The sequence below is a fragment of the Pinus tabuliformis genome, chromosome 6, assembly GCF_031772625.1.
Source record: "Pinus tabuliformis cultivar Carrire ecotype Pingquan chromosome 6, CPIR1, whole genome shotgun sequence".
NCBI lineage: Eukaryota > Viridiplantae > Streptophyta > Pinopsida > Pinales > Pinaceae > Pinus > Pinus tabuliformis.
This window is the reverse complement of record NC_142292.1, coordinates 322,836,777-322,908,865: the sequence shown is the minus strand read 5'-3', so window position 1 is coordinate 322,908,865 and position 72,089 is coordinate 322,836,777. Positions and strand designations below refer to the sequence as shown.

General features: G+C 39.2%; 2 protein-coding genes across 2 annotated transcripts; both read right to left on the bottom strand.

Annotated features, from left to right (window-relative positions):
• Positions 1–25,384: 25,384 nt before the first annotated feature.
• LOC149258599 (uncharacterized) lies at positions 25,385–25,855 on the bottom strand. Its single transcript, XM_089425083.1, has one exon. The coding sequence runs from the start codon at positions 25,853–25,855 to the stop codon at positions 25,385–25,387; it is 471 nt and encodes a 156-aa protein (XP_089281209.1).
• A 6,287-nt stretch (positions 25,856–32,142) lies between these two features.
• On the bottom strand, positions 32,143–33,573 carry LOC149258598 (uncharacterized). The gene has a single exon (XM_089425044.1). The coding sequence runs from the start codon at positions 33,571–33,573 to the stop codon at positions 32,143–32,145; it is 1,431 nt and encodes a 476-aa protein (XP_089281170.1).
• Between the last annotated feature and the right edge of the window lie 38,516 nt (positions 33,574–72,089).

Sequence of the window (72,089 nt, the reverse complement as noted above, 5' to 3'; positions counted from 1 at the left end):
AGACTTACTAATTGAATGTCTATATGGATGATCTCATATTTTATGATAAATGAAAGCTTACCACTAACCTTCTGAGTGTAGGAAGCAAATGGATTCATACTTTGAATAAATATGGAATATCAATGAAGAATGAATGAGTGTTGATTGAGGGATACTTTGGCAAAGATAATAAGAAATTCCGATACTTGAAAACATGATGTTTGAAGCAGTGTTGAAAATATCGGTATCGGCAAAATATTGGCGAGGGTCCAGAAAATATCTTATCGGCAATATTGGCAAAAATATCGGCAAATATCGGCAAGCATAAAAAATGCATAATATATTCATTTTTTTTTTCAAATTTCTAAACATATAAAGCAATAACAACATGAACTAAATACATTGGCACATAAATATGAAGAAGGCACTGATATATATGATGTCAAATAGAAATGATACATCAAACTTCAAAGGCGATACCAAATCCGGCTGATCCCTGATAATTGTCCAATCACTCAAACAAAATAACATCACATATCTTGCTGATCCTTGATAGTGATAATTGTCCAATCAAGGACTCAAACAAAATAAGTTCACATATATAAAACTTTAAAAGTATTTCATCATCATGAGTTATAACTTATATGTAGCAAAAGTTGCAAAACAAATAAAACTAGCAACTATCTATCTGAGACCATTGGCCTCTCCCTAGCAGCTTTCTTTCTGTCTTGTTCAACAATTGCTTCACGAGCTTTTTGTGTAACCTCTGCACTAGAAACCATACAAGGCATTACATCTGCATCATATGCAGAGAGTCTAGCCAGATGGTATTTCAATCGTGTAACCCCTCCTGACATCTTGGTCCCACACAAGTTGCATGATATATATGCCTGATTTGCCCCACCAACAACCTCCCCATACTCCCAAAATGGGTCCAAGGCTTTTGGCATATTTGACATTTGTAGTGAACTAATTCAAACCTAGGGCACAAAAAAAACAAAAAATTGGCATTAAACCCCCCAACACAAAATGAAAAAATAATAAGTAATAACCACCTCATTAAAAAAAAATTACTACATTATTTGCATTTTGCAATGTGAATGAAAAATGGCAATAAGAGGGTGCATAAGAAAGTTGAAAAAAAAATGAAGCTTGCTGTCCAAATATGGAGAAAACCCTTGCATTGGTTCATGGGCATGAAAATCATAGCAAATGGAAAAAAACAAAGAAACAAAATGTTGGTAGGCAAAGATGCAAGCAAACATAACCCTAAATCTATGAAAAAATCATTAACATAGGGGTTTTTAAGAACGTACCTGTTAATGGAAGAAATGAAGTTTGTCTCACTATTCTTCAATCTTTGATCCACAAAAAAATCTTAGTTGGTGGTGATAATCGTTGTTTGATCCTCAAATCCTCCTTGACAACCACCACACAACTCTTCTCCTTCCTTCTCCAACACTCAGAAACAAAAGTGAAGAAAAAAACCCAAGTTTTCTTTTTTCTAGCCGTGGCAAAACACACCCAGCGATATTTTCTATCGTTGCACGATATTTTACCGATATATCGCCGACATCTCGGAAATATCGCGATATTTTCAGGCGCTGAAAATATTGCGATATTTTCTCGGAGATATTTTGGCTCACCGTAAATATCGCGATATTTACGCTATTCGGCGATATTTCACCGATATTATCTACACTGGTTTGAAGTATCCAGTCCGATTAATGTGGAACTAATAACTTAGAGCTCTTAGCAATTGGTTATAACTTATATTTTATAGTGTTTCTATGCAAGAACAAAATTTCACCGTGGCTCATCCTGCAAATATGTAGGGTTTTTATGGTGTAGTGGGTTAGCTCACTTGGTTCAAGCACACTGTTTCAAGGCAGAGTTCACCATCAGGTGCTTGGTTCTAGTCCCATTGAGGTTCGAGTTTGTCTGAGTCTTGCTGGGTTACTATGTAGGGTTTTTATGGTGTAGTGGGTTAGCTCACTTGGTTCAAGCACACTGTTTCAAGGCAGAGTTCACCATCAGGTGCTTGGTTCTAGTCCCATTGAGGTTCGAGTTTGTCTGAGTCTTGCTGGGTTACTAGCCACTATTGTGGCTTGGTGGTTGAGGCACTCTATCTGAATATTCTGGAAAGAGGGAGTACTCGGCTTGGTGGTTGAGACACTCTCTATCTGCATATTCTGGAAAGACGGAGGGATCTCGCTTGTATGATGCTATTCAACAAATCTTAGCTTGTATGATGCTATTCAACAAATCTTAAACTAAGTAAACTTAGGGACTTGGATAGGTAAATGTGGCTTGGTGGTTGAGACACTCTCTATCTGCATATTTTGGAAAGAGGGAGGGATCTCGCTTGTATGATGCTATTCAACAAATCTTAAACTAAGTAAACTTAGGGACTTGGATAGATAAATATGATTCTATGGTCGTATGATGTTATTCAACAAATCTTAAAGTACGTAAACTTAGGGACTTGGACAGGTAAAGATGATGTTATGCAATGTTGAAAGATCCCTGTAAATAGTAAATACTAAATTTGCATATATGAAATAAGCTCATATACTTGTAAAGCAAACAGCTTAATTCCAGTAACAATGTGATTATACATATATGAAATTGTGCATTTCAATCTGCGTTAGTCTGTTGAAAAGCCTTTGAATCTATATGTAAGTACTAAATTTACATCTATGAAATGAGCTCATCTACTTGTAAAGCAAGCAGCTTAATTCCAGTAACAAGGTAATTATACATATATGAAATGATGCGTTTCAATCTGTGCTAATCTGTTGAAAAGCCTTTGAATCGCTATGTTACATGCAGTGTGGTGTTCTAATAGGTCCTGATCTTTCTACCATATTTCAGTAACTATTAGGTAAAATAAAGTCCATTCCAAAGCCTTAAAATGACTCCAAATTCCATAAAGTTCTGAGCGTCCGCAATATTGCTGTCAAAGCTAGAACAGTACATGATTTTTAAACCCTGCAACAACGTCTTAAAATCTTGACTCCAAAGTTTGATAAATTTCTGGAGTTCCCCAACATTGCTCTGAAACCTAGAATAGTATATATGCTTTTTTTTAAGCCTGCAACAACAATAGTCAGACTGGTTACAATGCCCAGCTTCTCATCCTTTTGCGTTTATTCATGTATTCGTTAGATTGGGAAAAAATAATCCATCGAGCATCTTGTAGTTAAATCGTATTATATATCTAATAATTAAAACATTGTAGTATTTATCTAATAATAAGATAATGGTGGGCATTAGATTCATTTTTGGCCGGTATGGGTGTAAATAATAATTAATATTTTATAAAAAATTGTAAAATCTCTAATTGGTTTAGTTGATTTTTTAATAATATTATTTATAACTTATATAAAATTATGTTTTTTCCTTAGGAAACATTACTTACATTAATATACGGTATCATACAGTCAAAGACAAAACACTGTTTGGACCAACAACTACATGTAAAGGATTTTAAATTATAAAAAAAGCTTAGGATTTGCACTTAACTTCATAAATTTGCCCATATTATCATGAAGGTCCATTAACATGGAGGAGAAAGCCCAATCAGATTTGAAACTGTTATCATGGAACCTACATTTCCTTATTTTTATCATTAGATTTTAAGTTACATTTATGTTAATAAAAAAGCCCAATCAGATTTGAAACTGTTATCATGTAACCTACATTCCGTTATCTTTATAATTGGATTTGAAGATAAATTTATGTTAATAAATAAAACCAGTCAGCCTTGAAACTATTATCATGGAACCTACATTTCCTTATCTTTATCATTAGATTTGAAGATAAATTTATGTTAATAAAAAATCTAAATATGTTTGTTTATAAAGAGATCAGAATATATGATGTATTAAAAAAATAAAAACAATTTCTTAAATAAGGAGTCTATTGTATCAATAATGCAAATTATTAATGAAAGAAAAATGATTGTGCAATATATATGGAATTATTTTTAAACACTTAGTGAGTTATCTTTGATTGTGAAAAATGATTTAATTGATTAGTTTGTATTTGTGTTTGCTTTGAAAGATTAAAATTGATATTGTTTGCTAGGGTGTCTTGAATAGGGTTGTCGAAGCTTTGAAGAATAACAAAAAGATGGATGACAGATTGTTTCTTCCATGGTTGAAACAACGGGGAAGTATAAAAGTGGTTTTTCTTGTGGAGTTTAGACATTGGTGACAAGTTTGAAATGATTTAGCTTAAAATGATTTTGTCTCAAAATTTCCATGAGACTTGGTAAAATTCAATTGTGTTACAACTTATTATCCTAGTTGTGTAAAATTAACCAATGTTTAATGTTGATTTAGTTTTCTCTAGCATTGCTTAAATACTAAAAATGACACAATTAATGGCAATACTCGAAGGTAGTACCCAATAGGATCTTCAATAATAGGTTTAATTCACACTAGTTAAGAATCCATATCCATTTTAGATGATTCATAAAAGTTATAGCTACTAGGCATTGGTAACTTTTTTGGCTTGCATAAAAAACCATTGAGGTCCTTAAAGGCATTTGCAATAATTCTTATGTTAAAACATGAATCTAATGACGATACCTTTAAAAGATCTCCTCTTGCTATAGCAATCATAACTCTTAGTCATCTTTTTGGTCTAGATAAATAGGGATATTCAATTAAAAAGAGTGGATAAAATTCTCAAAGAAGCATACTCAAGACACAATGTGTTCTTATTGATGAAATACTCAACATCTCATGCAAACATATGCAAACTTGCATTGTTCAATAGTCACAAATCATGGACAAATTTACTTGGAAACACTGAAAATTGTTAATACAATTAGAGATGATGACACTGCTTGATTGGAATGTGATTCTAAATATACTTCATAGCAACATAACCTAGTACTCTCGTTATTCAAGCTCACTTGAAACATTATATTGATGTTGTAGGTTTCTTCAACAACTTGATATTACTTTATACTCACTAATACCTACGGGATATTAGTTAATTTGAGTGAAAACATGATTTTTAATGTGTCTAAAATGTAATATCAGGGACTTAACCTCATAAAGAGAATAATGATTATTATGTCTAAAATGTAATCTCTGGGACTTAACCTCATAAAGAAAAAAATGATAAAGTGGTATAGTGGGCACTTTGCCCGACAAGGTATTTGAGTGTAGGAGTAAATCTTGGTTAATATTAAACAAGAGTAATAATATGAAGAAAAGATCAAACATGAGAAAAGAGATACCATAGATGAGAAGCTAACAATAGCCTTTAGAAAGGTTTGAGAGTTTAACATATTTTAAGTTTCACTACTACAAGAGGTTGCTTGTTATGATTCTTTGCAACTAGTTCTATTTTATAAATTCTATGATCAAGTTGAATAATTTCTCATTCATTTGATTGATTTCATTCACAATCTCATGTTGCACACCTTTTCTTCAAGTGAATCTCTTATCTTCATCAACAGAAGCATGGGGATGTCCTTCAGGACCCCATCACTAAAAACAAGAGAATTGTAAAAGCATGAATTGGTCCCTGTTGAACTTAAAATTCTCCCAAGTTGTTGTTTCTACTATTTATGGTGGCCCTTGTGCCACAAGGTCTTCCACTAGGACTAGATTTTGTTTATTATTAATCTCCCTCCAAAATTTTGGCTTGCACTTAAATTTCGGAGCCTTCCTTGGTCTTTCCCTTTATGGTTGTAAACACTTGAGCTCATTTCATGAGCTTTCTAAGAGTCTTTTCATCCCTTTTGCTTGTTTGATCAATTGTCATCTTTTGGCATGTTTGATTGTGTTATCATGCTTGCGGTCCTTTTCTGGTGATTTTGAAGGTTGGTCTTTGTGTATTTGAGTTGTCCCAACTATGTAAACATTCGTCACACTCATACACAAAGTTTTAAGCACTTTCGCACAAGTGTTGTCATGATCGTCCTAAGTCCATCCTAAGTGTCGCACTTGTCGCTTTTCGTGCTAGGACAATCTCATAGAGGGTAATGCTTTGTCTATTGTTCCAGTGGTCTATGTTGTCGTGTCTTCGAAGTATGCTAAGTGTGTGATCACAAGTTCAAGTTCTTCACAAGCTCACTTTCCTCTCGCACTTATCCATTTCTTCGAAGATCCTTCTGACCGGGTAACTCACTTTCACCGGACTCCGAATGAACTGCGCACAGCGTAGTCTCAACCCTCAGTGATGAAACCTTGCTCCCTGGAACTACGCAATGCACAGTCACTGTCCACCAGTGCAGTTGCATTGTGCAATTCCAGAGCTGAGCAATTTTCCTTCATCCCCATAATTGCGCAATAACTTCTCCTAGCCTGACCTGAACTACACATTTCGCAAGACCAATCATCAAGCTTCTTCCCTGCCTGCTGGAACCCCGCAATGCACAGAGGACCAAGCCTGCATTGCCTCCTAGAACTGCGCAGAAGTGTCTCCCCAGTGTCCTCCCTCAACCGGGACTCACTGATCTCAAGAATTGCACAGACCCATCCTCCCAGGCCCCTCTGCTACCCAATCCTACCTTGCCTTTGAAAAATGTGTAGACTTGCCTCCCAATGTCCCATCCTGCATCAACCACTGACTGTCTCAACTGCGCAATCATGTCTCCTAGTGGCTTCTGCGCAATTTTTCTCGACAGTGAGGACTGTGCTCAGGAGTTCCTCAGCCAAGCCTGAGCTGCGCTCTGCGCAGTCTCAGTGACCAACCTCCCTCCCTATCACCTGGAATTGCACAATGCGCAGTTATTGGGCCCTCTTTCCCAGCCTGTCACTTGTCCCGGGCCCAGTCCATTTAAAACATTGCATCATCTTAGAATAGGTAGTTTTTGGATTTGATGTCGTCCCATCATGAGTGAATTGTAGGAACATGTACACTGTTAGATCATGGCGAGACAATGAAGAAGGAGAAGAAGGAGCAAACATGCTAGAAGACTCACTCACAGTTGGATGAACAAAGAAGCTTATTAAGAACAAGCAAAGGGAACACATGCATGCAACCACCTCTCAAGACTGAAGATCATTGAAGACCCTGCATCATCAAGCTATGCGGAGGAGAAGAGAAATCACATCCAAGAACACATCTATCACTCAACAACAACATCGGCTTGACATTGCCACCTCAACAAGCTAGTCCATGTCAATAGTGTCATGTCAAGTCATGTCATGAGTTGTCAAAGGCCACATCACTATTATGAGCCATGTATATTGTAATGTAAAGTGGAAGTCCAATGGACACACATGAATATGAAGAGTCATGTTAGTTGAAAAGTCATAGGAAGTTGAACAGTCATGAGGGTAGTCAAAGAGTCACAAGGGTCAAGCATCACCCCTTGGTTATATATACCCCTTCATTGTATGAAAAAAATAATTTTCACCTTGGTTCCTCCTGCAAAGCATAGAGAGTTTCAGTGAGTTATTTGAGGAGCAAGGAGTGGCTCCAATGTCCCACTACTGGGGCTAGTGATGTACAATGTAAATATGTGTCTTGGAACTTTTGCCTAATTACATAATCTTTTTCAGGTCAGCACGTTTCCATGCATGAATTATGGATGTTTGTAAAACTATTATGTGAGCATTTGTATTTCATGTTTTTTTTCACATGTATTAAGATAGTTGAACTATTTTGGTTGTTTTAGTGCTTATCTTGTTGGGAATGTGTTGTAATGGTTGTCACTGCTGTCTCATCCTTGTGTATTATTCCGTAGGATACTAGACAAACCTCTCCTTACTTATAGGTTACAATGACCGTCACATCTGTTGTGGACTATTCCATTGGATGTTAGATGAATCTTCCCTTGTTCATTGGTTGTATCGGTTGTAGGATCTGCTATGGACTATTCCGCTGCATGTTGGACAAGCCTTTCTGGTTCATGTGTGTCTCTTCTTAGGTGGTACTATTACCTCTCACTTAGAGGCTCACTTTTTGTCCCCCTTTTGCAGTAAGAGAACCTAGACACAATTACGCTGCACACTCACCAGACACACTCACCTTGTTGTGCGAAGACACCATTGCATTACTCTCTTGTGCTGACAGCTACAGCTAAGACATATCTTTGAGGATTTGGCAACCGAGCATTTATACCGGATGGGACTCCTACACCAAATGGTGTGAGGTCTAATTGGGACTTCATATTAGGGAAATCCCCTTGGTTGGGAAATTTACAGCACTGTCAACACTCCCACAACTATGGCAATTGCCTTGAGATATTTGTAGGCTCTGGTGGTGATGTTTTGAATTGATACAATAGGATAAAAAATATCTAGCTATGCATTGTGAACTTTCTAGTGAGATTATTCCTTATGTTTTTTTTGCCTACTATGCAATTTTATCCACAATGATACTCCTGTAGTTGTAAAATCATTCGTTCATTACTTCAAATGAAAAGCCTCATTCATTTCATTCTCATGGCTCTCTAAACCTAGTACTTCGAAAATACAAGAGAGTGCCTCTTAGAATGGTTTATGAAACCCATTAATGTTGGTCTCCACAGTGTTGATGCTAAATGTGATGTGAACATAATCACAACAACATAAATATATTCACATACAAGTAAACATACAAGAAATAAAGTATATGAGTGCAAGAAGAAATCGCGGGAATTATACACACTTTCTAAACCCTACTTTCTAAATTGTGGGAATTACACACACTTTATTACAATAGATTGCATATAAGTACAATATTGATGGGGAGATCATCTTTGATGAAGTTTCAATAGAATAAAGTATAAGTTATATTTTGGATCAAATCACCCACAACAGTCAAAAGATAAATGTATTAAAGTACAAAATATAGTACAAATATAATAAATAAATGTGTGAATGTATCCATTACATTATCATTCATCAATTCCTCCATGCTTAGACAAAATCATCCACCCTTTGGGACAACCACTCAACTTGAGTGGGTAAAGAGTATTTATAGTCCTCTAAGTGGTGCTCTCATTGTGCTTGGCACTGCTAGTGTAGATATAAAAACGTTTTCTACATGGTTCCCTCCAAGTGTGCCACTAAAATTAGTTCCTACAAGTTTGGGGGCTAATGCAATTTGAGTTAAATGACATTGTACTACATAATAGATGCCATGTTTGGGTAAAAGATCCTACAAAAAGCTTTGAAACTCATTTATTGTGTGATGGTGTCATGCCCATACTTGATTTTATTTTGTAAAGTTGCTTAATTTATAAGCTTCATTTTTTTCCTTGATTAGAGGCTTTACCTCCCTAACTAGTTTTGTCTACATTCCTTAGCCTTCCATTAATGACTAGTTGATAAACACTTGAGGGGATGTATCTTTTAGTAATCCTAGGTCCTCTTGTTGTGTTAGGGAACAACCACCTTGTTGAGATAATCCTAAGCTAACACAAATAACTGAACTAGAAATAATTGGATTTGAACATGAGATCTACTAGGGTCACAAAATGCCCATAGGATGGTGGCAATATCAATTCACCTACTTGAAGAGTTTGATAAAATTTTGCAAGGAAAGAAATACTAATAGGATCTAAAACATAAAAATAACAATGACACATTCACATACTATGCATAATATTTACCCTAAAAACCTTTAAGTAGGAAAACTAGCCTAGTTGAGAGCCACATCCTTTATCTTGTTGTATAAATTCAACCATTCACCATACATATAGTTAGATATTTTGCAACTTCAATCAACTAATCCAGATTGGACCAATATATTTTTTTTCATCCATATCGATGCTTTCAGAGTGGAAAAAGTGGAGAAATTAACTTGCAGGACCATTTATACTAATGGGACCCAGTTTGGCAAAATGGGGTCTGAAACCTTCTAAGAGAATTTTGAGGAATAAAACAAAGTTTTTTGGGGGGTAAATCTTTGTCGCTATAGCACCACATCTTTTCTTCCTATTCTACACACAAAGACCTTTCCAACAGTGCAAGAATCACGTAAATTAGAGTTCATATGTGAAAGTTATGCCACTCAGAAGTTGACCTTCCTATTTTCACCACCATAATTCGAGAGGATGCCACGTTAGCTCCCATAATCCATGGAAAAGAGGCTAGCCATGTGATTACGATGAAGTAGACTCTAGAAGAGTCTAGATTGTAACTTTGGTTAACAATTGAGGTAGTCAAACCTAACCACTAGTAGGCTATCAGGCTCTGTTATAACCAGGCCACTAGGAGGAAAATGGGTTTCATTCTTTCGAGTGCATTTGTTCAATAATTGAACAAAAATAGCCGAGAGGGATAGGAGATAGAGCACACAGAGAGGATTTATGCACTGTAGTAGCCCACATGCCACATACCATACTTCTCTGTACTCGTAGACATTTTCTTTTTAGAGAAAGAGAGCACAACGACCTCACCTTCCAGCTGGTTATTTCTCTCAAAAGGGTTTCCCAGGTCAAAATCTTGTGTCAAATGTGTGTGTGAGATTTTATTTTGCTGTTATATGTTTTTTGCATAATTTTACTTTGCATGTGTATGCTATTAATAATAATCTACATATCTATAAATACAAAGAGAAATAAAATTGTAATACTATTGCTTTTGGATCTTTAAGTATAATTTTATTAGATCTGTTGTGACGAATTGTCCAATGGAATATCCATGACAATTTATAGATCATCAACCCTAGTATGTTAACCCGAATTAGGTTACAACTCTAATCCATCAATTGGGTTTATATTACAATGGGAAAAAACCATTGGATGGAATAAAATTTAATGGACCATTTCCCCCTTTAGGGGATTCATTGCCACGCATGACCCCCTGGTAGAAAGGGTTTGTTCCTTTTTAATTCCCCCTCTTTTGAAGGCCAACTCCTGAATCCTTATTGAGTTGTAACTAGGTCTACCTCCAAAAGATACAACACATATCCAACATCACTACCCTAAGCTCAATTTCGAAGCTTTGTTTGTCCAAGTGAAGCAAAACCATGTCTCCAACCTAAAAATCATGAGCAACCTTGTTTGAAATGATGGGAAGTTGTTTATTTGGCTATGTGCATGATTTGAACATGAAAATATTCACTCCTCTCTTAGGAAAAGGTTTGCAAATTGCTACACACTTTGATAAACAAACCTAATATTATCTATGATAATGATATAATTTTCAAGTTATATAACCTTATTCGACAATTTACTAATGTTATTATGAATATGCGAAATGAAACACAAATTTTCCGCAAAAAAAATGTAGATTGGTTTAGCACACACTAGCTGAAAAATGAATACCACCCCATGAATATTAACAAGATCATTGCTACAACTTAATATAATCTTTTTATTCTAATACACATAATTTGATAAACTTAAAATCATAACAAGGATATAAGTGTATCAATGGTCACAACCAAATAAATCACAAGAGAATATGTAGAAACAACAACTTTTGTTTATTGAAAACCTACATGTATGGTAGAATTACACCAAGGCAAAATAGTGCCTTTTTAGCATCAATCTCAACCACATCCTTTATAACAGTTAGGTCACACAATAATCACTTAAAACCTAGGGTTCACCACTCAATCGATCTCCTTTAACAAATTGATTATTGGTACATAAGTAGGATGGGATCCATAAATATTGCACTTGATCTCAATATATCAAGATTACTAATATATGTCTCAATATGCATTTCTACGATCAAGTTTGACAATGTCAAACCCTCACTAATTCAATAATTTCTTAATCTTGATATTACAAGACCACGTGTAACGGAGCTCACTCTTAGATTTTAGGATATTAACATTATCTTGAACCACACACTTGTAAAATTCATAATGGTCCCAATAGAAGATTTTAGGAAACAAACTTGAAGCTGATCATGCCATGCCTTATACACAGCTTATGTTTGTTGAAGGATGCCATGGACTCTATTATGAATTTAAACCAAGTCTTTCATGAAGGAAGAAGATTTCCTTTTTTCCTTTTTTTATTGGGATGTGGATTGAGATGGAGTAGAAAATATAATCTCATGAGGGTCAAGACATTAGAAACCAGAACAAATATTAAGTGAAAAATTCCTTATAGAGACATGTGTATCCTTGTTGGAGTTGTGATGCAAAATGTGCAAGGTACTGGTCCCACTTTTTATTTTGTTGGAGGTATAAACAGGAAGAATGGGAATTTTTTTGTTTGCTACCTCATCCTAGTAATAATTTTAGGGATGGAATTAGGTAAAAAACTTGAAGTGACAACCCAATAGATTCCATAAGGCTTTTTATAAGTAATTGAGAGGGCTTAAATGATGATCATAAATAATGGGAAATTGCAAGACAAAATGGTTCCAAGTATGCTAGAAAAATAGCTTTGTGGCTTTAAAGGTATTACTAATCTTGTTCCAATGAATGAACCCTACCATCATAAGAAATATGCAAACCACCACAAAGATAAATCATGTGCTTTCTGAGTGGTGGAAAAACCGCTAATACAACCCATAGAATTAGATTCCATGGTTTGGATGGAATTATCAAAGAATGGTACAAGGCCAACTTCAAATTAGTAGGTTTACTTTCACTACAATGTGAGTAGATTTTGATGTAAAGTTTTACTTTTTTCTTTTCCCCTAGGCAGGACAAAACAAGTACCATTATAAAAGAAACAAAGTATTTTTCACTCCAAAATTCCCTCCATATAATGAAGAGTGAGCCTTCTTGAGAAGAAGAAGGTGTGTTATGTAGGAATTTACAGGGTAAGTTCCTCAGACAGAACACCAAAGGACACCGCTCACAAACAGATCACAGATCAATACACCTGTATTCTTGATGTGGTTAAAACCCTCAAAGAGGGAAACAGTCCTCAGCCTGAGCCAACGCGGCCACTTTAGGAAATCTATTAATAAAAGAATGAAAATTTACATAAGCTTCTCTCATGAACGGTTACCCTACAAATGACCCTCCATGCTCTTTAAATAGAGATCATGGACCAATTGGGTGTTAAGCCACGGATCAAGTGTCAATAATACCAAGGAGAGAATGAATCATTGTATCACTACATATCGTGACCGTCATATTGTAAGTTACAAAAGTACATAGTAAAGAGACACACTTTACCTAACTCTACCAAGTTATACTTAACTATTTCCTATGTGTCGGAATATCCTAACATCCCCCCTTAAGAACAACTTGGGATAGGATTGAAGTATGTACAAATATGACACAATAGGAGAAGGAAGGAGACATTAGAGCCTATCCCCCCTTAATGACAACTTCCTGAACTCCAACCAGAAATCGAAGTTTAGTAAACTTCGCCTCTGTGAGAGCCTTTAAGATGTCTGCAACTTGATCATCTGTTGAACAATATTGCACTTCAAGAACATGGTCATGAATGAGCTCTATGATGAAGTGCATGTGCAGTTCAATGTGTTTGCTGCGTTGATGTTGGATTGGAACTTTGCATAGTTGAATGACACTTTGATTATCACACCAAAGTGTAGTCGTATGCTGCTGTTGAAAGCCAAACTCTGACACGATCTGACGAAGCCACATGGCTTCCTTACTAGCTTCTATGGCACCACGATACTCTGCTTTTGCTGAAGAAAAAGAAATGGAACTTCGTTTCTTGCAAGCCCATGTAATAGGTCCCGAACCAAGAGTTAACACATAACCTGCAGTAGACTTGCGATCATCAGCATCACCAGCCCAATCAGAATCAGTGAAACCAACCAATAGAGGAGATGCTTCTGCACTGTAATGAATCCCAAACTGAATTGTACCTCGAACATAGAAAATTATTATTTTAGATGCTTTCCAATGACTTTCATGTGGGTTTTGCATAAACCGAGCAATAAGGGCAACAACAAAGAAAAGGTCAGGACGAGTATGGGTCAGATACAAAATTTTTCCTACAAGTTGATGGTATAAGGTAGCATCAACTTCAGGGGAAGTACAAATGACTGAAAGTTTGGCTCCAAACTGAAAGGGAGAAGGGGCTGGCTTACAGTCTTCCATGTGAAAATGGCGTAGAATATCACAGGCATACTTGGACTGGGAAAGGGATATACCTTCCTTGGATTGCAAGACTTGAAGACTAAGAAAATAATGCAAGTGTCTGAAGTCTGTCATTTCAAACTTCTTTTTAAGGTTGGACTTCAAATGGTTTATAAGGTTGGGATCACTACCAGTAAGGATAAAATCATCAACATAAAGAACAAGAATGATAAGAGACTTGCCCACTTTCTTGGTGTAGACAGTATTATCAGAATGACACCTAGAAAATCCAGTTTCTAAAAGAAAGCTATCCATTTTGGCATACCAAACCCGAGGGGCTTGCTTGAGACCATAAAGGGATTTCTTAAGCTGACATACAAGGCTGGAGTCTGTTTGTATAAAGCCAGTAGGTTGTTCCATATAGATTTCTTCGTGCAAGTCCCCATGCAAGAAGGCAGATTTAACATCCATCTGATGGACTTCCCATTTGAAAGAGGCAGCAAGGGAAAGAACAAGGCGGATAGAGTTCATTTTGGCAATAGGGGAGAAGGTTTCAATATAGTCAATGTCTTCAACTTGTGAAAAACCCTTAGCAACAAGACGAGCTTTATGTTTATCAACTTTTCCATCTGGTCCATACTTGGTTCTGTAAACCCATTGGCATCTAACAAGTTTTCGTCCCTTTGGAAGAGGAACAAGATCCCATGTATCATTTGATAATAATGAACGATATTCTTCATTCATAGTTGCATCCCAATCTGGATGGCCTGGAGCTTCTGCAAAGGTGTCAGGATCATAATTCGCTGAAGCTTGAGCCAGTAAAGAAGAGGCTCTATTGAACTGAGAACGTGTACGTCGCTGATCTGTAGGATCACTGGCAAGAGCACCTGCTGCATCCCGAGTAGCATAGACCCATTTTGGAAGCTGAGGAGTTGAAGGAGGATCCTGAGAAGGTGGGGGAGGATTGTCATCCTCGCTGTCATCATTTGAAGAAGAAATATTTTCAGAAGTAGAAGGGATAGAGAGAGGTGGCACATCCACCGAACTAGGCTCGTAGGCCGATATATTTTTAGCAAACTTTACATCTCTTCTAATGATAACATTTTTGGACTTAAGTGGAATAAGTCTATATCCTTTGACATCTTTAGAATATCCAACAAAAATACATTTTTCACTCTTAGGTTCTAAAGCTTTATGTTTCTCATCTGGAATATGGGCCCATGCTTCACTTCCAAAAACATGAAAGTGACTTACATCTGGTTTAATTGAGCTCCATGCTTCTTCTGGAGTGATATTCTTTAAAACCTTAGTAGGAGTGCAATTCACTATGTAATTTGCACAGTTAATTGCTTCTGCCCAAAAATTAAGACTAAGTCCTTTAGATTGAAGCATACAATTAGTCATTTCCTTTAAGGTGCGATTCTTCCTTTCAGCTACACCATTTTGTTGTGGGGTATATGGAACAGAGTGTTGCATTTGAATTCCATTCTCAGTGCAAAAGTGGATGAATTTGTTGTTAACATACTCTCTGCCATTATCAGATCTTAGCTTAAGAATTTGATGTCTAGATTGTTTTTCAACAAAGGCCTTAAAGGCCAAGAACATGTTAAATACTTAAGTTTTAAGAATTATACCCAAGTGCGTCTGGAGAAATCATTAATGAAAGTTAAGAAATACTTGTAGCCAAAGAATGAAACAACTGGAAGTGGACCACATATATCACTATGCACAAGCTGTAAAGGGGCCGAGGCATGCCAAGAGGCACATTTTTCAAAACTATCCCGATGATGTTTTCTGAGTACACATCTGGAACAAACACCATCTCTGCAAGATACCATTGGAAGACCTGTCACCATATTTTCTTTACATAGATTATGAAGGGAGCGATAGTTTAAGTGACCAAATCGCTCATGCCAAAGTTTGCTCACTTCATCATTATGAGCAACAAATACCGAGGGAAGATTTGATGACCCAAAGTTGTTAAACTTATACAACCTTGTAGAATCATCAGCAATTCGAGTAGCTAAAATCTGTCTAGGATCTCTTAGGTCCTTAATTACAACATCGTGAGGTGAAAATTCAACGCTTTTACCTTCACCTGAATGAGTTATCTAATATACAGATAGAAGGTTGCAGGATAAGGTTGAAACACATAATACATCATTAAGTTGACCATTGTCTATATGAACAGTTCCAGTCCCTACAACACTAAGAGATCTATCATCACCAACATATATATTTTTGGTGTTACAATCATTTAAATAAGAAAACATGGCTTTGTTTTTGGCCATGTGATAAGAAGCTCCATAATCAATGAGCCACTCATGAGAATGAGAAGAAGATGATACATTTAGTGCATATCCAAACCAAAATGATTGACAACCACATGTAGAAAGTGCTATTCCTGAAGATGAAGTTGAAGTTGAAGAGTGCTCCAAATGGATGTTATGCTTCTTCATTGCTGCTTCCAAGGCTACCATCTTCTTAAAGCATTTGGATTCTAAGTGGCCATCTCGATTACAAAAGTGGCAATGTCTATCATTCTTCTTCCCTTTGTTTTTATTTGCCTTATCATTTTGATGAAATGATTTTTCATTTTGAGACTGAAATTGCTTAGGACTCTTGTTTGATTTAGGACCATTCTTTTTAGGATACGGATTCTTAGGATTCTTTGAATTTGGTTGCTGTTGGGCGGCTAAGGCTTTCTTAGAAGAGTTTCCAAGATTAAGAAGACCAAGATGTAAGAGTTTTTCTTGTTCTCTTATTAAAGAATCACAAAAGGCATCAAAGGAAGGGGACTTGTAGTCTTCTCCTTGAGAAATGAAGGCTTCTCTTGTAGAATGGAAGGTGGAAACAAACACAGAGTAGGCAGGTCCCAACTTAGAAGAATGGAATAAATAAGGCTACCATCTTCTTTCTTAACCTTAATACCTTCCAAGAGAAGTCTAAGGGTCTTGAACTTGGACAAAAAATCTTCAATGGAAGAAAAATTATTGGGGTCCAATATAAGCAATTCATTTTCAAGTTGATGGGCTCTAATTTCATTTTTAATTCCAAACACTTTAGTGAGCTGTTTCATTGCTTCATTAGGAGTATCAAGTTCTGCGATATGGAATCTAAGGTCTGGAGAAATAGACATCCCTATCAACCCACATGCTTGATCTTGCCTATTTTCCTATTTGGCTGCCTTATTTTCATCTTGAGGTTTGGTTTCTTGGCCTGAGGCTATTCTATAAAGACCTTTACTTCTAAGTAAATCCACAATGTTGGACCAACATTGGAAGTAGTTGGTGCTGTCAAGAATAACTTGGCATGGACTTTCCAATTTAACAGAAACTGAAGCTGTAGATGCTGAAACTAAGTGTTCAATGAAAAGATCTCGAAAAATTAGGCTGATTGGAAAAAAACATTGCTGAAAACAGCTTCCGGATGAAGAAGTTATGGCTTTTTGAAGAAAAGTTGTTGAAGATGCCGACGAAGTGCATGAATGTGCGGAAATGAATGATAATATTATATTTAAAAAGTCCCCCCCCTTTCCAAACATAAATCTAATTAGCTCACTTTAAAAAAAATTATGTGACTCACTTTTATAAATAAGTGAAAGTCACTTTTACAATGGTACTTTATGAGCTACCCACTAAATTGTAACTTAAATAAAAGATAAAGAGACTTTAAAATTATAAGTGATTCACTTTTTATAATGGGTGAGAACACTTTTACATAAAGTAACTTTAAAACATAAGTTACATGTGCTTTTTGAAAAAGTAACTCAACAAAAAGAAAGACTTGAATTCAAGACCTCTATTCTCATAAAGTAACTTTGGATCAAGTGAGCTAGTTTAAAAGGTTAGTAATTTTTGGAAATGAGGAAGGGGTTTTTTTTTAGTCACTGAAGCTTTGGGGTGCATGCTTACTTGAAAAAACTCTTTTTTGCCTACAAAACAAAAAACAAAAAACCCAAAACGGACATACAAAAAAACAAACCTTACGACTTGAAGTTACCTTTAGTCAGAAACTAAATATTTTCTTCAATGTTTTTGATTTTCCGAGATCACACTAAGGCGCAACGGAAAAGAGCATACACATGAGAAAAATCCTTCCTTTCTGTTTTTGATTTGCCTAGATCGCACAGAGTCACGGGGCAAAGAGCATACGTGGAAATGAAAGGTATAGATCTGGTAATAAAAAAATAGAGAGCTAACTAAACCGAAATAAACAGAGAGAAAATAACTAAAAACTGCAAATAAACATTGTATACCTCCAGATCTTAAAAATGACGTAGCTAGTGCTACTGGAAACCTTTTTGCGTCGAACGAAAGAGGTTCCTCATTGGAATAGATGCTCCTAGCACAATAGAGCAGCCCTCTCAGCCCGAAAGCAGTAAAAAACAATATATCTAGGAAACGCCAGTCGGATGCAGTTCTACCAGCTTTGGATTCGGATCACCAACAGATGCAGCCCTTAAATAGCTCTGATACCATGTAGGAATTTATAGGGTAAGTTCCTCAGACAGAACACTAAAGGACACCGCTCACAAACAGATCACATATCAATACACTAGTATTCTTGACGTGGTTAAAACCCTCAAAGAGGAAAACAATCCACGGCTTGAGCCAATGCGGCCACTTTAGGAAATTTATTAATAAAAGAATGAAAATTTACATAAGCTTCTCTCATGAACGGTTACCATACAAATGACCCTCCATGCTCTTTAAATAGAGATCATGGACCAATCGGGTGTCAAGCCACGGATCAAGTGTCAGTAATATTGAGGAGAGAATGAACCGTCGGATCAGTACATATCATGACCGTCGGATTGTAAGTTACAAAAGTACATAGTAAAGAGACACATTTTACCTAACTCTACATTAGACCAAGTTATACTTAACTATTTCCTATGTGTCAGAATATCCTAACATGTTAGCTCAAATGGGAAACAAAGTTGATTAATTTTGTACAATAAACCATCACTTACAATGTAGTTTACGAAAAATGTTTCATTGATCACTTCATTATGGGAATTTTGAGGTCTAAAATTGGCCTCCTAAGGAAATTATAAAATAATAGTGGAAATAATAAAATAAGATTATATTGCATCATCAAATTTTAGAACGAAAAAAAGAAAAAACTATTTTTTTGCTCATATTTTCAACTTATCTCCCTATGGGTTTACTCAAATTTCCAGCGGAAACACTCGTTGGATGCAAAATTTGATTCCTCATCAAAGGAGTACCTATGTTGCATACTTTCGATGGACCCTACTACATGAAAAATGAGAAATACATGAAAATCGTGATTGCAATCACGTTTTTCATGTATTTCTCATTTTTCTTGTAGCAAGGTCCATCAAAGTATGGACCATGAGTACTCCTTGGATGAAGAATTAAATTTTTCATTCAACGAGTACTCTCGCTCGAAATTTGAGTAAAACCTTAGGGATATAAGTTGAAAGTATGATTTGAAAAAGTAGTTTTATTATTTTATTATTTTTTAATCTTTTTACCTTTTTACTCCAAAAATGGTGAATCAGCCCCCATGGTTGACATCATCATCTTGAATCTTATTGGTTCTTATAAAGTTTATTTTGGTTGTACATTTTTCTTAGGAGGCCCATTTTAGACCTCAAAATTCTCTTAATGATGGATTATTGGATAGTTTTCATGATATAATTGACAAAGGGATTAATGGAGTAATGATCTTGTCATTCCTTATAAGACATAAAATTCATGTCTAAAATGTAAAGGAACGTCATTGGAGGATTGCAAAGTAAAAGAGCCATTCTATTGGACCTATCCTTTTTATACTTAATTACCAAATAAAATTGTTAAATATATGAATCTCATTTGAAATGTTTATCTTGTTGAATTTATACTATTAATTTTAAAACTAAAGAGGTTGATGTTTAATGCAGAGAAAATTTTCTCTACCAAGGATGTAGTGTCACCATTGTTTGAATATTTGTCCCAATGCATACAATTTATTGTCATAAGTTCTATAATTGAGATTGGTTTGACACAATGTCTCAAAATGATATGCCATTGAATGTTCTTCTTATTTATAAACAAAGCCTTTGGTACATTGACAATATCTTTTTCAATCTCAAAATGTCGCTACAAATATAAGAGCACAATAACCAACACAAAGCAAAGAGCATCCATTAAATTTTTGAAATGTTATGTTTGCTTTTCAAGTTCAATGAAAATTTCTAATTGATGGATTCATTTTGTGAGTGAACCATATGAAGATAATGATATATAAATTAATACCAATTTATAGAAACATAATTACAACAACACACAAATAGTCCACTTTTTCACAGCCTTCCCTCCTCTGCTTTGGTTTAGATACCCTCTGCTCTTCGATCCCCTTATTCTTATTATGTGACCATTTATGTGTTGTGGGGATAAACTATGTTTGTCTTTTGTATTTGGATTCAGGATTCTATCATGATTTGCTTTTCTTTTGTGGACTATGGGGCTATATGTCTTTGGTTTGCCCTGAAGTAGCTTATTTCCTAGAGCTCGGTCCTTGGGAGTGGCATTAGGGAGGCAATATAATGGTTTTGAGATCTGGATTGCAAGGGTTTGTTTTTTTTTTTTTTCACAGAAACGGTTATGGATTGTATTAATTGATTGGTCTAAATGCTAGATTTCAGATTACAATGAGAGGGAGCCAAACCCAAATAGATTAGACCACCTGAAGTGCTATGGGGCTTGTGTTTCGCTTCCAGCTCTTTTTGGGTACAACTATGGAATTTATTTCTGTGATTTTCCCAAGCATATAAATACAAACAAACTGATTTAGTAGCAAGAAATAAAACATACCAGCTGACTGATTATGGAATTGGATCCCATGTTTCGTCCCCATCTCTTATCATTGCCCCAGCAGAGAGAAGAGCAGCTTTATTAGCTTCAAGATCTGCTTCTTTGTTGTTGTCTCTCAGAATGTGGAAGTATTTCAGGTTTTGGAACAATTTACCCAAACTTCTGATTCTAGATATCAGCCTTGCCAATCTTAAGTCTCTAGGTGAAGAGTTGGTCACCATGATTTTTATTATCACTTGAGAATCCCCAAAAATGTTTGCCTCCTTGATTTCCAAATTCAAGAGCAACTTGAGACCTTGGAAGAGGGCCAATGCCTCAGCTTGAATGCTGGAGTTGATCCCCAGACCCCAAGCAAAGCTGTGGGTCGATATGCCTTCAGTGTTTTTTACAGTCCCTCCTGCCCCAGCCTTGCCAAGATTTCCTTTAGCTGCCCCGTCAAAGAAGAGAGAGTGCACCTTTTGATTGGAGATCCAGTCTTGAAAGTCTTCCTTGTTTTTTCCCCTTATTTTCCATTCCTTGGTAGAGGAGATATTTCTGATGGCTTGGTGAAATTGCAGATTTAAGGAGGCCCCCCAGACAGTATCTAACTGATTGAGATTTGAATCGTCTTTTTGATCTCCCAAGCATTCTTTTAACTGGAACTTTATCTTAGCCGCTACCACCTTGACATCATGCTGAGTGCTTCTAAAAATTCTGCTGTTTCGCTCTAGCCAGATCTGCCAGCAACAAATTTTGAGAAGAGAAGACCAAGCCACTTTAATCACTTTGTTTTTTGGGGGGAGGACCGGGATAACTGTTCTGCCAATTAGCAAAAAGATCAGTTATGGAGACAGGGAGAACAAAATTGGGGTTCCAATGATCCATCAGTTCTCTCCAGACCTGCATAGCGAAGTTGCAGTTTAAGACGAGATGCGTGGCACATTCCACATTCTCTCTGCATAGGGAACACCTGGACGGGCCATGGAATCCACGCCTCTGCAGATTGTCATCAGTAAGGATTTTCCTGTGGCATAGGAGCCAACAGAACATGTCGATTTTGGGCAGAGAGGAAATGCGCCAGACTGCCTTCCACGGAGCTGGATCAGGAGGAACATTCGGTTTCAAAGCGAGATTAACGTAGCCTTGGGCTACAGTGTAACCTGCAGACAGTGTACCCCAGCCACGCCTGTCTTTTCTGTGAATGTGCGAGGGGGAAATTCCATTCAGCCTAGCATGGAGGCAGTTGGAATCCTGTACGAGATCCAGAGGTAAATCCTTTAAACTCCAGCTAGCCCAATGCGTCCCAGCCCACGTGGATATATCCCACAGCGTGGATCTTCCTGAAGTAGTCAACCAGTCTCTCAGCGCCTTCACGGAGGGGCAATCACCAATCGAGTTGCGATCCATTATGCAATCGGCCCAAATGTTAATTTTCTTCCCATTTCCAGGGATCCAGTAAGCCTTGGAGCGGATCAAAGGGGCTGCTTTGGAGCAGAGTCTAACAAATGGAGAGACGCCTTGGGGGAGAGGCCCATCTAGACATCTAACCCTCTCGCCTTTGAAATATTTCCTCCATAGCGCTAGTTGGGCCCAGCCAGGCTTGGGCGCAATAATTTTCCAGAGAAGCTTGGCTCCCATGGCAATGTTTTGCAGGGATAGGTTCTTGAAATTTAGACCTCCCTCTATCTGAGGCTTGAGGACAATCTCCCAATTAACAAGAGGGATTTTTCTCTCATTTTGTTTGCCTCCCTTCCAAAAGAAATTTCGAATGTGCTGGTCCATTTTCTGAAGAATTCCGATTGGAGCAAGGAGCACTGAGAACTAAAATAAGGGGAGACTACAGAGAACGACTTTGATGAGGACTGACTTGCCCGCAATATTAAGCTAGTTGAATCCCCAAGCCTGGAGTTTGTTCTTGAATTTTTCTACTTGAGGGAGCCAATCCCTGCTATAGGCTCGCTTGAGAAAGATAGGGAGCCCAAGATATTTAAACGAGGTCCAAATTGAAGAGGTTGCAAATCCAAAGCATCTAGCAATGGAACTAAGCAAAATGGGCGTAATGTTCCAAAGGTAAATGTGGCACTTCCCCTTGTTGAGACTACTTCCCGACGCCATACAAAACCCATTAAGAGCTTCTTTGAATCCGTTGGCCGAGTGGATCGAAGCAGCCCCAAGAAGCAGAGTATCGTCTGCAAAAAGGGCATGGTTGATGCTTTGGACTCCCCTAGCAATGCAAATCCTTGAAATCTCCTGCTCTTGCATTTTTTTATTTAGATGGAAACTGAGAACGGAGGCTTGAAGAACAAACAGAAGAGGAGACAGAGGACAGCCCTGCCTTAGTCCTCTTGAGGCTTTAAAAAAACCAGCAGCTCTGCCATTAACTAGAGGAGCAATCCATGGCTCCGAGATGCAGGCCCGAATCCAGTTTATAAAGTTCTCCCCAAATCCAAACTTTTGCAAAACATTCAAGAGAAAGTTATGTCTAACACGATCAAAAGCATTTGCTAAGTCCAGTTTGATAGCCATACCTTTTTCCTTGCACTGTTGGCTTGAAAGGATTGCCTCTTGAACTAAAATGAAGTTGTCCACTAGCTGTCTACCATGAATGAAGCCCCCTTGATTCTCTGGAATGATTTTAGGGAGAAGATATTTCAGCCTGTTAGCTATTACTTTGGTGATCAATTTGTAGCCAGTGTTGCAAAGAGAGATGGGACGAAATCTGTTGAAGGAGTTGGCGCCTTTCTCCTTGGGGATGAGTGCAAGGAACACAGAGTTTGTACTTCCTCCAATTTTTTGACAGGCTTGGGATTTTTGGACCATTTTATAGAGATCTTTTTCCACAATGTGCCAACAGGTTTGAAGAAATCTGGCGGAGAATCCATCCGGACCTGGGGCTTTATCTGGGTCCATGGAAAAGAGAGCATTTTTGACCTCAGCCTTGGTGACTTTGGCTTCTAGCTGGAGGTTCATCTCAGCAGAGATTGAAGGGGGAACCCAGTCCAGAAGACAAGAATTCTGAGTCGTATTCACCTCCTCGCTGTACAGATTTTTGAAATGGAGAAAGGCTGCTCGTTTGATGCTTGCAAAGTCTTTGTGATTGGTAGTTCCTTCTTTGATTTCAACTATGGAGTTGAAACATTTTCTGGATTGAGCTTTCTTGTGGAAGAATGAAGAATTTCTGTCTCCTGCTTTGAGCTAAAGGCAGCGAGATTTAATCCTCCATAATTCTTCTTCGGCTAGGCAGGCTTTATGAAATTCTTGTTGAAGTTGGACCTCCTTATCTCTAGATACATATGCCTCTTCTGAAAGCAAATGATGGTCATCTAGCTGACTTTGGAGATTTTTCCTTTCAGCGGATGGATTAGGAAGGGTTTTGGCCCAACACTTTAGGGAAAATTTCTTTCTTCTGAGTTTTTCTTCCCACACGTAGAATGGAGATCCGTTGACTGGCTGGGACCAACTTTCCTTGACTATCTGCAAAAAATTGGGTTCCTTGATCCAGAGAGGGCTAAACTTGAAGGGAATGGGGCCAAGATCGGTATGAGCCCGGAGTTCAAGCTTGATAGGATTGTGATCAGAGGTGCTGCAAGAAATGATTCACATACTAGCGTCTAGTCCGAGAAAAAGGAAGGAACTTTGAACAAATAATCTATCCAGCCTTGCTGCAATGTGTCCAGGGCCTACTCTTTTATTTGACCAAGTATACTTACCAGAAGCAGGCTTGATGTCTAATAGGTCCCAATCTTGCAGGAGATCCTCTGCCCATTCCCTTGCCGGATCTCGCACAATGCAGCCTCCTCGCTTTTCTAAAGTGTGCAGCGTGAGATTTAGGTCTCCTGCAATAATGACGTTATCTAGATTACCCATATCTGCTTGGCTTCTTATTGAGTCCCAACAGGCCTTTTTTTCTCCAGCATTGACCGACACATAAACATTGAAAAGACAAAAAGTTTCTTTAGTAACGAGATGCTGCATTTTTAGCATCAGCAAGTGAGTATTTGAAATCTCAGACACTAACGAAAACCTGCTATCATTCCAAAGAGTACCCAACCCTCCAGAGGCTCCTTGGGCTGAGACAACTATTGCTTTACTTTTATTCCAGATTTTTTTGCTTGTTTGGAGGAAGTCTGAATCCTCCATCTTAGTCTCCTGGAGAAGGAATATGTCCGGGGCTTCTATTCTTATTAAGTTTCTTATGGCCTCTTCCTTAATTTTTCTCCCCATACCCCTACAATTCCAGGAGATTATTTTCATTATTTACCTTTGCTCTGCTGGGCTCCCTTGGAGCCTTGATGCTGGTTTCTTGCCATCTTCGGCTTTTTTGCTAACAACCTCTCCAGAGTAGGTTGACTGCCCTGTAACTTATCCTTGTACGTTTCTTGCTCTCTTTTCTCCCGATCTGTTTTGCGCCCTCTTGTGGATCTCCTTACAGAGGTTTGGGAATCGCCTATTTCTCCTTCCTCCTCCGAGTCTTCCGACTCTTGGTATTCTTCCTCAATTTCGACAGGGGTTCCTTTTGAGCTTTCTACAACACTTGCATCCTTGGAAGAGATAGGCAGATTACCTTTTTCTGGAGACACTGCTTTTTGGTCCACGACCTCATGGGTGTCCTCTGGCTGCGAGCTAAGAGGATCAAACTTGTTTTCTGGAGCAGGCTTGGGCGGGATCTGCTGAGCAGGAGCCTAATGAGGACCTTTGCCATTAGTGCCTCCCGAATTCTGTGTCTTGAAATAAGTTTTGGAACGTTTGACTTGGTTCCAGCCATCCTCCTTCCCTTGCACAGCTTCGTTGTTGGTCGGGCAGCCTCTGGCGAAGTGGCCATAAACATGGCATTTCCAGCATTTAAAGGACAACTGATCATAGTCCAATTTCTGCACATGCGTCCAACTTCTAACATTGATTTTGATGGCCTCTGGCAGCCCCACCTCCAGATCTACTTCTACGCAGATCTTGGCACAATCATATTGATCCTTATTATTCACTCGCTCTATAAATTTCCCTAGGGCATTTCCAATGTGCATCAAAGAATCCCAATTCCAGCAATGAACTGGGAGATTTGGAAGCCTAACCCACACCGGGATTGCTTTGGGTACATCTATTGCTGGATCAAAGTTCGGAGTCCATTTATTCAGGTACAAACCCTGAGGGCCCATGAAGTAGGGGCCATTTCGGAAGATCAGATCTTTGTCATCCTTTGAAGTGAATTCGAAGAGGAAGAATCCTCTCCCCAGAAAGTAAGAGGTAACACTTTCTTTGATCAATAGCGCCCAGTTTCTGTTGACCCAGCTCTTAGTGGTTTTGGGGGATGGCCATAGCCCAGTGAACTGGCCGATGAGAGCTCGCTCAGTCAAAGACAATGCAACCTGGATCGGGGTTTCAGGAGGAAGGGAGATCTCTGGAATATCATCCAATTTTTTAACGAATTTCGCAGCTTCAAAATTCTTCTTCTTTGGGAGCCCTGCCAAAAGCCGGTTAAAGGCCTCAGCAGACGAGATCGGCGGCGGAGGAGGTGGGAGAGGCGCCTGGGGAGTGCCCAGCACCTCCATGGGCGAGAGCCCTAGAGCGCGAACCTGTCAAAGAGAAGGAAGTGCAACTCTCATGCAGCAGCGCGGTCGAAAGAAACTTCAGAAATGATATCATAATATAGTAAAGTTCAATAGGTCAAGGACGAGTGCACTCCGCACAACCTTTACTCAATTCACGGATTGCAAGGGTTTGTTGTTTGCCACACCTCATTTTGCTAGACGTGGATTTTGCAATTGTATTGTTTGTTTTCCTGTCACTATGGCCCCTCGCCAGTGAATGCCTAGGAGAAGGGGTGGTTTTGGAAATATGGGAGTTAAGCGAACTAGGCCTTTTGCATTCGATTTTGTGGGCACCTTATTTGATGTGATTCCTCTTGGAGTTAGAAGGGAATTTTTTCTTCTGGAAGCCAAATAAATAGAGGATCGTCCATATCATTTTGACTTTGAGCTTCTGGAGTCAGTTGCAGAAATGAATATGGTCTTGGAGCTTGGCATGTTTTGAAAGAAAAAGTTTCCTTTTATATAATCTCTCTCGTTGCACCAACAAATAGATTCATTGTTATGACTCATCATTAATGACAATCAACTAGAACAATATACTTTATTTAATGGGTTGGAAGATGTTAAATGAATGCTGAGAAATATTCGATTCTATCTTAACAATGTTGATTCCACATTGTCAAGGGTGGAGACCTTTTTGGTTTCAGACTTTGCCTCTTGCAACTTGACTGATCCTCCTGGGGATCCAACTAACCTTCCTGTGGATAATGCACAGAACTAGACTGATATCCCTTCAGATGAGGATTATCTTTTGACATCTTATGTTTTTTGCTGATGTTTTGATGGCTTTATTCCAGTCCTGTCAAAGAGGTCATCAGGGTTCTCTAGTTTTGGAAGGGACATGGTGCATGGTAGTTCAGTTGGCTCAGTTAGTGTTGGGCACTACTCTCTAGGGAGAATGTATCTCTTGCCCCAGTGCTGGTAATGGTACTTGTGGGCAGTTGTTTGTTATGGATACTCAGGTTATGCCTCTTAAACTGTCTTGAATATGGTTTGCGTCTTCTACTATCTGTCGTGTAATGTTTTTTGCTAGCGGGTGCATTTCTATTGGTGGATGCTGGGTGGGAATGGTTTGAGGGTCTGGTTTGTGCTTGGACTGTCTTTGTTGCGAGAAGTGGGTGATTGCAGGGATGCTTGTGGATTCTGTTCCTGACAACTTGGTTATGGTCACCAATAGTCCTATTGCATGGTCTCTATTATGTTTTTGTGATGTCAAACACTTGAAAATGGGCTTGGGTATTGCGTCTTTAATTGTTGTTGGTCGCTATGGTAACCTGCATGAATTTTGGTTTCCTTTATCTATTGTTGTTTCATAGCCTTGTAACTATGTCACAATTAGCTTTTCACGTGGATGAAATCTCTACCCCCAAGTCTATGCGTTGTCTCTCTGGATGGATAAATTGGGATGTATTTTGGTTTTGATTAATGGAAGTTGCAGTTGAAATTAAAAAAAGAACACAAAAATAGTTATCTACAAATAAACACATTACATAGGAAATATGCCATCATTAAAAAAGATTCCCAAAATTGTACATGTGTTGTAAACTCCTCATTACATTGGATAATATAAAAATTTAAAATAATGAAAAGTGATAATTTTTAATCAAGTTCTATAAAATATATGAATTAATATCAATAATTTATGACTTCATAAAAATACCAATAATTTCCAATAATACCAATGGAAATTTTCTAATTGATTTCATTTTATAAGTGAATAATACCAAAACAATGATATATGAATTAATAAAAATTTATAAAATCGTAATTATATATGAATTAATACCAATAATTTATGACTTCATAAAAATACCAATAATTCCAATAATACCAACTGAGTTTTAATTCCAATAATACCAACTAAGTTTTTTTAATGGATTTCATTTTGTAAGTAAATAATACCAAAATAATCATATAAGAATTAATATCAATTTATAAAAACATAATTACAACAACACAAAAATAATTACCTACAAATAAACACATTACGAAATATGATATTATCAAAAAAGATTCCGAGAATTGTAATTACAACAACACAAAAATAGTTACCCACAAATAAACACATTACGGAATATGATATTATCAAAAAAGATTCCGAGAATGGTATATATATTATATTAAATAATATACGAATATAAAATAATAAAAAGTAATAATGTTTAATTACTCTTTACTATATTAAATAATATAAAAATGTAAAATAGTAAAAAATAATAATGTTTAAATGATATATAAATTAATATTAATTTATAGAAAGATACTTACCATACAAAATAGTTATGTACAAATAAACCTATTGCATAGAAATTATATTATTAATTTTTTTTACATGTATGATATATTCCTCATATATAATATAAGAATATAAAATAATAGAAAAAATATTTTTTAATAATTTTTTTAATAAAATATAAGAATATAGAATAATGAAAAAAATATTTTTTAATAAAATATAATAATAGAAAAAAATGTTTTTTTAATAATTTTTTTAATAAAATATAAAATATTTTTTTATAAAATGTAATAAAGAAAATGTTGACCATTTTAATTGAAATCACTCACCATAACAAAATAAATAAAGATATAGAAGAGATAATACATGCTTAACACATCCACACCCACTCTACTATGTCTCATTATAGAGCAACGCTATCTTTATGTATATATTTATTAAAGATTATAACTAAATTTTCTCACCACTAGACTATTAAGTATATATTCATTAAAGGTTCTAGCTAATTTTCCTCATAACTTATAGGCATGTGCAAACACTTTATCGTTGAATATAAGTCTCCTCCGAGGGCCTCAAAGAAAGTTGGAAAATCTATTCAATTTCGTTTTCATTTGATGGGGTGTAAATACATTTTGTGTTTCTATTTATTATTATTGAATATTTTATTTTTAATTAAAGAAGTTGGTAATTGAGTTGTGTTCATATTTTATATTTTGTGGGGTTCCTATTTTATATTTTGTGGGGGTGGATTTTGATTATTGTTATTATAATTTTTAGGTGAACCATATACATTTTTATATGACCTAGTTTTGAATCTTGGATATAAAATCTACGTAATATTTTATAATATAATTATCACCAATTGATTTATTTCTTTTTTGAGCATTATTGTTGAACCATATTAATTGTGTATCTATTAAACAATTAGAATTAAAAACAATTTAGATGCAAATCTCTTGATGCTTTCAAAATGATTTACTTCTTTTTTGGCACTATTGTTGAACCATATTAATTGTGTATCTATTAAACAATTAGAATTAAAAGCAATCCAGATGCAAACCTCTTAATGCTTTCAAAATCCATGACCTAGATGTCTCCATGCAATTTTATTAATTTTAAAGATATGATAATTCAATTAGAAGAAATAAAGTTTGCTAACATTGTTTTTTTTCTTCATATTATATTTCAAATAATGCCTATGAGGCGTAAAACAATGAGTGGGTGCACAATTAGGAAATTGTGTAATGATTATCGTTTCGAAACCCCATGGATGTCCCATCAGCCTGACCTCCAACTACAGGTTATAGTGGTACCTATGGGAATCAACCATGTGTCACATGAGTATGGGACCCACCTAGTTTCCAATTCCTCTAGTCATATATATTTTAAAAACAATTTTTTTTCCATTTTATTTTTTGACATATGGTACAATTTTTTAATCCTCACACTATCAAAGCACCTCACTAAATGTGCTTAAATAATATCTTCTCAATCCACATTAATTTTTTTTAGTTTTCTAAAATGTCAAAATTCCCTTGAGAGTAAGTGATCTGTATATTGCTGTGGATATTCCACTAGACAATTTTTCACAACAAATATGATAAAAATAAACTCAAATTTGAAATCTATACTACTAAGGTTAATTTTCCTTAGATTTTTGGATTTATTAATTACGTTTTTTCTTCTTATGCATGCAATAGATAAAATGTGTGAAATAGATAATAGGTAAATACAACCATTCACTCCAGAAAAAAAAGAAGGTAAATACAATCAATCACAAACCATAATGAACACCAAGATATGCTCTAGGAAACCCTTCCGTGAGAAAACCCAATTGGAAGGTGAGGATGCTTTGCTCTCTTTTGTTTGGAGTGGAAATGACGCAAGTACAAAGGATAAGGCACTCTCCATGGAGTGGCTTGAGACTGGTGGTTTGCGGGCTACTACAAAACACAAAACCCCTCCATTATGCTCTCTCTCTCTATCTATACTCAAATACTTTGCTCTACTATGAAATAAAATGCAAGAAAAAAGAGTAGAACGCATTTCCTCCTACTAGCCCAGTTATAACACAACTTATTAGCCAATTAGGGTTTAGATTTGACCCATTCAAGCCTCAACATGAGTGACAATTCAACCCTTCTAGACTCTTCTTCATAGCCCCCACATGGCTAGCCCCTTTTACATGAGTAGTAGAGGATGGCGTTGAATCCTCTCAAATTAACCATGATATGTCAACTTCTGGAAGGCATAATTGTTGCATCCAAACTTTGGTTGATGTCTTTTTTGGACCATTGGAAAAGCCTTGGGTGCGTAGAATAGTGTCAAGGGTTTAACAATTACATAACAAAGTTTTACACCCTTGTACACACTCCAACCCAAGAAAAGAAAAAAGAAAAAAGTAAAGAGAAAAAAGAAGTCATTTCAGTGCTCAAAATAACCTTGAAAAATTTTAAACCCCAATTCTCGAAACTATTTTTTATTACTAAATGTCTCTTATAAATTAATTCCTTCCATTTTATTTTAAAAATATTAAAATAAATGACAAATTATATAATTATCCAATTTAGATAAATAAATTTAATATTTAAAAACTTTTTTTTAATATATCCTACACTACAAAAGCATTAAAAAACCAAACATCAACCTCACTTCGTCCAAACCAACATTAAAAAAAACGAAGATTTATTGGAACAATTGATTATAAACTGTACATTATACACTATAAATACAAAATATGTGAATTCATGTAACTGAATAAACCTTTCCATAACTAATGGTTGTTGAACTAATTCCTTTAAAGTAAACTTCATCATTTACCGGATAATATCAACACTCTCTCACCATGCACATAAATAATATCTCCAACATTCTTTTTCCTTTATAGGTAAATATTATCTTAACATTTTCCATTTTCTACAATGTATTATCATTTATATAAAAATGGATGATACTATTCTTTTACCAGAGACATTCATTGATTGTTTAATATGTGGCTTCACATATTTTTTTTTATTGATATCTCATATTTACTGCAACAAAATAAGATGTGTTAAACTTTGATTTTATGTATATTTTTTCGTAAGGTTGAACATTGTCTCGGCACACAACTTAGTTATTAAAAATAATTTTATATTTAGTTTTAATATTAGTATCAATTTTAAATTGGTATATAGTTGAATTTAACATTAAATGTGGTATTAACATTGGCATTATATCACATTTTCTATGTTGAATTTTTATTTTAGTATTTATTTATTTTTATTTTTATTTTTCCCTTGGAAAAAGTCGTAATTTCTATTAACTTAAGAAATTACATTTTGTAGATGCCGAGGCATATGCATATGGAGGCATTACTTGCCTTATCAGGAGACATATAAGTCTGTTTACAAAAACTTGAACTGCTGAGTGGTGAATCTCCTCGCAGGGAGTCTGGAATCAGAGTTGTATCAAAACTGCCCTCAACAGCTAGAGGGAAAAAGATGCAAAAATATATATATATCTTCTCTATACAGAGAGAGTACTATGTATGTCTATACAAGAACTGTTTCTACAGCCGACTGATAGATATAAGAAAATAAAACATGTTTTTACAATGAGCACTACAAAAAACATGGGCTTAAAGCCCAATTTGTCCCTGTTCTATAAACGGTCTGTGGTAATATTGATGGTGAGTACCATCAATCTCCTCCTGTATCAACCAGACATTGTCCTGAAGATGCGTTGCCTCTTTTGAAAGTTGGTCAGCCTCCGTGTTTTGTTCCCTGTAGATATGTCGACAGACAAAAGAGTCAAATATGTTTATCAATCTGTGAGCTTCCTCCAGGATATGTCTGAGAGAATATGCATTGCAATGAGATGCATTATTGAGCCAATTACATACGATTTTTGAATCACCAAATAACTGCAGATGTGTACAATGATGAGATAATGCAAAGTATATGAGGTGTTTTGCAGAGCAGAGTTCGGCAAAATTGTTCGTGCCCATCCCCAAGTTTATTTGGATTTTGAAACAATGTTTATCATTCAGGTGTAGGATGAGTCCCCCTCCACAGCCTGCTTCCTGGGCTGAACCATCAAAATATGCCCAAGGTTTAGATTTATCAATGATCTCCGGGGTGATGATGCGCTGAGGGGCTACGGGGTCCTCTTCTGGAAGGTGATCATAATCTGAGATTATGTGCTGAGTGATAGATGGCCAGTGTGGTTCTCTGAGATTGAAGATGGACTGATTCCTAGCTATCCAGATGGCCCAGTTGACAAGGAGAGGCATGTTCCTGGCTTTGCCTTTGTGGGCAAGGCACCATGAGTTCCAAGCATCTTGGATATTGTTGCCCTGCCAGGGGAGTAAGGAAGGGTAGTGAGCAGATATACCGTTCCATAATTCTTTAGATGAAGTGCAATTCAGGAAGAGATGTTCGGTGTTCTCATCAGCCATACGACACAGATGGCAACGGAAGGGGCCATGAAAGGATCTCTTCATCAGATTGGCACCCGTAGGGATCTTGTCTAAGAGTATGTTCCACATTAACAGGCGGGTGCGAGGGGCGGCCTTGAGTTTCCAGAAGGACTTCCAATTTGGGTCAATAGATTGAGGTTTATGGGGATCCATGAGGCTGATGTATCCCTCTTTTGGGGAGTAAAGACCTGTCTTGGCAAGGGCCCAGATGATTTCGTCGGGTTCCTCTGTTAAGCGAATATGGGCCTGTGTGAGGGCTTCAATATATAGCTGCCAGTCTTGTCTCCAATGCTCAGGTATGTCCAAATCATAAGCTGATTTCCAAGCTTGTTGAAGGACAGTGGAGTTGATGTGGTCGCCAATGTGCTTAATGTATATGATGCCTCTATCATTTAGGTAGCTGATTAAGTCGGTAGGTAATCTGTGAGCGTTCCCGCATCCTACCCATGGGTCCGTTCCAATGCGGACAACGTTGCCTTCCTTTATTCTCCAGGTAATTCCAAGTCGCAGCAGGGGGAGCGCGTTCATCATTGCCTTCCATATGTTGGAGATATTGCTAGCTGGGGGCCGAGACTGTCTGAGCCAATCCATCAAATTTGTAGGCCATATATATTTCGCTAGAGCTACCCGGGTCCAGAGACTGTTTGAGCTGATGAGCTGCCAGCCCAGCTTAGCTGCCAAGGCTTTCGAGAATAGCTCAAGCCTTTTTATGCCCCATCCTCCCCATCATTTAGGTATAGCGATGCGATCCCATTTGACCCAAGCAAAAGTTTTCCCAGGTTGATTTCCTTTCCATAAGAATCTGCAAAAAATGTTTTGAAGTCTATGTAGTATGCCTTTTGGTATCCATGCAAGTGTCATCCAGAAAATTGGAGTGGCCTCAATAACTGCCTTGATGAGGGTTAATCTGCCAGCCCTGGAAAGATATTTGTGGTACCAGATCTGTAATCGTTTCTCCACTTTTGCGATAAGCCACGTCCAGTCTGCTATCCTGTACCCGAGAGGCTTTAATCGGAAGCCCAGATATTTAAGCCCGTCATCCAAGTTAAGTGCAGAGAAAGGAAAACGCTGGGTAGTATATATAGACTCATGCTGAGAACAACCGATAATGGTGATGGTAGATTTACCTTCGTTAATCATCATCCCCGTAGCCTGTTGGAAGAGCTTGAAGATATTGTGCATAATTGAAGAATCTCCGATGCTTCCGTTTAAGAAGATCAGAACATCATCAACAAACAGAAGATGAGTCAGAAAGAAATTATCCGAAATCTTGATGCCAGTAAGCTGATGTCTGTCCTTCGCAGCAGAGATGGATCTGCTCAGACCTTCCATAATAAGGAGGAAGAGTAGCGGGGAGAGGGGGCAACCCTGTCTGAGTCCCCTTTCTGATAGGAAGAAAGGGGTAGCTTCACCATTAAGGAGGACACTATAGGATACATCCTTGATACAACTCATAATCCATTTAATGTAGGCATAAGGGAAGCCAAGGTGAGTAAGAATTAACCTGATATAGAGCCAATTTGCTCTGTCAAATGCCTTAGAAAGGTCCACCTTGAGAATCATGCCCTTCTGTTTCTTAGTCTTCAGAGTATGGAGGAGTTCTTGTGCAGTGGAAATCGCTTCATGTATCTGTCGATGCTGGAGAAAAGCAAATTGTTCGGGGGATATATGACAAGACAGTATAGGCTTCAGGCGATTTGCTATGATTTTGGCGATAATCTTGTACAGAACATTACAGAGAGAGATGGGTCTAAAGTCATTAAAGGAGGTAGGAGAATCAGATTTCGGAATAAGGGCAATGAAAGTGGATTTGATGGCTGCATGTATGCTACCATTCCTCCTACTGTCCTCCATGATTCTGAGAAGATCATCCCCCAAGATGTCAAAAAATGCAATAAAGAATTCGATGGTCCACCCATCCGGTCTAGGGCTCTTGTCTTTTTTGAACCATTTAATGGTGGCCTCTAGTTCCTCCTTCGATACAGCCATCATCAGGTTCTCCGAATCCTCTTGTTCTACATATCTGGGGAAGTGTTCAGCGACCCGCATTATCTCTAGTATGTTAGCCACACGGGGTGCCTTGTAGATGGTTTTGAAGTGTTCGTTAGCAAGTCTAGCCAGACCCTGCTGATCAGTAATCCTCTGCCCCTGAGCATTTTGTAGTTCCCAGATGGTGTTAATGGCTTTTCTGCCATTTGCAAATTTGTGGAAAAACTTAGTGTTATTGTCTCCCTCAGACAGCCATATGGCTCTACTTCTAAGGCGCCAGCTCTCCTCTCTTTCCTTTAGAATTTGTGTGCACTTAGATATAAGAGTAGAGTATAGATCCTTGTTTTCCGGTGCTGTGAAGGTGCCATCTGACGAATCCTCAAATGTTGCAATGGCTCGTTCGGCCTCCTTCAGTATCTTGTCATCGTTAATCCGCTTCAGGTGTGCCCAGTTTCTGGAGAGCCTTTTGAGTTCAGATAATTTCCTTAAAAAACCAGTAGTATGCTCCTCCTCTTCCGTGATAGGATTTGATCTCCAATACTCCGATACAAGCTGATGATAGCTGGGATCCTTGAGCCAAGAAGCATTGAATTTAAAAGGGCTTTTGATCTTCGGGATATCCTCAGAGAGTTCCAGGAAGATAGGCCTGTGATCAGATAAACCCCCAGTTCCAACCCACTGTCTAATACGAGGGTGGAGAGTAAGGAATGCCTCTTTGATGAGGAATCTGTCGAGTCTTCTAGCTAGACTATGATCACCACTTCTATTGTTGGACCAGGTATAATGTAACCTGACAGGAGGGATGTCAACCCAATGATGAGCTTCAAGTAAGGTGGAGATCGAGTCGGACAGGTTATCCGCTTGGGCCGAGTGTCCCCAGGATTCACAGTGTCCCAAGGAGAAGTTCAAATCCCCTCCCAGGATGATGTTGTCTGCCCGGAAAAGTTCAGATGCGAACAGGGTTCTCCAAAATGGTTCCCTGTCCACACAAGGTCCGTAAACATTGATGATACGAATCTCAGCATTAAGGGAGCGGTCCAATAAGTCCATACCGATGTAGCCTCTGCCTCCCCAGGTGTTTCGAAGAACCAAGGATTTATTACAGAAACCGATAGCAATACCCCCCGATCTCCCAGATGCATCCAAAGCATGGAATGTCCAGTTCGGAAGCCAAGAGCGAAGAATAGGTATGAGAGTGTCAGCCGAGCAGAGGGTTTCCTGAAGAAAGATCACTTCCAAGGCAGTCGAGGTGAGCAGTCTTCGTAGGGCTAGTTTTTTTTGGGGGCTAGCAACCCCTCGGCAGTTGAAGGATAGAAATTTCATGGAGGGATAGGCAGAGGGCCATCCCTAGCTCTAAGGGCCCTGTCAATCGTTTGTTGTCGCCCAAGGGCAACTTCTTCCCCCGCTGCATGTCTGGCCTTAGTGAGTCGGGAGGGGCGGCCTCTAGCCGATTTAAAGGAGGTCGGGGGGTAAATAGGTTCAATGCCTATCGCGTCGGCATCCTTTCCCTTTGTTCTGGACCACAGAGGGTATCGAGGGGAAGAGGAGGGGGGGGGGTGGAGGAGGGAGTGGGGGGGGGTAAGGTGGGTGGGGGGGGGAGGGGAAGGAAGGGGAGGGGGAGGATATCAGGGAGGGGGGACAGAGGGAGGGAGAGTGTGAGGGAAAGGGAAGTGTGCAGAGGAGGGAGGAGGGGGGGGGGTGTAGCCCAGAGGGAGGGGGGGTATCTGAAGGGAGCCAGAGGGGATGAGGGGGGAGGAGATACCCATGCAAGAGAGCGATGCAAAAATATGAGATATGCCAGATACAGAGGATGAAATAGGGAAAAACGTACCCGCAGTCGAGGCGACATCTCTAGTAGTGTCTGAGCTGATGGGCGGAGGAGGCGAGGCAGGTATGGAGTCCGCTGGACGCTTGTCAGATGCCTTTGTAGCAGAAGTGCCCTGTATATCTCTCGAATCTCCTGGTGCATTGTCCACCGGTAGTTGTGTGGGCTCTCCTTCCATCTCCTGGGGCTGTGATGGTCCACCCTCCGTCGGTTCCGGATCTCGGTTCTGCTCAGGGCCCCTTTTTTTGTGGAGGAGGGGGCAGTCCCTGTATAGGTGCCCAACCTTGTGACATCTGCGGCAGCGATATGGAATGCCTTCGTAGTCTATGATCTGCTTGCGGGATGTGTCCCGCCATTGGATGGTAATGTATTCCAATAGACCTCCTCTGGTGTCGAGATTAATAAGGATTCGAGCGTAGGCCATCATACCCGTTTGCAGATATGATTTGTCGTATTCCATATAAGTGCCGATGGCGTTACCAATCCGTTTGAAGATGTCCTCGGACCAGTATTGTAATGGGAGGCCCGACAGTCGAATCCATACAGGTCCAATACCGATCTGCTCAGTCTCGGGGTCAAAAAGTGGTGTCCAACGCTTCAGCAATACCGGGGCATGCTCGAAATGCCAGTATGAGGATAGGACCCAATTTGTGTGGTCGGCATGAGCGAATCTCAGGGCGAACCATCCCCTCACAAAGGTCTGCACGAATGGGATGTCGACCAGATGGTGACCCCATACTTCGGTTGCCCAGGTCTTCAGTCGCGCGGCCGAGTAATTTCTTCCCCTGATGCGACTGACAAGGACTCTGTCCGCAAAGTCCATGGCTTCACCCCACTGAATGTCCTCTTCCAGTCTCAAGAAAATGTCGTCTGCTTTGGATTTAAAACACTTATGCTTCTTCTTTGTACCCTGTGGGGGATGGGGAAGCGATGCCCTGTTATGAGACGGACCCGATGAAGTGTGGGTAGGTCGGTGGCTGTGCGAGGAGGGGGGCAGATCTGCAGATTGGAGGGATCCGGCGAGCGGCGGGACAGCGGAGTAACTGCCGGATGGGGGAGCCAGAGAAGTGATATTGTACGATACAGGAGGGTAGTCGGTCACCAGAGGAAGAAAGCTAGGGTTTGAGCCCGGGTAAGGGGGATCTAAACCAGGGTTAGGGTTTAGACAAGCTGAGACAAACCCAAGTGTAGACGGAGATGCCGGAGGAGTGGAGAGCGCTGGCCAGGTGGGGGGATCGTCCGGCAGGACCACAGGAGGCCGGGAGGGTTCAGCCAGGGAGAATCCGGAGCTGAATAAGCAGGTCGACGTGGAAAATGGGGTACGCCAGATGGAAACCCCTTCCAACGGGTCTTCGGAGTAATCAACGGCATCCAAGTCCTCCATGGTGACAGCTGCGCCTAGGAACGGAGAAGTCCTCCTCACGACTGCAGGTAAACGGAAAGCAGGCACCCTCGAACCGGTCAACACAGTAACCGCAAGCACGCCACGAGAGGAGCGGTTGAGGAACAGAAAGAATAAGACCCGTGAAACCCGCACAGTACAGGTGCCTCCGGTGTAGCGACCGTAACAGGTAAGCTGAGGGCGGAGAGTATAGCGACAGTAACGGGATGCGAACCGGGCGGAATACAACGGCCGGTCTGAGTAACCGCTGCAGAGAGAAAACCCTAACCGAAACCCTCAGTTGCAGACTTCATTGTGTCCTCCCTTTTCTATGTTGAAATTAATAAGAAGTGTATCACCAAATTATGTGCTATGTTACACTTTTTTTTGTTGGGTTTAACATTGAATAATCCAATTATAGTAGTGTGGAGTTGTGTGCTAATAATTGCTTCTAAATGTAGCTTATTTTTTGGTATTAAATTCACGATATTTTATATTCGTAACTAAAGTAACTTTCATGGTTCTTTCCAATATTGTTTTTACTTTAACACTTAGTTTTGTTTTTTTGTTGTTTCCACTTTAGCATTAAGTTTTGCTTCTATTAAATTTTCCACTTTAGTATCAAGGTTTTATTTGCACTATTATTTTCACTTTACCAATGTTTTTTTGCTTCCAGTATAGCTTCCACTCCAACATTGAGTTTTGTTTTCATGATAGTTTCCACCCTAGCACTAAGTTTTTCTTTCATTATAGCTTGAATCCATTTTAACTCTGCACTTTCCTTCCACTTTAGCATTAGGTTTTCTTCCATTTTAGCTTCTTATATTGCTTCCATTTTATGATGAATTTTGCTTCCAATTTTGATCCAATTTTGATGAACCAAATTGGTTTGATTTGAAACATTAATAATACAAATATGAATGTAATTGATGAATTATATCTAAAATTAATAACAATATTAAACAAATAGTCCAATTCAAATTAACATCCTAATAATCATTGAGATATTTCAAGGAAATGAACAACGTTGATCCAAAACAAAGTAAAATGGACATCCATGAAAACAAACCAAACCCATAATATATAAACAAGGTAAGATAATATGATAATAATAACATCATTCAAAATCACCATCAAATAAAATCACTAACATCTAATCTATATAATCAAGGTAATACTGATAGGGTCAGATACGTCCAACTGATACCAAAATAACCTCCTTTTGGACAAAGTAAGCAAATGAAGGAGTTTGCTTAATTATTGAGTAGATCAAGTAAACACATAAAATGCATATATAGTAGAAACAAAAGGGTACTAAATGATATAAACTTAAACATGAACACAACAAATTACAAATATAACCATAAATACATAAATGTAGCAGAAACAACACTTCATTTCATTAATATTAGAACATTGAAATATGCTTACAAACAGAATGGAAATAAACTAGCTCAGGTGATGGTAGCTTATCTCTGAGAAGAGATGTGGCGGCTACATGCCTCTGAATTGTGTTACAATATGGCTCCAAAGTCTATTTATTATTAAGAAACAATGGAAAACCCTAAAAATCAAGAAACCTAACCCTAGGAGATGAAACACCAAAACTGTGGGCCTTGTTTGGGTAAATTGGTACATCAATTTCCCAGGGTCGTAACTTTGGCATACGATCTCCGTTTGGCTATCATGATACCTTGTTTCAAATATCTCAAAGAGTAGGTTGAAAAAAAAACATGAAAACCTATTTGGGAACTTTTCAGTCTCTCTGTTTTCCCTAAAACATCGTTTAAGGCCTCAAAACAACTCCAGAAGTTCAAGACTCGAAAAACTACCAAAAATAATAAACTGTGCTACAATTAAGGAAACTGAAAAACTTAAAGAGACAGTGTTGGGGGTCCAAGTGGAATAGGAGGGTGGCCACCAATATCCGCTTGGATCAGTCCCCCCAGGAAGCAATGGTCCCCATTGCGTTGAGTGCCTTCATGAGATGGGGAAACTTCTGTTGAACTTGGTCTTTGGTGAGCCACTTCCCTTGGTGTAGGAGTTGGCCAACTTTGACAACTCGATATAGTTGGATCTTCTGCTGGCAAGTTTTCTTGATATGTGTGTCCATGATGATCTAATTAGTTATGGCCTGTTCCATGTAGTCTAGGTTTAGCTTTGTTGGTGTGAGTTGTTCTGCAATGTCGGATGTATCCAACAATGGTGGAAAATATGGCCAAAGGCGGTCTACATTGAACGTTGGGTGCAGACCAAGGAACGGTGGAATGATGAGTTTGAAGGCATTATCCTCTACAACCTTGGTGATGGTGTATGATCCATATCGGAGTGGGCAAAGCTTGCGATGGGGGTCCAACGAGGCGATCCGTCTACAAATGTAGCCAAACTTTGTTGCCCACATGGAACTTGTGCGATACCCGATGATAATCATGGCATTGTATGTACTTAGCATTGGCTCTATCCAATATATCATGGACCTGCTCGCAGATGTGTTGAATGCGCTCAATGAAGCTGTTAGCCCTGTCAGCTTCAGACTAGACATGAAATGAATATGCATGAGTAGCTGCAAATGGTATGGCCACATCAATGGGACATAATGGTTGAAATCCCATCCCTACCTGAAAGGGGATGTGGCCTGTTGAGTTGTGGAGAGCTTTGTTGTAGCTGTGCTGGGCATAGTGGAGGCTTTCATCCCATGTGCGTGGATGCTTGGAGTTGTACATGGGAAAAATGTGTATGATCATCCTGTTGACGACTTCTGTTTGGCCATCAATTTGGGGATGGAAAGCCATGGACTTAGTGAGTTTTGTATCCAACATCGACCAGATACTTGACCAAAATGCACTTAGGAATCTGCTATCCTGATCAGAGATAATGGACTGTGGGAACAAGTGATCGGGCCGACCGGTTGCACCCGGGACTGAGAAAACTTGACTTGCATGCATGGGCTGCTTTTTCCCCAAATAGCAAAAAGTAACATGCAAAGAGCATCCCTAAATTTTAGGGAGTTGTTTTTAGTAGCTGGAGCTTACATGCAAAGATTTTTTTAGAATCTTTCCTCCAAGTGTCGCTTTTTTCTAGATTTGTGGCATGCACGTCATGAGCCTCAAACTTATTTATTCGATGCTTCAAAGCTCACTTATTCACATTTATCTTGGAGTTCTGACATCCCACAACACATCCAGGAGTCTTTGACACATCCAACTCAACTATTTATGGGTAAGTCCTCTTAACTTGTCTTTTGCAGCATTTCTGTCACTTTTTGTGTTTTGGCTTGTGTGAGTGTTGTCTGCTTGATTTCTGTGAACACTTGTTGTTGTTTGCATGCATATTAGCTTGTACTAGCACTGTTTCAGTTTTCGTTAGCATCTCACTGTTGTTGCATGCATGACACTGTTTTGCACGAATGGTCACCGATTCAGTGACGCCCTTCACACACATGCACGTTGTTCCGTTTTCTGAATCTTGCATTCACTGTTTGCATGCACGATTATTCACTCCTGCTTACACTCAGAATCACCATGCTTTCACCTTCACATTTGCTTTCAGTTGCCTGTCGGCGGGTCTGGGCAACCTTGGCCCAAACTTTGCCTCACCAAGACAACATTTTGCAATCTTGAGAGGGAAGGCTCTGCCTTCCTCCCAGAAAATGCGTATTTATGCCCAGTGACTGTCCTCTAGTCTTGCATTGCGCAATTCTGATGGGTTGTGACTGTTGGCCCAGAAAATTGTGCAATATAGTCACAAGGCCTACAACCCTTGCAAGTTGGAATTACGCATTGCACAATCCCAACAGCCAACAGGTCAGTTTGGATTGCGCATTCTGCAATTCCAATAGCTAGCCAGCCTCCTAGCAATCCAGACTGCCTTGTGCGTAGTTCCAACAGCTAGTCTCTTGGCCTCCCAGGAAAAATTACGCAATACTTGCCAGTCAATCCCCAGGTATGTTGCATGTCGTTCCTCAAGTTTGCTTTGGTTTTAGCTGGCAAATTTCTTGCCATGCATGTCCCTGTGTCTCCAGATCTAGAAGGTGTTCTTTCGTCTCTCAACAATTCAGGATCAATGGCCTCCAAGAGAGCAGGATCAAAGGACACTGACAAAAGCGCAACTGGAGCAACAGTTGAGTGAGTGTCTACAAGTTTGCCGATCTATGAAGACACCAAGCTGATTGTAGACAAGGACATCAAGCTGAAATGGCAAGAGGTCAATGATGCATTTGCAGGCACATTTGGGGAAGACCTTGAAGACTGCCAAGTCTATGTGAACATTCACAAGTCCGACTTGTACCGGATTGCATGCAGGTATCCCGTGTTCCCATGCACAAACATGATACATTGGATCGTCTCACAAACTGATCCTGAGACGATGACATTGAGCAGTGTCAACAGGACGAAGATTGCTACCTTTAGGGAACAAGATTATGAATAGATGTACCATATGTCGAAGCCATTGATCACCATGGATACACCCTTCAATATACCCAAAAAAAATGCCAACTCCAAGGATATCTTGAAGAACTAGGTGAAGGAGCCGACCAAATTCAGGATGACACCCAACCAGGTTTACAAGACGAAGATACTACGGAAGGTGTATCAATACTTGGTCATCTTTGCATGTCGCTTGTATGGCCAAGAGAGGACGGAAACCTTCCCACAAAGTTGGGTGATCGCGTTGGACCAATTAACCAGTGAAGGCAAAGCATGCAACTGGTCCAACATGTTGGCTCACAAGCTGAAGGAACAGGTAACAAGAGCTCGACAACTGCCCAAAGGTCAACAAGCAGAAATATACATGTCCGCTTACATCTTCGATGCAATTTGTGCCCGTCAGGAGTTCCCGGGCTTGAAGTGGGAATGGACATCAACGGAAACCTCTGTGAACACTTATTGTAAAATTTTGTCTGAATACAGCTTCAGAGGAGTTGTCACACAATTGTCAGATAATTTTGTCACCCCACTGTACAAGATAATATTTGGACAACATCCACCTTGCATGTCGAAGGCAGCAATGGAGGCACTGATCGATATAGCAAATTGGTATGCCTCACCGTCTAGCACCTTCATATGAATGTACAACGCGGAGAAGCCTTGACATGTTCTACCGAAGTTTTCCTCGGACAAGCTCGTCATGCAGGAAGTATCATACCACATCTCGGCAGGACTATCAGCTAGGCTGCACTGGAAGAAGAGGGTACCTTGGCTCGTTATTCCATTGCGGATCGGGTTATACGAGATACCAAATTTCAAGCATGCAGATGTTGAAGCAGAGGAGATTAAGAAATATCCATTCGATGCCTGAAGCTACAATCCGTATGACTCACATTGTTTTGTAAAAGATCACTGCACGAGAGTAAAGTTTCAGTGGATCCACGGGGTGTGTCATTGGGAGGAGGAGGACCCATGGAGATATTGTTACAACTTCTTTGGGCCCAATGAACCAGTTCTCATCGCTGTGGAATGGTTAGTGAAGTAGCATCCAAGAGAGAAGCAACAACAACAACAACAACAACATAGGTAAACATACTAGTGTGCGACAAAGGCAAGAGGAAGATTGTCGATAGCGCGGAGGCAGAACAAAGCTGCAAGTTACGAGCAGAGCCACTTGTGCAGAAAGAAGCTTTGGTAATAGAGGTGAAGAGGCAACAACGCGATATGAGGAATGCACAAAGGCAGAGAGGAAAACAGAGAATGGAGGAAACAAAGAAGGAGTTGCACGAGTTTAAGGAGCAACTCCGGAAGGAACAGGAGCTATGCAGACAGGAGAAGGAAGCGCAGTAGCAACAGGTACAACAGGGGGCACAACATGTACATACAGACGAAACTACGCCCGTATAAGTAGTCGATTCATCCGAACATCTGACACTGAGCAGCCTGGGTGAGAAGTCGCAGGATCATGACTTTTCTCAAGAGATTGAACAAGCACTTGAGCAGATGGATATGGATGTGGAGTAACAGGAGTTAGAGAAAGACATCGACCTCATTCCTCACCACCAAGAGGTCGACCCACCAAATTCACCGGATCTAGAGGTAGAGCAAGTCCCAAGCGACCAAGGAGACACTGAAATCCTTGGAGACAATCCTAAGGGAGAGATTCACAACATCTCATTCGATGAGTCCCAACATAGAGTTGTGCAATCTTGCAGAGCGTTGATTCTAGATGATCACACATCTCCTGCACAATGTGAGGAACAAGTGATCATTTCTGACGTGCGGAAACATCCAATAGCATTGGCTGATGCTACTAGAGCATATGCCAAAGCCACAGCTCGAGTGTTCGCTTCTTGATAGATGAGAATGAGCGAATGGATAAGGAGTTATAGATGGCCAAGCAGGGAGGAGAATTGGTTACAACATCTGCCCGAGTAGAGTTGAAGAAGGAAATACTGGATGAAGTATTGTCCCTTGACACAGTCATGCAGGTGTTGTATTCCAAGTTTGGTACCGTGCATAAGGAATTTTTCCATCTCAATGGTTGGCAGCAGTAGTGTGCGAGGAGAGCACGTATCTTGTCAAACGTGCATGCTGCTGTTGATTACATGCAAACATGGACAATGAGATACAAATGAGCCCCACTACACTTGACCAAGATGATGAAGCCTAGAGAGGTTGAGTTGAAGGCACGCATCCAGAGTCAGATCTGGAACTATGAAGATCTCCCGCAGCTCATCACTAGTCTACAAGCTTCCCATGCATGGGTATTCAGGAGTATGGATGTTGTTGTGCGTGCACACGCGATCCCATCTATTGGGACACTCACCCAGGAAAAGACAAAGGCACAGGTCCAACTGGATCTTGACTCATACTTTGACGAGTTAATGCACATAGCCACCAACCTAGATTTGGTGATCAGTGTAGACACCATGCATCAGTATGTTGCTGGTCCGGCTGCACTCAATACAATGATGCACATGTTATCAAATGAGTTGGATAGAGGAGATTGAGCAATGTACCCAGATTCTATGGAGGTGAAAGTTCATTACCAGAAAGATGTCACCTTAGAGTAAACAGACACCATCATGGACTACCGAGCTTGGCATCAGTTCACTACTATCAAACACCGTGAAGATTTCGAAGAGCTGGTCTTCCCACAATTGTCCGAGTCATAGTGATGTCTTTCATGGCTTGCTTAAGCCTATTTTGTCTCACATGGGTACATGTGCAGATTGTATGTAATGTATTGTCAAGTGTAAGCTCAAGTGTCAATAGTTGGATGTAACAGTCATAGAGTAGATGAAGAGTCATGAGGGTAGATGAATTGTCACAAAGGGGAATGTCAAGGGTCACCCCACCCTTTGCTATATATATTCCCTCATAACTCATTGTAAAGGAATTTTGGTCAGCCAAGATTCCGGTAGGAGTATCTTAGAGAGAGCTTGGACAGTATTGTAACGAGCCTTGGCTTCTCCTCTGTGAAGAGCTAGTATATATCTTTGGAGGATCACGCGGCAGTGACTGTAACATTCTGCTGTCGAAACTAGTGGTTGGTCATGGTTGTATTGTATTACTGGAACTACACTTCTTATTATAATATATCCATTATGTTTCATGCATATGTCATATTGTATTTCAACTATCTTGTTTACTCTAAATGATATATGTATCTGTTTGCTTACGCATGCATGTGTAGCTATTTTATGTATATGTATGTATGAATCTTACTGAAATGTGTTGTTGGTTTAACCATCACTTTGGATTGCTAGCTTACTTGCCTTCCATGTTATGATGCATCTTTGCTCGTGTGTTCCCTTCTTAACTATTTGCTTTCACAGGTTTCCAAGGGGTGCATTCACCTCACCCTCCATGTGTTAGAAAGGCTCATGAACCTTCCTTGAATTGCTACATATGTCACACCCTTGCTACCAACAAGGACATCTTACTCGCCTCTATGTGAAATTGCGGTCAAGGCGATACCGTACGACCCACTGTTGGGACTCCTACACCAAACGGTTTGAGGTCTAAATGGGGCTTCTTACTGGGGAGATCCCCTGACATGTTGGCGGGTCCAGCACCGTCAACATGTCTATATGAACTGTATGGGTTGGTGGTTTGTGTGGATGACCATTTCCTTCCCCAGAATGCTTCCATTGACAACATGCCTGCACAATGGAATACATTTCTTTGTCGTAAGTGAGATACTTTTGGACTGTGTCTGAAATGTCTCACTGTGGTAAGCCACTGGATGCCCCTGCTGAGTAAGAACTGCACCAATAGCATAGTCGGAGGCGTACGTCTCAATCTCAAATGGTTGTTGCAGGTCTAGTAATGTGAGCACTGATGTAGAGTAGAGGCGATGCTTCAAATTGAAAAACACATTCTATTGGGTTTCAGACCAAAAAAAATTTGCTTTCGCTCCGATCTTGGTGACTTGACTTAAAGGCCATGTGATATGAGAGAACCCAAACATGAACCTGCGGTAGAAATTGGAAAGATCTAGAAAGCTACGGAGCTCTGTTAGAGTGGGTGGGGTTGGCCAAAACCGAATGACTTGTATCTTGTTTGGGTCCACATGCACACCCTACTCATCAATGTTTTACCCCAAATATTGAACCTGGGTCATGCCAAAAGTGCATTTCTCCAAATTGGCACACAACTTGTGTTTTCACAGGGTTTCAAGGAATTAACGAATATAGTGGAGGTGCTCTTCCCAAATCTAGTTGAAGATCAATATTTCATCTAAATACACCACCAAGAATGCATTGGTGAAGGGTCACAAGATGTCGTCCATCAATCTCATGAAGGTTGCGGGGGCATTCGTTAACTCGAAAGGCATGACAAACCATTCAAAAAGGCCCTCCTTGGATTTGAAGGAAATATTCCACACATCGGAGGGTTTGATAAGCACCTGATGATAACCAGACTTCATGTCAATCTTACTAAAATATTTGGCCCCCTTGAACTGGTCGAAAAGGTCATCAATCCATGGGATTGGGTACCTATTCCAGACAGTGATCTTGTTCAACACCCGATAGTCAATATAGAGTCTTTAGGTCCCATCATTCTTCTGTACCAATACAATCAGGCTCCCATAGGGTGATGAGCTTAGCCTGATGTGCCCTTTTTGCAACAACTCTTGAATTTGCATCTTGATCTCATCGTTCTCTAGAACAGAGCATTGATAGATCAGTCCATTGGGTAGCAGCGTGGCTGGGGTTAGATCGATGGAGTGCTTGACCTGAGAGTGCATAGGTACCCCTATAGGTGAGGCAAAAATGTCCCTATACTCCTCCACGACCTTGTCCATCTGCTGCTGCTATGCGAAGGAGCCCTATCTGGAAGCCATGGCCACAACATTCTTCTTGTACTAAGGGCGAATCATAAGGAAAACAAATTTCCTAGTATGGGAAATGATCTTACTACATTGTTTTGCAGTGATAAAAGAGATGGCAATATGCGGGGCTACCTCCGATATCCTGTACAACTTATTTCCTAAAGTAATAATCATAGAGTGAGGTCTAGACTCATATACAACATGCCACTTCCATAAGTATGGTTGTCCTAATAATACATCACAAACTTCAAGAGGAGAAACATCACACAATGCCTCATCCGTGAAGGGCTTGATGCTATAGCGAAAGCGACACTATTGCCTGATGCGGAGATATCATCCTTGGTGAAGCCACCTGATGGTGTACGACTCTAGATGTACTGTCATCAGTAGGCCTAACCGCTTCACGACCTCTGCTGAAATGAGGTTCTTTTGGCTCCCTCCGTCGACAATGAACTGCAACAGAGAACCTTTCACCCACATCTATGAGTGGAATAGGCGTTCCACCTCCTATAGATCTTTAGACTCATTCTTCTGGATTTTGGTGGTCGCAACATTGGCACTAGGCTCCACGTCAATGATATACTTCCCTTTGTCATTCCCCTTGTCAGGTTCTGACTAAGAGTCAGAACATGCGTCTGATTCAGAAGCCTTCAGTTCGGCCACTGGTGACTTCTTGGATTGACACTTACTTGTGTTGTGAGTGGAGCTCTTATGGAACTCACGCAATTTCATGTGTCCTTCATTATCTTCATGGTGTTGTTCTTTTCTTGTGGCTTTAGCGGCTTGTCCTGGGCCACCGCGCCTTGGCTTTGGCCTTTGTTTTGTAGTTTGGGGGCATCTTTTCCTTGCTTCGGGTTTGTAGATCCGAAGTCTCACTTCTTCTATTTAAACTTCTGCTCAATCTTGACAATGTATCAGTATGCCGTGCCGAGTGAGGAGATGTCCAGGAACTTCATCTCGTCCTAGATGTACTTGTGTAGACAACCGTGGTACTTGAGTACCAAATTCTACTCAGAATCCTTGATACCCAACTTAGTGTGGAGGGTACATAAAATATTTGTGAACTTCGACACATCTTGGTCCCTTCCCTACCATAGCGTGGTCCAATTTATGTATTTATCTTCATAGCTCCCGACAGGGTAATATTGTTCCTTGATGGCGTCTCGGAAAGAATCCAAGTGGGTGTGACTAAAAACGATGAAGATTCCCTCTCGTCCTTTTGTTCATAGTAGGTTTCCCACCAGTCCTTGACGTGTGGGGCGACTTTGAGAAGTGAAAAAGTAATATTTTCTCGATTGGAAAAGTCATGAACTGAAAATATCCTTCATATAGATTCAACCATTTATATATGACATCTGCATCTATTTGGCCCTCAAATATGGGAACATCGAAGTTAACTTGTACCTTAAAAGGAGTGGCGCCTCCAGAGTGGCTACTGGATGAAGATGCGTTGCCTGTGGGTAGCCGTCGAAGGATTTGGGCAAAGTTATCCATCATCGCGTTCCTTTGTGGCTCGAGGGATTCCTTGAGAAATATTGTTAAAGGATATCCTACCCCCTCGTCTTTCTTTTCTTCTGCCATGGGAGGCCATCGGGGTTTGCAAGGCTGGGCTTGCAAAGGTTCAACCAGATCGAGCCCTAACTCCTTATAACCTAACCTCGTTGGGGACATGCAAATAAAAACAGAGAAAGAGCAGACCACTCTGATACCATTGATCCAAACATAAACAAGAATGAAACAAATTATAGATATAACCATATATACATAAACGCAACAGAAATAACACTTCATTTAATTAATATCAGAATACTGAAATATGCTTACAAACAGAATGGAAATAAACTATCTCGGGTGATGGTAACTAATCTTTGAGAAGAGATGTGGCAGCTACATGCCTCTGAACTATGTTATAATGTGGCTCAAAGGCCTATTTATTATTGAGAAACAATGGAAAACCCTAAACATCCAGAAACCTAACCCTAGGAGATGAAGCGCCAAAATTGTGGGCTCCATTTGGGTAAATTGGTACATCAATTTCTTGGGGTCATAAATTTTGTATACGATCTCTATTTGGCTATCATAATACCTTGTTTCAAATATCCTAAAGAGTAAGCCAAAAAGAAATAGGTAAGTCCATGTGGGTCTTTCCTAGTCTCTCTGTTTTCCCTAAAAACACCGTTTAGGGCCTCAAAACAACTCTAGAAGTTCAGGACCCGAAAAACTACCAAAATAGTAAATTGTGTTACAATTAAGGAAACTGAAAAACTGAAATAGACAATGTTGGGGGTCCAAGTGGAATAAAAGGGTGGCCACCAATATCCACCTGAATGACTAGAGGAGACTGATGTCATGTAATTTTTTTGTAAGGGAGGATATAGCATGTTGTAATTAGTGGTAATATAACCATATTTGTTATGAGGATATCAAAAAACAATTTTACAAAAGCTATGGGGTTTTTGATTAGGTATGTAATAGATTGGTTGAGATAAGTTTTATTATCATTAAAAATGGGATTTTTCCTCATCTGAAGTTATTTTCCACTATATACTATGTTGTCATTGATTCATATGTGTTTCTTTTATGTCATATGATTTTCAATAATTATAATATAGTAGACTTGTAAGGTGCCAAGACCCCTAATACCTGAGTAGGGTTGCAGAGCATCTAGGACAAACCTCCAAGGTTACTTTATGAAGATGGGGCTATAATATTTTCCTCTTTATCCAACCTCCTCAAAACACATTTATGACATCCTCATTGCCTTTTGCTTCTCGAGAGATTTCCAATGATAAATACCTTGTCCAATATTGAGTTTGAGATAATAATTTATGTCCATTTGGTGATTTACCTTCTAATGCAATGTGGCCTCCATCGCACTTCCACATTGTAGACATGTGGTATCCCTTGGCCATGAGTCAACTATGGTATAATTCCATGTGACTGGTACATGGTAGTCACATCACACTCCTTAATGGACTTGGAAGTTTTGGAAGGAACCATCGATAGTATCATTTTATCCTCCAAAGCTTGAAATTCCAAAAGACTTGACCTTTTCTATACCATCGTAAAGTAACGAGAACCACCTCCCTATTAACTGACATGGTTTTTGAGTTCTGATAGTATTGGGTGTCAATTGGGTACAAATGGTCTCTAGATAACCTGACACTTGGCTATTGAATAGCGCCCATTAAGTGTTACAACAACACTTTTCGTCATCTGATACTTTGTCACTAAAAGGTACCCCAACTCTTGATAAATGACAGACTTGTTGTTCCTTGGTGTACTATTGTGACCTACACTCGATACCTTGAAATCACTCCCTATCTAATAACAGGTACCAATAGGCTAAAGGTTCTCCATCAACCAAAAAACATGTTTTGTATGTTTGTATTGGGAGTTTGTGATGGATATCATTTTTCGACTTCCTCGACACTCAATACCCGATACCGTGGCACTCCAACATTCTGATACTCTAATATTTTTGGCTAATCCCCTTTTGGCCAGGATCTCAATAAGCCATATGACTAGGGTTTAGAGCCCAAGATCCCGAACCCTAATTTTTCATAACTCACACTGGTTGCTGAGTTCTCTGTTTGATTGATGATAGAAATAAAGGGACATAACTATCTCCTTCATTTGATAGGAACAACAAAATTTGTTGGTATTTTGGATTTGTGATAGGTTTGGTGCATCGAGCTCCTAATACCTTGAGGCTAGATAGTGTAATTATCTAATACTGATGACTCAATGATTTAACATCCTCCTTCTCTTGCTAAATATTGGTCACAAATCTTAATGGCCACATGACCAGGGTGTAGGAATTTACAGGGTAAGTTCCTCAGAAAGAACACCAAAAGGACACCACTCACAACCAGATCACAGATCAATACACCAGTATTTTTGATGTGGTTAAAACCCTCAAAGAGGGAAACAGTCCACGGCCTGCGCCAACGTGGCTACTACAGGCAATTTATTAATCAAAGAATGAAAATTTACATAAGCTTCTCTCATGCACGGATTACCCGAACAATGACCCTCCATGCGCTTTAAATAGAACTCATGGACCAATCGGGTGTCAAGCCACGGATCAAGTGTCGGTAATACCGAGGAGAGAATGAACCGTCGGATCACTACATATCGTGACCGTCGGATTATAAGTTACAATATGTACAACGGTAAAGAAACACACTTTACCTAACTCTATACCTAACTATAAACTAGACCAAGTTGTACTTAACTATTTCCTATGTGTCGGAATATCCTAACATCCCCCCTTAAGAACAACTTGGGATAGGATTGAAGGATTTACAAATATGACACAATAGGAGAAGGAAGGAGGCACTAGAGCCTATCCCCCCTTAGTGACAACTTCCTGAACTCCAAGCATATATCGAAGTTTAGTGAACTTCGCCTCTGTGAGAGCCTTTGTGAAGATGTCTGCAACCTGATCATCTGTTGAACAATATTGCACTTCAAGAACATGGTCATGAATGAGCTTTCTGATGAAGTGCATGTGTAGTTCAATGTGTTTGCTGCGCTGATGCTGGACTGGATCTTTGCATAGCTGAATGGCACTTTGATTATCACACCAAAGTGTGGTTGGATGCTGCTGCTCAAAGCCAAACTCTGATAGGATCTGACGAAGCCACAAGGCTTCCTTACTAGCTTCCACGGCACCACGATACTCTGCTTCTGCTGACGAAAGAGAAATGGCAGCCTGTTTCTTACAAGCCCATGTAATAGGTCCTGAACCAAGAGTGAAGACATAACCAGCAGTAGACTTTCGATCATCAGGGTCACCAGCCCAATCAGAATCAGTGAAACCGACTAATAGAGGAGCTGTTTTGGCACTGTAATGAATCCCAAACTGTACTGTACCTCGAACATAACGAAGTATTCTTTTAGCTGCTTTCCAATGACTTTCACGGGGGTTTTGCATAAAACGAGAAACAAGGCCAACAACAAAGGAAAGGTCAGGACGAGTATGGGTTAAATACAAGAGTTTTCCTACAAGTTGACGGTATAAGGTAGCATCAACTTCAGGAGAAGTACAAGAGACTGAAAGTTTGACTCCAGACTGAAAGGGAGAAGGGGCTGGCTTACAGTCTTCCATGTGAAAATGACGAAGAATATCACAAGCATACTTGGACTGGGAAAGGAAAATACCCTCCTTGGATTGCAAGACTTGAAGACCGAGAAAATAGTGTAAGTGTCCTAAGTCTGTCATTTCAAATTTCTTTTTAAGGCTGGACTTCACATGGTTTATAAGGTTGGGATCACTACCAGTAAGAATAAGATCATCAACATAAAGAACAAGGATGATAAGAGAGTTACCCACTTTCTTGGTGTAGACAGTATTGTCAGAATAACACCTAGAAAAGCCAGATTCTAAAAGAAAGCTATCCATTTTGGCATACCAAGCCCGAGGAGCTTGCTTGAGACCATAAAGGGATTTCTTAAGTCGACAAACAAGGCTGGAGTCTGTTTGTATGAAGCTAATGGGTTGTTCCATATAGATTTCTTCTTGCAAGTCCCCATGCAAGAAGGCAGATTTAACATCCATCTGATGGACTTCCCATTTTAAAGAGGCAGCAAGGGAAAGAACAAGGCGGATAGAGTTCATTTTGGCAACAGGGGAGAAGGTTTCAGTGTAGTCAATGCCTTCAACCTGTGAAAATCCCTTAGCAACAAGACGAGCTTTATGTTTATCAACTTTCCCATCTGGTCCATACTTGGTTCTGTAAACCCATTTACATCTAACAAGTTTGCGTCCCTTTGGTAGAGGAACAAGATCCCATGTATCATTTGCCAAAATGAATGATATTCTTCATTCATAGCTGCTTCCCAATGTGGATGGCCTGAAGCTTCTGCAAAAGTGTCAGGATCATGATTTACTGGAGATTGAGCCAGTAAAGAAGAGGCTCTTTCAAACTGAGAACGTGTACGTCGCTGATCTGTAGGATCACCGGCAAGATCACCTGCTGCATCCCGAGTAGCATGGACCCATCTTGGAAGTTGAGGATCCTGAGAAGGTGGGGGAGGATTATCATCCTCACTTTCATCATCTGAAGAAGAAATGTTTTCAAAAGTAGAAGAGATAGGAAGAGGTGGCACATCCGCCGGACTAGGCTCGCAGGCCGATTTATGTTCATCAAATTTTACATCTCTTCTAATGATAACATTTTTGGACTTAAATGGAATAAGTCTATAACCTTTTACATCTTCAGAATATCCAACAAAAGTACATTTCTCACTCTTAGGTTCTAAAGCTTTATGCTTTTCTTCTGGAATATGGGCCCATGCTTCACTTCCAAAAACACGAAAGTGACTTACATCTGGTTTAATGGAACTCCAAGCTTCTTCTGGAGTGATATTCTCTAGAACCTTAGTAGGAGTGCGATTGATTATATAATTTGCGCAATTAATTGCTTCGGCCCAAAAACTAAGACTGAGTCCTTTAGATTGCAGCATACAATTAGCCATTTCCTTTAAGGTGCGATTTTTTCTTTCAGCTACACCATTTTGTTGTGGAGTGTATGGAACAGTATGTTGCATTTGAATTCCATTTTCGGTGCAAAAGTTGATGAATGTGTTTTTAACATATTCTCCACCATTATCAGTTCTTAGCTTAAGAATTTGATGTCCAGATTGTTTTTCAACAAAGGCTTTGAAGGCCAAAAATGTGTTAAATATTTCGCTCTTGAGTTTTAAGAAGTATACCCAAGTGCGTCTGGAGAAATCATCAATGAAAGTTAAGAAATACTTGCAGCCAGAGAATGAAGCAACAGGAAGAGGACCACATAAATCACTGTGCACAAGTTGTAAAGGGGCTGAGGCGTGCCAAGAGGCATGTTTGTCAAAACTGTCCCGATGATGTTTTCCGAGTACACATCCGGAACAAACACCATCTCTGCAAGATACCATAGGAAGACCTGTCACCATATTTTCTTTACATAGATGCTGAAGGGAGCGATAGTTTAAGTGACCAAATCGCTCATGCCAAAGTTTGCTCACTTCATCATTATGAGCAACAAATACCGAGGGAAGATTTGATGACCCAAAGTTGTGAAACTTATACAACCTTGTGGAATCATCAGCAATACCAGTAGCTAGAATCTGTTTAGGATCTCTTAGATCCTTGATTACAACATCATGAGGTGAAAATTCAACAATTTTACCTTCACCTGAATGAGTTATTTGATATACAGATAGAAGGTTGCAGGATAAGGTTGGAACACATAATACATCATTAAACTGACCATTGTCTAGATGAACAGTTCCAGTCCCGACAACATTAAGAGATCTATCATCACCAACATATATATTTTTGGTGTTACAATCATTTAAAGAAGAAAACATGGCTTGGTTTTTGGCCATGTGATAAGAGGCTCCAGAATCAATGAGCCACTCATGAGAAGGAGAGGAAGAAGATACATTTAATGCATAACCAGACTGAGATGATTGACAACGATATGCAGAAAGTGCCATTCCGGAAGTTGAAGTTGAAGTAGGCTCCACATGGATGTTATGTTTCTTCATTGCGGCTTCCAAGGCTTCCATCTTCTTAAAGCATTTAGATTCTAAGTGGCCATCTCGATTACAAAAGTTACAATGTCTATCAATCTTCTTCCATTTGTTTTTATTGATCTTATCATTTTGCTGAAATGATCTTTCATTTTGAGGCTGAGTTGGTTTAGGACCATTCTTTTGAGGATATGACTTCTTAGGATTCTTTGAATTTGGTTGCTGCTGGGCGGCTAACGCTTTCGTGGAAGAGTTTCCAAGATTAAGAAGACCAAGGTGTAAGAGTTTTTCTTGTTCTCTTATTAAGGAATCACAAAAGGAGTCAAAGGAAGGGGCCTTGTAGTCTTTTCCTTGACAAATGAAAGCTTCCCTTGTAGAATGGAAAGTGGAAACAAATACAGAGTAGGCTGGTCCCAACTTAGTAAGGATGGAATAAATAAGGTTACCATCTTCTTTCTTAACCTTAACACCTTCCAAGAGATATCTAAGGGTCTTGAATTTGGACAAGAAATCTTCAATGCAAGAAAAATTATTAGGATCCAAAGTAAGCAACTCATTTTCAAGTTGATGGGCTCTAATTTCATTTTTAATCCCAAAAACTTTAGTGATTTTTTCCAATGCTTCATGAGGAGTCTCAAGTTCTGCAATATGGAATCTAAGATCAGGAGAAATAGACATCCCTATCAAACCACGTGCTTGATCTTGTCTATTTTCCCATTTTGCAGCCTTGTCTTCATCTTTTGGTTTCTTCTCTTGGTCTGTGGCTATTCTGTAGAGACCTTTACTTCTAAGTAAATCTTCCATGTAGGCTATCCATTGGAAGTAGTTAGTGCTGTCAAGAATGACTTGGCATGGACTTTCCATTTTTTTTTTTTTAAACTAAAGCTGAAGATGCTGAAAGTAAGTGTTCCAATGGATAGATCTCGAAAAATTAGGCTGTTTTAAAAAAACGGCTCTGAAAAAGGCTTCCGGATGAAGAAGTTATGGCTTTTTGAAAAAAAATTTGTTGAAGTTGCCGGCAAAGTGCGCGAATGTGCGGGAATGAAAAAAAATCCACCCCCACAAAATGGAGACTTGAACCCAAGACCTCTACTCTCTTAAAATAGCTTTGAACCAATTGATCTATACAAAAAATTTGAGAGAGAGAGAGAGAGAGGGGGGGGGGGGCCTCGGTTTGCGTGCTTGCCTTGAGAAAGCTCTTTTTCCCTACAAAACACAAAACACAAAACCCAACACGAATATGCAAAGAAAAACGAACCTTGCGGCTCGAAGTTAGCTTTAGCAAAAAAACTAGATATTTTAAAAAAAAACCTCAAAGTTAGCTTTAGCCGAAAAACTAAATATTTTTCTCAATGTTTTTGATTTTCCGAGATCACACTAAGGTGCAGGGAAAAGAGCATATGCATGAGAAAAATCCTTCCTTTCTGTTTCTGATTTGCCCAGATCACACAGAGTCGCAGGGCAAAGAGCATACACAAAAATGAAAGGTATAGATCCGGTTAAAAAAAAGGGTAAATAAACCGAAACCGAAATAAGCAGAGAGAAAATAACAGTAAACTGCAAAAACTCTGTATACCTCTCGATCTGAAAAAAATGACGCAGCTAGGGCTACCAGAAACCTTTTCTCGTGAAACGAAAGGGGTTCCTCACTAGAACAGATGCTCCGAACGCACCAGAGCAGTCCTCTCGGCTCGAAAGCAGTCAGAAACAAAAGATCTAGGAAACGACAGCCGCATGCAGTTCTACCGGCTTCAGATTTGGATCACCAATGGACGCGGCCCTCAAATAGCTCTGATACCATGTAGGAATTTACAGGGTAAGTTCCTTAGAAAGAACACCAAAAGGACACCGCTCACAACCAGATCACAGATCAATACACCAGTATTTTTGACGTGGTTAAAACCCTCAAAGAGGGAAACAGTCCACGGCATGCGCCAACGTGGCTACTACAGGCAATTTATTAATCAAAGAATGAAAATTTACATAAGCTTCTCTCATGCACGGATTACCCGAACAATGACCCTCTATGCGCTTTAAATAGAACTCATGGACCAATCGGGTGTCAAGCCACGGATCAAGTGTCGGTAATACCGAGGAGAGAATGAACCGTCGGATCACTACATATCGTGACCGTCGAATTGTAAGTTACAATATGTACAACGGTAAAGAAACACACTTTACCTAACTCTATACCTAACTCTAAACTAGACCAAGTTGTACTTAACTATTTCCTATGTGTCGGAATATCCTAACACAGGGGTCAATCAAAAGACTTCCAACACCAAAATTCAAACTCTAATCATACACATCCAAAATCTAGGGAAGGATCAATCCCCCAAATTTAAGGTTCCACTCCAAATTTCTCTAAGAACAGAGACAGTCTCCCGAACTATTCTAAAGGTATGAAATTGACCCTAGTAGAGATGAAAATTTCCTTGAAGGATTTTGAAGGTTTAGAAAGCTTGATTAGCTTGAAAAGGTATCTTAAAGACATTTCCTTAAGACAAAATTATCCCAAAAGAAATATAGGATGACAACCTATGAAAAAATTCTTAGCTTCACTTAGCTAATGAGCTTCTTCTCGCTCCCTTAGGATTGCAACTCCACAACACAAAATTCTAGCACTTGCACACAAAGAATCCAACATTCTAGCTCATCTCTTGAAGGAAAAGGTCCCTTAAAACAAATAAGGACCTTCAATTCCTCTCACTCCCAATATGGTTACAACAACTGTTCCATCCCATAACTGACCTGAGTAAAACTAACCGTTCTAATAAAAAAACAAAAATAGTTTTAGGCATAAATTAACTTATGTATCACACTTCACAACCATACATTTTATATCCTTTAATGGAGCATGCCTCAAATGCATACCTCTCTATATATAATTCATTCACAAGATAAAATAACAACCAATGTGTTAGGGACTTCTTTTTTGTGATATTTTACAGAAAAAGAGGTTAGTGACAAGTGGTGGAAATAACCATTGGGAAGTTGTGGAGCTGATAGCAGAGGAAATATAAGAGACTGGTAGAACACTAGAAGTTGTGGAGGAGTGGCGGGAAGAAGCAGAGACAACCGAGCGGGGAAAGAGCAGGAGTAGCTGAGGATGAAGACAACCGAGTAGGGGAGAGGGAAATCACAGTTTGGGTATGTGTGCGAGAAAAGAAAGGAGAAGATAAAAATCAGAGAGGAGAACTGAGAGGGGTTGATTATGCTTATTCTTGATATTTCTACTTGTCTTGTGTTGCGGAGCTATGAGAACAACTTTGTGACTATCTTTATATGAGTTTGTATCTCATCTGTACGAGTTCTGATGTTGAGGAACAAGCCGTGACCCTAATATAATGTATCTATTTTGATAGTAATAAAGAAGACTGTTATGGGATCATAGTGTATTCGCTGGGTGTTATTCTGGTTATTCAATTTTTTTAAGTATGCACATGTTTAGGTAGTCTCTTTGTTATAGCTTGTAGAGACTATTGTGATTTGGTTTCTTTGAACGTTAAGTTACTATTCCTTTCTCTCTATCCTTTGATATGGTTTGCCTAGTATTAGATTCCAACCCTCCTCTAACTTAGGTTGTGACACACCTCGGGTGAGACTCCTTACCCATCCCAGGTAAGGTGAAAATGTTGACTTTGTGCTAAACTACACCAGAGCCTTGTTGGCCCTTGTTCCCGAACCCGGGGTCTTAATCCTATTGCTATTTCTTCACCAACAAATGGTTTCGTTGCCGGGATCTGAAATTCAAAAAGAGGGTTTGGAATATGCTATCGAGGATCTTTAAGAAAGAACTGTGAAAATGGTGGGATGAGCAAGTGGACCAGTTTGTTTCTTAGCAAGCTCAACTTTGTCACCAAGCTGTTGCGAAACTGAAGGACTGAATCCTGTATTCAGAACCGACGAGTGAGTAGTACGAGATATTTTGGTGAAAATTTCCAGAAGAACTTTATAACTGGTTGTAGATATTACAGATGAAAAAGAAGTTAAGTGGATAAAAGTTGTCTCATCGCAACTGCACTCAAGCAAATCTCACTGCACTACATCGTCTTGACATAGATTTGATAAGAGAAGTAGATTTCTAGGTACAATTTTCTAGGTATAGACCACGCTGGAAGGGTATATCATTGATTTTGTAGCAGAAATCCACTTGTCCTTTTCAAAGGCTAAAGCTGTGTTCCGAGCAGGGTTGTGAGGGAAGCTGATAAAATAAGTAACCCTTTGGATCAAGGTATTAATTGTGTAAGAGGGCTTGCTAGTATGTCAAAGTATAAGGATTGCAACATAAAAGCCTAGTACTGGGGGAAGGACCTAAATGGAGGGATGCTACCAAGCGGGGAATTATGAGGCTATTAGGAGGATGGATGCTGATGATTCCAAAAAGTCCAAGGATCTAGGAGCGTAAAGGAGAGCGCAAATAGCAGAGAGATGGCAGGAAAGGTCCATGCAGATGATTAAAAGGAAACAAGAGAGATTGCACTAGCAAAAGAGGTGTTGAGAAGTCCAAAGGAAGAATTCAAGATGGAAGGAAGCTCAACGGGAGGAATGTAGATGACCACAACCTATAACAACCTAGGGTAGAGGTTTAACCCTTCGATTCCTAGTGAAGGAAACTATAGAGGTCTCCATTTCTTATCATTTAACAATGGGTTTTGGATTCCCTTAATTGGGTGGAACCATTGTGTGGTAGTGGGTTATGGATTCTCTTAATTGGGTGGAATCACTGTGTTGCATGCTTCCAGGGTGGAGGTGATACCGCTCTGGAGTATGTGGGTGTGCTTTTGGATGGCTAGAGAGAGTGGAGGCTGTAAGCCTAAGGAATATATGAACTTGGTTGATTGTTATTGATTAGTTGAAGGGTGGAGGCAACATACCTCTGGATTCCCAGTTTATTGTTGATAATCATTTGTTAGATGAAAGGTGGAGGAAACAAACCTATGGATTTCCTGAATGCAACTTATTGTCGAGTAGTTGGTGAGTGGAGGTAGGAGGACCTTAGGAGTCCCTCCTTCAACTAACATATGTTGATTATTCCCTTGAGAAATAACACATCAATCCCTTGGGATTTGGCTCAGGGGTGACAACTGTAAGTAGATTTTCTGCAACTACGTACGGTTGGGTGGAGAGTTGAAGTCCCAAACTCAGTCGCCTATCAAATGTATTAATTAAAGATAAATTCTTCCGTGTAACCTTGTATGGTATCGTGGTTGACTGTTATGATTATAAGTTAGTTACATGATTTTTATAGACAACTTATATATGTGATTGGCATATGGTTATATGTGATGAGATGTTATAATCCTTTTTCAATTGATATGAATGAATTGAAATTCCTTAAGTGATAATTGTATAATGAAGTCAGACAGGAGAAAGGAGGACTTATCCTTGTAGTGTCAGAATATAACTAGTACTAGTAACTAAGAATACCAATGACCCTTTAGTGGGAATTTTCTTGTTGTATATTCCTTTATGGAATGATGGAGAGATATGAGAGATGCAAGGTCTCTGGTCTTTGAGCTTATTGGGCCAGTTAAAGGAGTCAAATTCCTTGCTTGACAACTTTGTCTGTTATTTGGGTTTTGGAAAAAAAAGAATCTTATTATTGACCCTTTTTGATAGTTTTATGAGTTCTTATAGGGCCTTATAAGTTCCCTTAGTTTCAAGGATGAGTGGTGCATCCATTTCCCTGAAGAACCCCAAGGAACCCCCATGAAGTTGTTTCAGCTTCTAACCTTTGGAAGCTATCAGAATGTTTTGGAATTAATTGAAAATCACCTAAGTCACTATAGGTCGGGATCTAAGACCCAACTAGGTCGTAGGTTGGGAGGTTGGGATAGTCTCTTGAGGAAGTGGTCCATCGGGGAAGTTGACCCCAACTAGGTCAGAGGTCGGGAGGTCGAGCAGTCACCTGAGGAAGTTGTACGTCAGGGAAGCCGACCTCGACTATGTTAGAGGTCGGGAGGTCAGGAGTCGGGGGCCGAGTTAGCTTTGGAAGTTTTTCACTTGAGCAGAGGCTGACCCAACCTTATGGTGGGCCTGATGATCATTGCAGCGAATGGTAGAATGCCAAATGGAAGCTTGCTGATGTGGCTAGGGTGAGTGGAGACCACTTTGAAAGGTTACTTCTCTCGATCCATAGCTCAGATTGGGATGAAGTTATATGTCACAGGATTTGTTTCGAAGAGATGAAAAAAATGGTGACGATAGTGTTGGGTTTAGATGAGTTATGAGAAAGTAAATTTTTTTATACCCCATCGTCATAACAATATTTTGAGGGTCGAGTATTGGGAGTGACCACCTCTTGGTCATGAGTAAGGGGTGTTGTTACAATTTATATAAAGGCCTCCTACAAAAGTTATTTCTCATGAAAAAAAGATAATTGTTTTCAAAGAATCCTCCATTCTTATTTCTCATTTGAAAAAGGGTTCATGTCTCGAAGATCTAAGATCAAATATTCTCCTCCAAAGGATCAAATGACTCTTACACAAGTTTGATAACTTCGAATTTATTCATGTCTTAAGACACAAAAACTCATAGGTGTATCAATTAGCTAATTAAGGTGTTAAGTTAAGCCAAGGAAAGCTTATAGTTAAAAAAAATCCAAATGTTTAATTCCGTAAATTTTGGATCAATAGGAAATAAGCAAAAGAGTAAATGTAAGAAAAAAATGCAAAGTGGCAATCGGTTGCCATGAGTTTGGTTTCTCAAACTCATGAAGGGACCCTATCCATGTTAATTCTCCATCTTAATGGTTCATGCAAGGTCCTTTCGGCTTGCTCTTGTTGCAAGGAGTAATCTCTCTTCCTTATGCTTTCTTGGTGTAATCATTGGGGAAGATAATTCCATCTTGTATGAGAGTTGAGGGATGTTTTCAAATCGTCATCATGGTCCAGTGTGGTATTGTAACATGTCTAAAAAATTCACACAATAACCTTTAAAATTAACTCTTTTTGAAATTATATCATGCTTGTTACTGGTATTTTGGATGTTACATCATTAGATATGATAGATAAATTACATTCATAAACCTAGGTTTATTTCTGTACATTAGGAGACTATGCTGACTATTCTTTCCAAAAGAATACCATGTTCTATCTCTTGGGTTGATCAAGGGCTTGACTCTTTAAATTGTAACCCAAGGGGCTTACATATCAACTAGGTGTTTTTTCCCACTATAATAATGTGTTGTGATCATGCAAAAGGGTTATTATTTGATTTGAACATATTCGAGATAATGCCAAGGCTAATTATATGCATTCCCCACTATATTTTTAGAATGACATATGTATAATTGTTTTATGTTTTCCACGTTGGGAATATCTTGAGATATTATAGGTACGAGCGTTGGTAGAGTCTGACTATGCTCCTATTCACGTGATAGACGACACATTGTCTGAGCCCTCAGGATATCCCATCCCCCTATCACGTGGACCAACACTATGGACAAAGGATATTTTCTTTACAAATTTGATGGTGGAGATTTATTATTGCATGGTTAGGGTAACGAACCACCCCTACCCCTCTGCCACCTTCACCATTTGTGTGCTCGATTATGTGATCAAAGTTCTATCACCTTAATGGAACCTAATGCTAGGGTTTCATCCCCCATTCTAATTAGATGTTACGATGAATCCTTGTTCATGTTGGAGGTTTTTCATGGATTATGAGGCATATTGATGCCAAAAATGACAAATTTTCACGTATAGGTTAGATTGATAACCCCGATCTAGTACTGTCTTTTTGTCATTTCTCATGTTTACATTCTTTCTACTGTATGAAGTCAACACTAGTTTGATTCATGTTTAGTCCTCTTACTCTTGTAGGAATTTTTGTCCCCCCTTCCCGCGGTCCTAACATGCAATGACATAGTTCTCATGGCGTTTCGACTCCGCCTCTCAACTCCTACATGTATAGCTATGATTTTCCCATATTTCTAAGCCCTTAGCCTTAAAGTTTTCATTTAATTATGGTGATATTTCCATTATTTTAGATAGGGTTTCTGAGCACAAAATCCTCGTTGTGTTTTGACAACAACGAGGAGTTTTTCCACCATCTCAAAGTAACTTGTTAACTCATTTCCCTTAAAATTTTATATGGGTTTTCTTTCTATGTGAGTCATTGTGACTAATAAAAGTAACATTGCAGGTGGGTTGCATTTTGGCCTTTGTGTTAAAAATAACAACAAGAAAATACTAATTTAATTTGTCCTTGAATTATATTAGGAATTAAATTGTAATTCTATTCTCGTAGCAACTTGTAACAGTTAAATAAGCTAAGTTGACTTAGTTGGCTCAATAAATTCGAGTTGAGAGTCTATCTAGAGTCATGTAGAGTGATCCCTAAATTTTAGGGGTCCAAGTTGAGTTCTTTTGAGTTGTAACCTTTTAATTCATTTTAATTGAGTTAAATTTAGGTAAACTAGTTCTAATAGTTGGAGGAACTAGTGAGAGGTCAAGTGAATTAAATTATATTTAATTCACGTGCAGTGATCAATCAAACAACTGATAATTCACTCAAAAACAACTCATGCATGTTAGTTTAGAGGAAGAACCATTTGAGATTAGAGTTAAGGGACATTGTACTATCAATTGAAAAATCATTTAAATTAAACCAATGGTGCATGCAATTAGAGGAAGGCCTATGGATGGATTACATAGTTATGAGCAATGAATTTCCCAATTAAATATGAGCTAATTACCTAGGAAACTGTGCAAGGAATTAAGAGCTTGGCAGGAAGCAGATTTGGCTAAGTATTGGCTTGATCTGATTTGTGAAGTAGCGAGATAGATTGTACTTGTGTAGAGATTGTTCGGGTTGAACAAGCATTGTATTTTCTTCTCAGATATTCTGGTTAATGAAATATACAAATAGCAGGGTTTTTTAGCAGTTGCTTTCCCCAAAAATTTATTGTGTTATGTGTGATTGAAATTCTTCCTTTTATGCTTCGTGATTTCATCGATCAATTTTTATTTCCGCTGATGAATAGGTAGATTCAAGTCAATTGTTTTAGCATATCACAATATGCATTTTGAATCTACAAGAAAATTCTACATGGTTTCAGAGATGAAATCACTATAGAAGAGGAGAATATGAGTTTGTTTTGCATGAGAAACTGAATTTTTAGTTTCATACTTTAGAGCCAGCAGGATGCCGTTCTATGGTTTGAGACTTGAGTATGCCCTTGAAGGTAGCTCAAATTACATAGCTTGGAAGGACAAGATGGAGGCAATGCTGGAAGCCAATGGGTTGAAGGAATTCATAGATCATGATATCCTGAAGCCTCCAACATCTGATGCTAAATAACTGGAAGAATGGAGAAAGTGTGTGGCAAAGAAGAGAAGGATTATCCTAGAAGGAGTTTGATATCATATTGTTTAGAATATCCATGGTAAGGAAACTCCATTTGCAATGTGGAAGGCATTGAAGGACCTATTTCAAAACAACAGTGACCATAGGAAGTTGGCACTGAAGGACAAACTCAAAAAGATCAATATGGAGAAGGGAAACTCAATTCCGAATTACTTGACCAAGTTCACCCAATGTTGTTGAGATTGCAACAAGATGATGAAGCTTAGTGAAAAGAGTCGCCTTCACTAAGTAGGCTCGCAGGCAAATTATGGCGCAAGTTCTATTTTTGATCACAGTGTGGATGATCACAGTGTGGGTGATCACAGTGTGAGTGATCACAGTGTGAGTGATCACAATGTGGGTGACCAAAGTGTGGGTGACCATAGTGTGGGTGACCACAGTGTGGGTGACCACAGTGTGGGTGATCAAAGTCTATTTTTAGACTGGCTGTCAAAAATAGAAAAGTCAAATATTATTGTCTCATAATAATATTTGGACTATAAACTTGATCTTATTCTCTTGGAGCACTTCAGTTTGAGCTACAGATGTGGCCCATGCAGCTGTCAGAAGGAAGTACGCTTTTATTATGATTCAGTTGAGTTGTTGCATGCATGACTTCAGTTAGAACTCAATCAGTTGAGTTTGGTGGAGTTGATTGTGGAGTTGTGTTCAGTTTGACTTGGTTAAACTAGTTGTAGTTAGTATAACTGCAAATAGACTAATGATGAGTTGTTAAACTAATTATTAACTCATAATACAACTATAGAATACATCAGTTAACTCAGTTGCATGTTAGTGCATGTTCAGTTCAGCAGGGACAGGTGTTAGAGAATCAGATTGCTATCAGTTGTGACTATAGTTGTGCATCAGATCTTGCACAATCAAGGGATTGAGTATGCCAATGAGTTTGCTCATGTATTTGCCCAGTTTGTAGCTTCTTCTCACGTCTTACACATTGTGAGTGATTCTTTGGAGGTGAAATACGAGTTTGGTAGACCATTCTCATTCATTCTTGAGCAGGTATTGAGCAGTGGAGGCAGGCAAGCAGTGGAATAGATTTGGAGATCAGATCTTAGCTGTATTGTGTGTAACAGGTGGAGCTGGTACTGGATTGCTTGTGATAAGCATTGTACTTTGTAATGTTACATGGTCTCAATCATTAATATACAGATAGTGTGGGGTTTTTAGCGAGATGCTTTCCCCGGGTTACATACTGTGTTAATGTGTGAATGCTCTTGATGTTTTATTGTTATTGATGCTGCTATATTGATGATCAACGTAGAGGAGCTTATGTATTGTGTATGTATTCTGCAATAGTACATGATCAAGATAATCTCTGTTGAATATGTGTTAAATTATTCAAAATTTCTACAAATGTCAGGATGAGCTTGAAAGTGTTGGTATTACTGTTGCAGAAGATGATCTGGTAATAATAGCACTTCTAGGACTTCCGAAAAGCTAGCAAAACTACCAAGACTCAGTTAATGCGAGGGAGAAGCTACCAGAGTAGGAGTGATTGCGGTAAAACTTGGTACAGGAAGAGATTTGGTGGAACACCAGAGGCGAATCCTCATTAAAACATGATGATGAGGAGAAATGTGCCTTATCTAGAAAGAAAAAGAAAGGGAAGGGGAAGACATCCCATTCCAAATCAGATTCCAGTCAGGGTAGTAAGAAGGACATGTCGAAAATTAAATGTTTTCACTGTCACGAGTTGGGACACTATGCCACAAAATGTTCGCACAAGAAGGCTGGTAAGAAGCCCTGAGGAGGAGAGGTAGGTGAAGCTCTTGCTTCACAATTCAAAATGGATTTCACCCTCATTGCTTGCATGGTGTCATCAATGATATGTCTTGTATGTTCTTGGTTTGAAGAAGAACTTGGTTTCTGTTTCCATGTTGGAGGATCGTGTCTATGATGTGATATTTAGTAAGGGAAAGGCTTTCCTTTGTCACATAGCCACAAGACAGGTGAAGCGGATCAAGGATTGAGTGAATAACCTCTACAAATTGGAGGTAGAAGACTGTGCTGCCTTGAGCACTAAATCAAAGAAGGTGCAGAGCCGAGACAACGGTGAGTTATGGAAGATAATATTTGGTCACTTGCACCACAGAGATTTGAAGATCATGCAAAAAAATTTCTACAGGACTTCCCAAGGGTACACTAGAGTAGAGAGACACATTCAAAGGGTGTACATTGGGGAAATATACCAAAGATTCCTTTCATGAAAATACAATCAAGCGCAAGCGATCCTTGATCGAGTTATCTCAGATGTGTGTGTAACATTCTCGACAGCATCCAAAACCAAGCACAGGTATTATGTAATATTTATTATGATTTTTCTCGTAAGTGTTGGATTTTCTTCATGCAAAAGAAAGATCATACGTTCACTAAATTTTGTGAATTTAAAGCACTTGTTGCGAAAGATACTAGAAGGAAAGTTAAAGCTCTCAGAAGCAATAACAATGGATAATATGTGTCAAAGGAGTTCAAGGACTTCTGTGCTTCATAAGGCATTCGTCGGGAGTTGATAACACCTCATAACCCACAACATAATGGGTTGGATGAAATGAATAAAAAAATTATTGTGGGAGTGACATAGGCGATGTTACATGATCAGAGCCTACCGTTGCACTTGTGGGATGAAGCATGCAAAAAAACTATTTATTTGCATAACATACGCACTCAACGAATCCTTAGGATGAGTACACCAGAAGAAGAATTTTTCAGATAAGAAACCAGATGTGGCACACTTCAATATCTTTGGTTCATTAGTCTACTGTCATGTTACCAAGGATGCACATAAAAAGCTAGAGCCAACAGCTGAGTTGGGCACATTTGTGGGGTACACTGATACACCTGTAACAACCTTGGTAAAAAGTTCATGTAATAAAAGTTAATAAAGGCAAAATAAGACCACGGGTAAGGGACACTTATTCCAAGATGAATGTTGGGAAAATATATCCTAGTGGGCATCGCTGGATGTATGTTTTGGCTAAGGAAAATTGACGAAGGCTAAGGAAAAGGAATTAGAAGGAAAAAAGACATTTTTGGCACATTTATTTATGAAAATAAAGGAAATTAGGAGAAAAGGAAGGTAAAAGGTCATAGGTTGCATGTGTAGAGGAAATTGAAGGAAAATAATGGAAAATGAAGAAATTAGAGCCCTCATGAATAAAAAGGCTTCTGAGGATCAATTCATGGCTTTTTGTGAAGTTCAGGTTTGGATCTTTCTCATTATCCTCTCTCTCTCTTACTCTCTTGATCAGTTAGAGTTTTCTTGAAGCATTCTAGTTGGAGCAAAGGAAAGGGAAAGAAAGGAAAGGAAAGTAGAATCAAAGCAACTTCAACAGGAATACTTGCAGGTAACCTTTTGCATGTGTGATTTCCTAGCTAGTTTGGACATGCATGGCTTTGCATGTCGATGTATGGTTCTCTTGCTGTTGGTGGCATGGTTTTTTCGGGTTATAACAGTGGATTTTAGCCTAGCCTAGCCTTTTTCAGGATGCCATGGTATGTTGGGATGTTTATTTCAGTTTTGGAACTTTGGAATTGCTAGATGGATTTTGGAATCAGGGGTAGAGGTGGTCTCAAGGTTGATTCCCAAAGGCCTAGGAATCCCTTGACCATTTTTGGCAGAATACACAGTAAAGCCCGAGGGAGCAGTCTCAATTTAGGACCTAGTGATCCAGGTTTGGATTGCGTAAAGCTTGAGAAACAAGGAGACAAAAAATTCCTCAAGGATAGTGATGGATTTTGGATGGCATTCTAAGTTATGTTCGGTTGTGATCAGAGCAACGATTTTGGTGTGATCACGCTTTGGTGAGGGTGGAGGTGGTTTAACCTTTAGATTCCCTTAGTTGTTCTTGGATTGGTTGCTCTATGAGATCCCACACTTATGCTTGGAATATGGCACAAGGGTGACTGGCTGAAAGAGAGATTTGGTTAAGCCATGTCTATGGTCGAGTGGTACGTGGAAGTCTCGAACTTGGTCGGATTTGCCTATGATTGATAAAAGTTGAGTTCTATTAATTTTTCACTGATTTATATGTGGATTTAATGGCTGTCATATCTCTAATATTTATATGGTTTTATGCTAGTTATAAGCATGGTTGAATGACTGGTTCATGTCATGGTTATTTTATATATTTACTTGTAATTGTTAAATGGATGGATGCAAGACCTAATTGATGATGTAGTTCAATGGAGAAGGAGGTGATCCTTTTGGTTATGTTTCATAAGTTGTTTCAATCATTTATGCTCTGTCTTGTATCCTAGACCTGTAGGTTGCATTGATGCCAAGTGTTTGACAGAATGTTGGTACTGGTTGGGGATGCTCAGGCCTAGTCTCGAGGTTGATTTTTGATTGATAAACATTGTTATTATGTTTTTAATGAATTCTGGAAGTTACAACAAGTTCTGGGAAGAGGCCATGATTCTGGGCTAGAAAAGTGGCTTAAATCCCGCAGTTACTGGCACAAAACTGACAATTCTAGTCCATAATCACTAATAGGGAGGGCCCTGAGAGCGACTTTAGGTTGCTCATCACTCCCTTTCCTATAACATGAGAGTGACTATGGCCTAAGAGCTACAAAAGAGCAGTGGGACCTAGGGACAGTCTGTCTGAGTGACTGACTTGCCTCCTGAGGGTTTTGTTGATTATGTTGGATGACTGTATTTGATGTTCCATCGATTCCACTTCCTTAAGGTTACATAGGAGGACGAATATGCTTGTAGTAGCATCTCTCCTCATGTTTACCTGAGTTGGCATAGTTACTTTGGGTATACCTGGGAGGGGGTGTTACAGATTGGTATCAAAGCATGGTTACACTCTCTTTGGGTCATATCTGGTGCTACAGATATGGGTGAATGTGTTGGTCATGCATGCATGTCACTTGTGTGTGTGGCTCTTACACTACATCATATTGATCATGGTAGTAGTAGGGTTATCATAAGGAACTTGATGTAGATTTTATGGAATGCATCGTCATGGGTATATGAATGGTTATACAATTATATGCAACTGATTACATCCTTGAATGTTGGGTTGCATTCTTGGTTATTTGATTAAATGCATCAATCTTGTAGGTCGATTACAAGAATTAATCGCTTATGCCCAACTACATGCGATTATGCATATGTGTAATTGATTAGGAATTGCTTATGTAGGTGGATAGTTGCATGAGGCAATGTGTATACTGGAGTAATGATTATTGTCATGCATGAGGTCATAGCATGCATTATTGATATGGCCTTGCATTGATGACTGAACCCTAGTTAGTATGATGGTTATACGTTGATGCACTTATTGATATATGTATATATGTTATTATGGTTATGTTGTACATGCATCACGTTGATTTGATGATCTTGCAGACAAGGTATCCTCCTCGAGTATGCTAAGGTACGTTGATTTATGGTGATTTGGTTTAGCTGACATAGTATGCCTTGCAGGAAAGAGATCAGATGGCTAGCAAGGTGGTAGACTACATAGAATCTCCCTATGCATCAGATGGGTAGCATGGTGTGGGGCACTCTTCTGACTTGGCATACACATTGAGAAGCCTGAAGGAAGAAATAAGGAGTTGCAAAGTAGACAATGACAAAATCATACAGGCACAAGAGAAACAAGCAGAGGTGAATGCGATATTAGTTCATACTTTTTCATATTTGCAGTGACAGGTACCTCTTTGGATCATCCATGGACATGAGGAAAAAACTAATGGGGCATATGGTAGCAGGTCTCATAGTAGACATAGGTCAGATAGATCAGACACTATTAGAGATGGAAGGATGTTGGACACTCCGAATAGGAGTGGTGACAAACACAGGTATTACTCTAGTTCTGGTTCTGATAGACATCATGATCATCATTGTCATCATCCTTACAGGAGAAATTTTAAGGGATACTTGCTAGATGAGTTCAAGAAGGAAAACCCACTACCTTTGATGGAGAGATGAAGAAATCACAAGATACGGAGGCTTGGTTTCTTGGCATGAGGAAATTCTTTAGATTGCATGATTACTCAGAAAACATGAAAGCAAGGATAGCCCTTTTCAGTATCAAAGGTAAAGCGAATATTTGGTGGGAAGATGCGAAGAATGTCAAGGAAATACATGAGGATGATTTGACTTGTCATGCGTTTGAAAGGCTCTTCAAGAAGAAGTACTTGTTTGAGAGGTATTATGATGACAGAGCTAAGGAGTTTTATGAGTTGCGGATGAGTTCTATGACAGATGAGGAGTATACTAGCAGATTTTTGGAGCTGTTGAGATATGTACCTTACCTTAAAAAAGAGAAGATCAAGGTTTAGAGATTTATTAGTGGATTTATAGTTGCATACAGAGATAGGATTGAGTTCAATGAGATGTAGGTTTTAACCCCGTACAGAAATTACCTGCATGCGAGTTCTAAAAACAGAAAATAAACAAAGGTGAGAGCATAACACATAAAACAAATATACACAGAGATTTTCCCTTGGATCCCACAACTGGGACTACCAGATTAATTTTTTATTATATTCTTTTCAGTGTTACAATACATATATATACATGCCGAAGCATCCATAAACCCCAATCCATTAACCCTGGATTAGAACATAGCTATAGTTCCCTTGACCGGATCTACAAAATACCATGGACCGAAAACCATCGCGCCCAAAACCATGTGTGAAATCCATGCACAAAAAAATAGGTAGGTCTACCCCCCCTATGACCCCCCCGCTGCGCATCGACACAACAAAGGGGGGGCTTCGCCCCCCCTCTAACTCCCCGATTTGACTACTGGGGCTAGTTGTGGAAAAAATATAACACAACCCAACACCTAGATCGTTGAAGGAGGCCATCCAAAAGTTGAAGCATTGTTATGAGTAGTTGAAGTGCAAATTTAAGCCGAAGCATGACTTGAAAAGAAATGAGAAAGCTAAAGGAAAATGGCCACCAAAGTGAGGAAAACCTCAAGATGCAAGTGAGAAAGATAATGTAGTTCCTTACAAGAGATTCAATACAACTGAGAAGGGACATGGAGAGTAGTAGGTTAGAGGTGGGGTAGGGAACCATTGCAGTGTTGGATATGTGGTAAGGATCATCGTAAGAGGGATTGTCTGCAGTATCAATGTAGAAAATCCCGTAGATTCACAAACTCATGTAATATACTAAAACAAGAGACAAAAATATATTTCTACTCTTTACATTGAAAGTCCATAAAGATTGAGCAAACAATAATCAAAAATAGGAAGAACATCAAGAGCACATAACACAATAAATATATGGGGAAAGCCACAACTCAAAACCCCACTAGTATATTGTATTAATCCAGAAAATCAAGATGAAATTACAATGATTTTTCTCTCAAGAAAAATTTCAACACTCAACAAATTCAATCTCCAACTCACAAGCAAGCTCAAGGCCAAAGCTTAGCCTCTTCACAAGCTCTCCACGTCTCTATTCCAATGCATGCTTAGTCAAAGAATTTAGATGAATACAATATGATCTGCTCAACCTTGAGCTTAACCTGCACAAGTATTTCCTATCCTCTGCCTGATGATTTCCTTTGGCCAATACTTAGACAAATTTCGAAGCCACCAAGCTTCTAATTCTTTGCACAATTTCTAAGAGAATTAGCCCCTATTTAAAGGGAAAATCCTCATCCATAAATGCGCAATCCAAACTAGGTTTAGTTCCTGATTGCATGCACCATATGTACAACTCATAAAATTATACAACAAATAGTAAACTGTCCCTGCACTCTAGTCTCAATTGGGTCTTTCT

Coding starts and splice junctions, on each gene's coding strand:
- LOC149258599 (XM_089425083.1), bottom strand. CDS start 25,855: ATGGGCCCTCAGGGTTTGTACCTGAATAAATGGACTCCGAACTTTGAT.
- LOC149258598 (XM_089425044.1), bottom strand. CDS start 33,573: ATGGATTGGCTCAGACAGTCTCGGCCCCCAGCTAGCAATATCTCCAAC.